Source organism: Papaver somniferum, chromosome 11, assembly GCF_003573695.1.
Source record: "Papaver somniferum cultivar HN1 chromosome 11, ASM357369v1, whole genome shotgun sequence".
Lineage (NCBI taxonomy): Eukaryota > Viridiplantae > Streptophyta > Magnoliopsida > Ranunculales > Papaveraceae > Papaver > Papaver somniferum.
In genome coordinates this window covers 25,545,549-25,617,425 of record NC_039368.1, presented here as the reverse complement: position 1 = coordinate 25,617,425, position 71,877 = coordinate 25,545,549, and the positions used below count along the sequence as shown (strand labels likewise).

General features: G+C 37.7%; 5 protein-coding genes across 5 annotated transcripts; all 5 read left to right on the top strand.

Annotated features, from left to right (window-relative positions):
- Positions 1 to 1,645: 1,645 nt before the first annotated feature.
- On the top strand, positions 1,646 to 9,257 carry LOC113322487 (kinesin-like protein KIN-12E). The gene is made up of 22 exons (XM_026570573.1): positions 1,646 to 2,101; positions 2,285 to 2,440; positions 2,516 to 2,599; positions 2,768 to 2,887; positions 3,020 to 3,133; positions 3,387 to 3,479; positions 3,699 to 3,788; positions 3,886 to 3,956; positions 4,080 to 4,154; positions 4,261 to 4,348; positions 4,588 to 4,646; positions 4,771 to 4,834; positions 4,957 to 5,022; positions 5,391 to 5,549; positions 5,628 to 5,732; positions 5,836 to 6,071; positions 6,386 to 6,455; positions 6,555 to 6,611; positions 6,705 to 6,758; positions 6,976 to 7,035; positions 7,157 to 7,236; positions 7,349 to 9,257. Exons 1-22 carry the CDS (start codon positions 1,841 to 1,843, stop codon positions 9,099 to 9,101), a joined length of 3,915 nt encoding a protein of 1,304 aa, XP_026426358.1. The 5' UTR covers positions 1,646 to 1,840; the 3' UTR covers positions 9,102 to 9,257.
- Positions 9,258 to 41,957: 32,700 nt separating this feature from the next.
- LOC113321111 (myosin-binding protein 7-like) lies at positions 41,958 to 46,356 on the top strand. The gene is made up of 4 exons (XM_026568995.1): positions 41,958 to 42,568; positions 42,667 to 44,336; positions 45,196 to 45,242; positions 45,794 to 46,356. The coding sequence occupies exons 2-4, from the start codon at positions 42,888 to 42,890 to the stop codon at positions 45,897 to 45,899; spliced, it is 1,602 nt and encodes a 533-aa protein (XP_026424780.1). The 5' UTR covers positions 41,958 to 42,568; positions 42,667 to 42,887; the 3' UTR covers positions 45,900 to 46,356.
- Positions 46,357 to 46,458: 102 nt separating this feature from the next.
- LOC113321114 (steroid 5-alpha-reductase DET2-like) lies at positions 46,459 to 47,524 on the top strand. Its single transcript, XM_026568997.1, has 2 exons — positions 46,459 to 46,824; positions 46,965 to 47,524. The coding sequence occupies exons 1-2, from the start codon at positions 46,498 to 46,500 to the stop codon at positions 47,433 to 47,435; spliced, it is 798 nt and encodes a 265-aa protein (XP_026424782.1). The 5' UTR covers positions 46,459 to 46,497; the 3' UTR covers positions 47,436 to 47,524.
- Positions 47,525 to 48,463: 939 nt separating this feature from the next.
- On the top strand, positions 48,464 to 53,406 carry LOC113321110 (cyclic nucleotide-gated ion channel 2-like). Its single transcript, XM_026568994.1, has 7 exons — positions 48,464 to 49,493; positions 51,108 to 51,323; positions 51,474 to 51,796; positions 51,899 to 52,010; positions 52,149 to 52,385; positions 52,499 to 52,585; positions 52,701 to 53,406. The coding sequence occupies exons 1-7, from the start codon at positions 48,714 to 48,716 to the stop codon at positions 53,187 to 53,189; spliced, it is 2,244 nt and encodes a 747-aa protein (XP_026424779.1). The 5' UTR covers positions 48,464 to 48,713; the 3' UTR covers positions 53,190 to 53,406.
- Positions 53,407 to 53,995: 589 nt separating this feature from the next.
- Positions 53,996 to 55,179, top strand: LOC113321112 (steroid 5-alpha-reductase DET2-like). The gene is made up of 2 exons (XM_026568996.1): positions 53,996 to 54,498; positions 54,608 to 55,179. Exons 1-2 carry the CDS (start codon positions 54,154 to 54,156, stop codon positions 55,076 to 55,078), a joined length of 816 nt encoding a protein of 271 aa, XP_026424781.1. The 5' UTR covers positions 53,996 to 54,153; the 3' UTR covers positions 55,079 to 55,179.
- The last annotated feature ends 16,698 nt before the right edge of the window (positions 55,180 to 71,877 follow it).

Genomic DNA, 71,877 nt, shown 5'->3' with positions numbered 1-71,877 from the left:
CCTCTTCGTACCATCTTGGGTCACTTCTTGCCGGAGCATTACTTGTTGAGGCATCAACATTAGGAGCTTCCGAATCCGATTCTTGATTTTGGGTAGGATCAAAATCTTCGGGATTGATACCGGGAACATGGTCTTTGAAAAGTCGGTACACCTCTTCATGTTTAAAAGGTTTTCCATCATGAGTCCTACGATATTCTAGTCTAGCTTTCTCTCCTACAAAAAACAAACAACAAACAAAAACCCAAGTTAGAAATCGGACAATAATATTGAATAAAATGATATACATGTAATTTATAAGAAATCTAACACTTACGATATCTTCAATTCCGCATCCGCTTCCATTGTTTCTATGCATATTTCTTAAGATACCAACCCAAACTTTGACCTCTTTCTTCATTAGACCAAATCTATTTTGCAATTTATGAACAGTCCTATCATTCTTGTTCCCAAAAGTGCTTACATAAGTATTGAATACCCTCTCCCGAAATTGATTTGATTTTTGATCAACTCCGGCAACACTATCAAGTGTAATGCTTATCCAAGCTTTGGTGATTGCAACATCTTCATCTGTAGTGTATTGTTAATAGAGTTTAGCGCTATTGTTATTAGCGCTTTGACCGTTTGACGTGGTCAAACGCTATTCATAATAACGTTTTTCTGGCGCTATTCATATTGGCTTTTAACGCTATTCTTAATAGCGTTTCTATTGCTCCACGCTACACTTGCACTTCCATCCACAATTCCAAATGCTGAGGTGACGTGGAAGATGGAAGATGGATGGATTCCACCATAACTTGGAAAAAGTATGGAATGTCAAGTCTAATGGCTTCCAAATTGGGGTGTTCCACACTTTTTCCAAGTCCTGTTCCAAGGTTTCATGGAAGAGAGCTTAGAATCTAAACGAAAACCCTATTCAAAAAATAGCGTCTAACACTATTCAAAACAGCGTTTATCTGTCAAAAACGCTAATCACTTTAGCGCTATATGCTATCCCAACTGGCGTTTTGTGAAATATCCTCTGAAATCACGCTAACAAAGTATTTCATGTTTTATTAAATTATTAGGTAGTAGTAATATGTCAACGTGGCAAATACTTAGTGGTCTAAAGAAATTAGTGGGTCCAACACACCTAACTGTTTATAAATGTGTTGTACTATATAAACAGTTTCAAACCCTTTTTTCCTCTTACTTTGAAAACGCTATTTTAATTAGCGTGAAACGCTGTTCCTATTGGAGTTTTGGTATATTTCCAACAATAACCCATTAGATTTGGACTTCCATGATCTATTCCAAATGGTAAGGTGTCATAGAAATTCGAAGATGGAATTCTTCCACCATAAGACTTGCTCTAAGTAAATAAAGACTTGGTCTAAGTAAATAAATTATCAAATGGAACAACGAGTAGATCAACTGTTCGGTTTATCAAAATTGAAACTGGATTACGATGGATCAAGCAAAATGAAAAAGGGAAAACCGGTTTATTTACCGCATGCTCCAGTTCCGTGTAGTTTAGTGGACAAGATTGTCATTACAAAATTTGTCTGCCATTTCCATATTTGAATTTCAAAAACCAAGAATATAGTAATTAATATAAAAAATCTAAAAGCAAACAGAACGGTCTAAAAATTTGAATTCGACCCTAAAACCTACTCATTCCCCACCCTTTTCATTCTCATTTCCCCATCTCTCTCTTCAACTTCTCGCAGACTCTCTCTTCAACTTCTCGCAGACTCTCTCTCTCTCTCTCTCTTTCCCTTAACCCTTCGTTTTCCTTGAACACACAATCGCATCAACTATTTGTTGAAACGACTAACTGTAAAACCCTAGATTTAAAAAAAAAATGCGGATTTCTGAAGCAGCTACTGCTCTCAAAAGCAGATTTGGATTTCATGAACCTTCTTCAGATACAGATTTGATCAAGGGTACCCCTTTCTCGAAATCATCTTTCAAAGAAAATAATCTTGTATATTCTACTCCTTCTTCTTCTTCAGTAAGCAATTTTGGTGAAAGAGATGATCATGCAGGAGTTATTCAGAGATCCTCCAGCCTTAATTTTGAGTTACAAGAAGATCCTTCTTTCTGGAAAGATCACAATGTTCAGGTACTTCTAAAGATCTATTCGTTCTCTGATTTTATTTATTTTTTCAATTTCTAGGTTTTTGTCCTGTGTCTGAAATTAGGTCAATTTTTTCCTCATTTATTTTTCAGATTAATTCTTGTTTTTGACCTAGATTTTGGATAATATCTGTGACTATACTAATAGATTAATTCTTGTTTTGTGCAGGTTGTTATTAGAATACGTCCTCTTAGTAATTCTGAAATATCAATCCAAGGCCTAAGCAAATGTGTTAGGCAGGAGAGTAGTCAGACTATTACTTGGACAGGGCATCCAGAGTCTCGTTATACATTTGATCTTGTTGCAGATGAGAATGTCACCCAGGTAGGCTTTGTCCTATTATTGATGATTAATGTGTTTTACTGTCATAGTATGGATCTCATTATAGTATTGTAACAGGAAAATCTGTTCAATGTGGCTGGATTGCCAATGGTTGAGAATTGTATGGGAGGTTACAACAGCTGCATGTTCGCATATGGACAAGTGAGTTATTAAATTCCTGCACAAATAAGTGGGGTTTTATGTTTATTTGCTCTACCTGTTAGAGTTTATAATAATCAAACCTTAATTGTTTGGTGATTAATTTTGTTGAACATTCATACTTCTCTTTATAGACTGTAGCCTAAATGTTTAACTAATTTTTCTTTACAGACTGGGAGTGGTAAGACACACACCATGATGGGAGACATTGATGGAGGTACTCGACGACATAGTGTTAATTGTGGTATGACACCAAGAGTTTTTGAACACTTGTTCACAAGAATCCAAAAGGTATGAGTTAATTCTTATATACTTGTAACATATGAAATTGAAAATCTATTCCACCTTTTATGTTTTTGCTCAAGTGTTTCAAGTTCTATCTTCAGTGGTTTTTATGTAATCGTGTTGGATTTTGTTTCATAGGATAAAGAGGCTCGCAGAGATGAAAAGCTGAGATTTACTTGCAAGTGCTCATTTTTGGAGATATACAATGAGCAGATTTTAGATCTTTTAGACCCATCATCAGCTAATTTACAGGTAACAAACAATAACTTGCTTGTATGCATCTTTTTTCCATCAACCATATCTCTCCAGATCATACTTGTGTGTTTGTTTGTGCTCTTCAACAGAACACTACTTAGGATTCTTTTACTATCTTATGCTTTTAACTCTTTCAGCTGAATTTTATTAGGAATGACAAGACTCTAAAATTTGTTCCATCATCTTTCCTGTACGAATTTAATTTCATTTTTTTCTATTTTAGTTGAAATTTTGGTTTATATTCTTTCAGATTAGAGAAGATTCCAAGAAAGGTGTTTATGTGGAGAATCTGAAGGAGATGGAAGTTACTTGTGCTCGGGATGTTATTCAACTCCTTGTTCAGGTATATGTTAACCTTCTTTTAGCTCTACAGTAGACAGTTGTTACATGATTATTTGCCGGTCCGGTTGGAGATTAGTTACTGGTTTATGCGTTGCACCTTAGCATTTTTCATACCTTCATGAGTGTATGAAAAATAACATATATAGTATTATCTGTTGCTAATGATTGAAGCATTGGCTGAGCAGTGAGTAATTAAGAATGATTATGCTCATGTTTGCAGGGAACAACTAACAGAAAGGTGGCTGCCACAAACATGAACCATGCAAGTAGTCGTTCTCATAGTGTTTTCACATGTATAATTGAGAGTAAGGTGGGTATATGTCACCACAACAACAACTAAAGCTTACATATTTTTGGGGTTTATTTTATAATCATATGATATGAACGGTTTTTGTTTTTTTATGCAGTGGGAGGTTCAAGGTGTTACTCACCATCGATTTGCACGGCTTAATCTTGTGGATTTGGCTGGTTCAGAGAGGTAATACCTGTATAATATTTCATAACCAATATTAAGAGGATACCTATTCAGAAAATTAAAAAGTAGAATAACAGTTGTTTCTCTCTATATCCTTTTGATCATAAAAGCATGGTTGACTTGTAGGCAAAAGAGCTCTGGTGCTGAAGGTGAACGCCTAAAAGAAGCCACAAACATCAACAAGTCGCTTTCGACCTTGGGGTTTGTCCACTATTGCCATACTTGATGTGTCAAGTGGTTTTACCTTATGTAGACGTGTCTGTGCATTTGTAAGAAGTTCTAATTGAGTTTGTTTGGTGACTTGCAGGCTGGTAATTATGAATCTAGTAAACATCTCCAATGGGAAGTCACTTCATGTCCCTTACCGTGATTCGAAGCTCACATTTTTGCTTCAGGTAGACAATCCATTGAAAATGCTAATGTTGTTTCCAGTAGATGTATCTTATCACTATAATATACCGTGCAAGTGTACCCTTGCTATCATTGAAATTCTTAAATTTTTATTTTTTGGTGACATAAGATTGAGGTTCCGACAGAATGTGTAAATAAGTTAAATACTTGCAATATCCTTGACTGTATTGTTACGGCAGGACATCTTAACATGTTTCTAAATATCAATGCCACTTTTGTCCAGGACTCACTTGGTGGGAATTCAAAAACAACAATAATCGCCAATATAAGTCCTGCTAATTGGTCAGTGATTCATCTAAACAGTTATTTTTTTCTTTTGTTAATTTCTCCAAGTATCTTTGTATTTACAACTACCTTACCTTGATGTTCTTAATTTATTCTTTTTATCTTCTCTGGCTTTACACAGTAACTCACTGGAGACTCTGGGCACATTGAAATTTGCACAACGTGCTAAATTTATCAAGAACAATGTATGTGTGATTCGCTTTTCCGCTTATACTACCCCCCTCATGCTGTGTAATTGTTTACTTGAAGAGATAAAATGAATCATTATACTCGATGCTTTAACTGCTATTATTGTCCATTTCCGCAGGCAATAGTGAATGAAGATGCATCTGGAAATGTGCTTACCATGCGTATCCAAATTCAACAACTCAAGGTATTGATTACATCCGTTTTCATTTTTCATCGTTTTCCTTATTTTTAAGTACTGGATAGCTATGATATCTATTGGGTGTCAGATTAATAGTTCACTAAAACTTCTGGCTTAATTAACATGAACATTTCAAAATTACATTCTCTAGTATTTGATCATCCTAAGTGGCCTTCCTGTTACCATTATATCTTTCATGTATACATTGGATCATATCAAAAACTTCGACAGTGACCTTTAATAGTTGAGCGGTTAGTCTTTAATGGCACATTATTAGGTGACATTTCACTTATTTAATTTACCAAATTTATCGTGCTTTCTTACTTCCTATTTTATGATATTGTAGCTCATTTCTGATTTTGGTTTGTATACAGAAAGAGGTAAACCAACTGCGGAGTTTGGTTAACGGAGGAATTGAGAACCAGGAAGTTGATTTTCCGAGTGTCTCCTTTCCGGGATCTCCAGGCTCCTTTAAGTGGGAAGGATTGCAGGGATCATTTAGTCCACTAACGTGTGATAGAAAGAAGCCTCGTGTATGGGTTCAACCACTCTTAAATTTGTTGGTGCTGCCTTATCCCCTAAAATATTAACATCTGGTTAAAATGTTGCAGAATAAAGAGTTTGAAGCTGCTCTGGTTGGGGCCTTCAGGAGGGAAAAGGAGAAACAAATAGCAATGCAGTCACTGGCTGCTGAAAATCAGGCAGCAATGCAATTGGTGAGAGAGCTGACTTCATATCTTGCATGATAAAATCTAGCTTGTTCTTTTCTTTTTTAGGAAGTTGTTGCTGAAAGATTTGGGTTCCATCTACTTTGAACAGGCCAAGCGAAGAGAAGACGAGATAAAGAATCTGAAAATGCGGCTTCGTTTTCGCGAGGCCGGAATCAAAAGGTTGGAGGCAGTTGCATCTGGAAAGATCTCAGCTGAGGTGCATCTCTTACAGGAAAAGGAGGAATATCTGAAAGAAATAGAGGTTCTCCATAACCAGGTGGATAGGAACCTTGAAGTGACTAGATTTGCGATGGAAAATCTTCGTTTGAAAGAAGAAGTCAGAAGGCATGTGTTTCTTTCTTCCATTCAATCTGAGTGGATAGGAACTTCGAATTGTTACTCCATGCACTAATAATTATGCTAGTCTAGTAATCAGCCTGCAATTTTATTTTATCGACTGCAAAAAGAAAGGAACGCGTTGTTAGGTTTGAATGGAAAAAGATATTTCGAGGAGACGTTTCTTAGATAACACACATGCACTTTTATGCAAGTCTATTAGAAGTCGTTTACACTTAAGCATGTTTCTCAATTTAATTGAAATCATTGGTAGAAACTGTGACAAATCTTCTTATCTCAGTGTTGAACATATGATATTCCAGATTAAAGAGTTTTTCTGAGGAGGGAGAGCGCGAGATGATGAGTGAACAAATCATGATACTACAGAATAAGGTATTCGGTGGGTCAGAACTGATATTTGTCATTAGTTTGTATACCCTTCATTTTCATTTGTTCCACTCTTTGTGCTTATATATCATGTATAAATTGCAGTTGCTAGAAGCATTAGATTGGAAGCTTATGCATGAATCTGAATCTTCGATGAACCAGGTAGACAACATGCTTCTTTTAATGTTTTGAAGCATTTTGGATTAAACGATTTTATCTGGTTAACTGAAATTCTGAATTTGTTTCTTCGTTCAGAAAGGAAACTCTAGTCTGGCCAGCTTTGAGGATAGTTTGCTGACTTCTAGTCAGGTATGAAAGCCAACATTTTGCAAGCATGATTATAGTATAGATGCAGTTAAGTAAGAGAGCTTGATTAGTTGGTTTACGCATCTTCAGAATATGCCGGTTTCCTCTTTTAGGGTGATGACTTGTATTCTGCAGATACAGTCACAAAGTGTCTAGCTATAGGTAGCTGTTTAAACACCCTTTATTGTCTAATGTTTTTCTTTTGTATGTTAACTACTAGGATCCCGCATCATCTTGGGGTTCTTCCATGAGCGCAGAGAATGAACACCTTCGTATTCAGGTGATTTTTGCTTCTCCGGACATGATTTTCAACTATTTTTGTCTTGTTTAGCTGGTTTCAAGTTTGTTTCTACTTTAAATCAATTTCAATAACATATAGCTGAATTTTCTTGATTTTGCAGGCTATACAAAACCAGAGCGAAGTTGAAACACTGCACAAGAAACTAGATTCCTGCCTTGATGAAAAAGAAAATTTGCAGAGGTTCTTTTTTTTTATCTCTTTCAAACTTATTTCCTTCCCAGATCATTGAAGCTCCTGTGCGATATCCCTTGACTACTCTAACATAGTATGAAACTGTTTTGAAACCTTGCAGACAGATTGATGATTTAGTAAGAGACCTAGAGATTGAAAAAAGAAGAGCTAGTAATATGGAGGAAGAAGCAAGGAAAAATCTTCCTGTTGGTGCTTCTGATGATCAGGTGGAGCTTAAAACCATGGTTGACGCAATTTCAGCTGCAAGTGAACGAGAAGCTGAAGCTCATGAAACGGCAATTATCCTGGCTAAGGAGAATGACGAACTGCGGATGAAGCTAAAGGTTTTTATCGAGGACAACAGAAAATTGATCGAACTATATGACGGGGCCGTATCAGAAGTCAACAAGGCTGAGAAAACCGTAGACAACAGTATCCGGTTGGCAGATATTCAGAAAGAGAAAGATACTGACAGTAAAGTGACGATTGATAACCTGAAGCATCAACTCCAAGATTTGCATGAAGAGAATGAGAAACTAATGAGTTTGTACGAGAAAGCTATGCTGGAGAGGGATGAATTTAAGATTCGGCAAAGCAATGTTCAAGTGAAGGAAGAATGTAGTTATTCAGAGAATCTGGATGGAGACCAAAGTCTCAAGTTAACTGACCTTGCTTCTCAACCTGAGGAAGAAAAAGATTCAGGAAATGAGTTAAATGTCTCTGGATCTACTGAAGAATCTCTCGGAGTTGGTGGGGATCCGATGGAAGTAGAAGAAAATGTTTTTGATGGTGCGGAACCAAAAATGTCAGCCACAGAAACTTCAGAGGAGCTGGGTATGACTAGCCTGAAGCTTGAAACAGCGCAGCGTAAGCTTGTGAGTGCAGCCAAAGCTTTAAGCTTGTTCGCGTTACTCGAGAAGGCAACCACGGAGGAAGAGAAACTCTCAAGAGAAACTGAAGCTGCAGAGAAATGTATACTTGTGAAGCAGCAAGATTTAGCCGAACGTAAACTTCTCTCTTCTGAGATACAGGACAAGAAAGCTATTGCTTACCATAAGCTATTAGCTCTTAAATCTTCCCTTTCAAGTATTTCTTTAGCTCTTAGCAACTGGGAAGAGCGAGAAGAGCGAGCTAGGAGGAAGCTGGAGTCGTCTTCAACTTGTGTTGTGCAGAAAAAAGAAGAACTGGCATGTCTTCAAACCAAGAAGGATGAAGTTGAGGTTGCTCAGGAGAGGGCTCATCAATCTGAAGATGAGTTGAGGAACAAACTCATATGTCTGAAATCAAAACTGGAGGAGGAGAACAAGAAAGTAAAGGCAGAAAGGGTACTTTTTGCAATAGACAGTAATGTGGTTGTTCCAGCACAAAGAAATTGGAATATGGGGGGTAAAGCTACTGAACTTCTTATATCTGAAGAGCTGCAGACTAAGTTGAAAAGGGAAATCAAGCAAACTCGAGAAAAATTGAATTGTATGGTAATGGAAATCGATGAGTTGAAAATAAAGTCAGAGAAGTTAGAGACTGATACCGGAACTGTCAGAAAGGACTTGTCAGCCGGTTTGAAATCGGTAGAGGAACTGGAACTGGGATTTCAAGAACTTTTCCAAGAGAAGGAGGTGATTAGTGAGTCTAGAGAAACTATGATGAACGAAATAGGCAATATGGTAGTAGAGTACCAGCAATGTGTATTCGAGTCTGATCTTAAAGAAGGGGAACTGGAGTTACTTGGTGAGGAACTTCAGATGGAAATGAATAACTTGAAGGAATTAAGAAAGATGCAGGAGATGGAAACTCAGAAGATGGCTCAACTACTGAACGAAACTAGAATATCTGTTTCAGAAGCTACATCATTGCTTAGTGAAGTTGATATGTAATTCTAGTTGCTTTCTTCTCCCCTTGAGAGTCTGTAATTTCTGTAAATTACTGTTAACGGTGGATTGTATCTATTTGATACGAACACATTGTAATTTGTATTGACTCTTACTAGAGTGAGGGTGGGATTAATCAATATCACTTGAATGTTTTTTTTTTTAAATTTCCCTTAAATTTTACACTTGCATCACATTCAGATACACAAGATTGTACTATTAGAAAGTTGGACCAGAAGATTACAGGTTCTGGGTTTAGATAAAATGTTTTGTTTAAATTTCTTGCTTAAATTAACAGAAGACCAGATTTTGGCGGTCGTAAAATGCAAAGAGTTGCTAGTGTGTATATGAAGTTACATCCCAGATTCAAAAATCAAAAGCTTTCTTTAAAAGAAGAGAAATCTCGTTGAGAAGGTGCAAGAACACCAGTATTAAAGCATCAAAACCACAACATAGAATTCTGTCTGATGCTTGGCAAAGTAGTAAACTAGAAAGCAGTTTGAATCCTCCTACAGAAGCAAAGTAGTTAGGAGATTTGAACAAGCAATGTCAATACTACATAAGTGAAATACTAATAGCAACAAGTCAATACTCCTACATCAGTAGCGGATAACCTGGACCCGTAACACAAGCTGGTGTGATCTCTTTTCTACGATTTCAAAAATGCACACATCTCTTATCTTCAAATTCATACCATTTTTCTTCCTTATGAAGTCCGAAACACCTTTACTTAACCTTATGTCTGTCTTTGAGCGAAGAAGTCTAATCTTCCAGTACCATTTCTCATTAGAAGCTTTAAGTATAACTTCTTTCACGTCATCGGGGAAGTACTTTCTTCTGGCACCCCATGGGATTGGCTGCACATTTGAAAACTTTGATGATCAGCACCCAAAATGCGAACCAAGATAAGTGACGGCAAGCAGAAGCAATGGAAAGAAATGAAATTAAACATGGATAATTTACTCCTAAAACAGTAATAGAACAACTACAATCTAAGAGTTAACACAATGACAATGATCAGTATCACTAAGATTTCCTGGTTTTACGCTGTTTATGAACAATATTTTACCATGGAAAAGAATGGTTATATGTCAATGAGGCCCAAAATAGTTTCTAAGGAAAGCTTACCAGATAATTATGCTTCAAATAAGAATTTTGCATTCTATTTTTGAAGAAAGGATATCTGGAACTAGATGCGAATCCACGCTCTATTCTATTTGCACGGGGGACGTCTATTGATTTGCTTCTCTCCTTTCTTGAAGAATTCAATTTCAGAGTTTCCTATGAACTTCATATTCGCCTTCGTCTTCATCTGATTCATCTCCATATGATTCATCTCCATTTGATTCTTCTTCATCTGAGTCCTCTTCATCTGATTCGTCTTCATTTTCATCTTCAGATGACCTTCCATGTGTGATTCTTTAGAACGAATAGGAGCGAAACGTTCTTCCCGCGGAACTCCACGCATATCGAAAACCTTAACAGAGAATTGCAAGCTACCATCATATCTTAAGACTAAGAAATCGTATATCTGTATGCCATTTTCTCGTACAAATACTTCCCAACCTTTCTCAAGGAAGATGCCATTTTGACTTTTGTTTACTTTAGTAACCCAATATGCTCCACTAGGACCGTAAACAACTGCCTGTCCACATGATTGAGGTTCTCTGGAAATTCTGGGGTAGAATGCGTCGGGAATTTTCTGAAAATTGCATAGCTTCTACAATTAGTACAAGTACATATTACACTAAGGAGTAAAGACTTTGCAGAAAGGGTCTAGATATACAAACATTCAGTCTATTCCTCCTACTATTTCACTTTAGAGCCAATTAAGTTTCAGATATAGTCACATGCCAATTTTACATGCCTCAGATTGACTCTCTTGTTTCAATGCTAACCAAATTACATGGTGAAATAAACAGACTAAAGCGGAGTTATAAATTTGAACAGGTTAATGATTGAAATTTATGCATATAGCTAGCTGAAAATGAGACTTGGTCACTAAAGAAAGAACTCCATGTGAAGCATAGAGCAAAGTGATTCCAGATGTAGTTACAGCTACATGGCTTCTGCAAAGTGCATAGAGCTAACTTATATCTAACATAAATATAAAACCGCATAGAAAATTGGGTAAATGCTAGCTGTTTTTTTACTTTCTAGTTTGCACTATGAAACCCAACTCAGAATTAGCATGTAAAAATTAGTTATCAATCAAGTAAAGAGAAAAGAATAGTACCATTCTGGTTTCATCTTCTTTGAGTATGATCTTGTAGAAGTGGTGTTTCCTGTCTGGATCAACAAATTTCTTCATTTCAATCAACAAAACCCTTTCTTTCACACTCTTTACTACTCTGATAGAAGATGAAACCCTAGCTTTTGAATTCCTTTTTCTTTCACTTCTTTTTATGATACCCCATTTACTGATGTTGTTTCCTTAAATTGGACAATAAAACCGTACAGAGTATTGAAAACAGAGGAACAGTAGAGCAACCAACCGGAACCACCCACCAATGTCTGTTTCTCTGTGTAACAAAAATTCTAATTGGTTCTCTTCTCTGCATTTTCTCTTTCATATTCATATCGTCTTCAACTCTAATCTCTGATTTCAGTGTTCGTACGCAAAAAAAACAGAGCCTCTTTCATGTTACATTTCCTCGCCATTAATAAGATGACCTAATCGTTTAAAACAAGTTTCGCAACATTGATTACGGTTTTAAAAACCTTTATACCACACCACCTCATTTTTCTTGGGACACCCTAACTCGACCGAGGGGGAAATGAGAAATCCGGAAAACTCTACCGCCCGCCCCTCACAAATTAGTGGGAGTGTGTGTCTCCTGAGTCCTATCAATCATTCTCGACCGACCGAGAAAATGAACTACGGTAAAACCGCCGGACACGGTTTTTTGTCTCCTAAGTCCTATCAATCTCCTATTAACCCGGAGGGGTGCAGACCCTACAAATTTGTGGGGTAGGTATATTTTGTGGGAGAAATTTTTCCGTATGTCAATCACTACCCACTACCCTTCAAATGTACGCATGTTTCTGCGATCTGTATAGTAGTTACCACCATTCCATTTAGGACAATTTTTACCGAGCAAAATTTCATCCAGTGATAGTCCCTAAGATATCGACCAAAAAATGTTACCGTGGTAAGAAAAATACTCCATAAATCAATAAGGTCCGGTAAACAATCCTCAAGTTTAACAAGTCAATATAGAATATCCATCTGAACATTAGACGACCGGATAGGATATCAGGTCATTGAATGTCCGGATAAATCTTTTTTTAGTTGTTTTTTTCTTTATATGGTCACTTAATGAACGAATGTAACAAAATTTAAAGTTTTTTTTAATAATCTGAAAGCAAATCTGGTGTTCTTTTTTTTCTTGAAGTATGCATTTATTAATGAAAAGATCAAGTTACAATTTGACGTGGATGTGGTGGTTATTCAATCAGATAATATATATTTTTATTTCTTAATATATCAAAAATAAGAAAAGATACATGTGGGTTTATATTTGCGGAATCTATCTTGATTTTCCATAGCGGAAAATATACTAACATGTCCCTGAGCATCTCTATTCATAGGAATTATACTTGAGATATGGATGTTTATACATCTGTACCATAGGAGTTGCTCTTATTGCTCCACTTTTCTGAGACCAAATCTTATACAGAGGTCGCATTGAGCATCCAACATCCTACTGTAAGGGTTTAATAAATACTAGGTGGGAATCTTAATTTGATTTTTTTTCAACTGGATCATTTGCATGTGTCAAAACATCTTGCCCCGTTTTATGCCCAGCTCCAACCACAAGGTTCTTGAGACGAATCATGAGAAAGCTTAATACTCCACTAATTCTAGATATATGGTACAATACACTTTGTTAAAAATACTGATAACTGATTTATGACATCACAAGGAGGATCTTCGGCGCCATTGCTGGAGTGATGGGTACATGCTTCTCAGTACTGATTCGTATGGAATTAGCACGACCCGGTGATCAAATTCTGGGTGGAAATCATCAACTCTATAATGTTTTAATTACGGCTCACGCTTTTTTAATGATCTTTTTTATGGTTATGCCGGCGATGATAGGTGGATTTGGGAATTGGTTTGTTCCCATTCTGATAGGTGCACCTGACATGGCATTTCCACGCGAGGTGGACTGATTTAAGAGTTTCAAGACTAACCAAGGCAAATTTAGCCAATAAGTCACCAGAAAAGACCTTACTTTTTTTATAGGGGTCGAGACGTGGTAGACAGAGATCTAGAAGCTTTATTCACTTGGGCTTTGCGGAACTATCAAAGAAAAGGGCGTTTAGGTTAGATCCAGCAAACGAACTAATAAAATTCCTGTTATCCTTGTTTCGCCTATTGCATTAGAGCCCCTTCCCCAGCCTCGGTCACCCAGGAGTATTTAGCCTTGCAAGGTGGTCCCTGCTGATTCACACGGGATTCCACGTGCCCCATGCTACTCGGGTCAGAGCATAAGCTAGTGATGCTTTCGGCTACTGGACTCTCACCATCTAGGGTGCAGCACTCCACCGCTTCGCCTAGCAGCACGACGCTTGTATTGCTCTCCCACAACCCCGTTTTCACGTCTTCATCTCTTTATAGAATGTTCTTAGGTAAAAGCCTAAATGCTTGATTTTAGGAGGGAGACGTTGACCACGAAAAATTCCGGAAAATCATAGGTTTTCCCCACCTTGATCTCTCGCGATGTTGGATCCTACATGACATAATGTTGGTGACCCACCTTCTCCAATGAAAGAGGATGATGGTTCCCTTACTCTGACGGTGAGCCACCACCTCTGATGAACTTTAACCTCATATTTCTAGTTGAGAATCCTATGTTGTGTGTTGTTTTATAAGTAAAAAGCTTCCCAGACTGAGTCTTATGAGGCCCTTCACCAGAGACGGAAGCAGGATTGATAATCTAGAACAATATGATTTGCTAAACTCTAGTTTTTAGGGGATACAAAAATTTAGCTTAAAATTTACCTTTCAAAAACTAAGTGTTTGACTGCAGTTATAGGAGAAAATTTTTGATGGGGGCGTTTTTTGAAGGGAGCATGGGGGACAAATGATATGTTGACACATGTCTTTGATATTAATGAATTTTTTTTCCAAAAATATGAAAGAAGTGTATTTTTGGAGAGAAAATTTGTTTTCTTAATTGGTGTTGATATTTTTGAAAAAAGAATTCATTAATATCAAAAATATGTGTTGATATATCATTGGTCCTCCACACCCCCTTCAAAAAACGCCCCCATCAAAAAATTTCTCGCATTTTAGCCTTAAGGGCGACTGAAGCACTCCCTAATTCTGTCGGTGCCTTTAATAATGGCTTACAACTACTATCACTTCACATGTAAAGAGGCACAAACTCTCGTGAATGTGAAATTATTCCTGGTAAAAAAAAACCCACAACAAAGTAAAAGCAATATCTTATTAAATAAACTAAATATATTTTTCAAACTAAAAGAATTGCTTTGTGATAAATCATTTCTCGCACAAGAGAAAAAAGGACCCTACATCTAACTAAAATCCATACTTTATTAGGCTTACATTTTTTAAAACTAAAACATTTTTATCTTCGAGGAACCGATCATCGCATAAGTTGTGATTCGTAGGCACCTTCCGTATTACTATAAAAGGCTCGTGAATAGGCGTTTTAGGCCGCGTTTTCAGTCTCATCATTCCCTATGAATAACTTATAAAATTCGGTCTTATAACTCTTATATTAAGAAAAATTTATCAGCTTATTCCATAACCATTTATGGAATGCAAGCCTCTCTTTTTTTCAAGACTGTTCAACATGAAGATAGTGAAAGGGTTTTAGAGCTCGGTTCAGTCTCAAAATGCGAACATGTTATTGTTTATTCTCCGTGGTCCTCTTTTATTAAAAATGAAATAGGGTATATTATTCATGTGTTTGTCTTAATGATCTTAAAAACGTTTTTTTGCATTATGGAATAAGCTTGGTCTAGATAGATTTTTTAACTTAGTTAGAAAACTAATTAGGATGAATTCTCAGATACCGATAAATACTCGTATTTCCTTTTCATGTATGTAGAAGTCACAACAGAATGTAGATTCCTATATGAACTGCCAATTCTAATCGACTCTAGCAAATTTGTGGTCAAGCTCTCACTTTTGCTTTTGCTCAATTCTAGCATCAAGTCTAGCCTAAATACTTTTTCAAATCAAACTTCCAAATTTCAAAAACAAAAGCCTACCGCTATACAAGAAATGGATTTAGAAACCAACAGTAGCCAACTTGAGCCACCAGCTGAGCATTGGAATTTTGTTTAGGCTAAGAAAGAAAACGAAGCAAAGGGCCTTGCAAAGTTATCTAAAGTAGGCCATAGTCGAGATATGACCATCCAGAACAAATTTGTTTAATTACTTCTCATTGCACTTATGTTTTAATGGAAAAAAACTTCTTCAAGGAATAATAACACTTTAGACTCTAAACTCTTTAAAGTTTTATCGAAAGTTCCTAATTATAATTCTAGAAGTGAAGTTAGGGAGGAAAGGGTACACAACAAGGGAGAATATACAGAATGTTAGAGCATTTATCGATTGAACCCTTCAAGGCGTTGGTATGTCAAGGTTGTTAGAGCATTGCTCGGTTGAACCCACAAGTTTTGTTATCTCAATGTTGTTGCTAGTGTTATATGATCAAAACAATATCTTGATTTGCAGTCTACTAACCAAGTCTCATACTAGGTTAGAATTTGGTAGTTGAGTATTAGACATTGCCCTCGAAGACTGAAGAACGACGAAGACATTTGGAGAACTTCTGTATCAGTTATGTAAAGACTGAACTATTCTATTTTACTATCTTACCATTCTATTTTTCATACGATGTCGTATGATTCTGGTAGATTTATAAGAAATTAATTTTGAGTCAATCTTTGTTAAAAATCTTGAAAAACGGAGAAAGTTGCTCAAGGGATGAAATTCCTAGTAAAATTAGGCTTCCTACACCAAAAACTACTGTAAATATTGGTGATCTTGAATATATGATTCTAAGCAAAGATATTCAATGATCCTTAACAATATTAGTTCTACACAATATATTGTGTGAATTAATATGTGGATCAATTGAAAATTTCCCACGCAATCTCGCGGGAATGTTTCAAACATCATTAGACAGAAATATTGAACTTTCTGATATTTTTACTCAGGGTAGGTTGGCGAACCAGTTCATAAATCATAGATATCTAAGTTTCAGAAAGACAGGAGGGTTGGCGAACCAGTTCACAACCGCAAGAGTCAGTGGGTACGGTTCACAAACCGTTGTGAACTGAATATTAAAAGTTGCGGTATTATAGACTAGCAGTTGACGAACCCGGTTCACGAATCGTGGTCAACTGAGTTCGGTAGTCTTATAGGTGTTGATGGTGGTTTTTAGCTTAGGGTTAAAATCGTAAAACCTTAGTCAAACAGTGACGTCACACTTGAGTAATAATGTCGTCACTAGCACATTTATTGAAACATTCAACATGTCTGCGTAAAATTACCGGGGTACCTTTTTTATGTATATGCCATGCTCCACGGAAGGGCCCTCGGTACTGACTGACATCATCTCCACACATGCCAGCAAGGCATGCTAGCCAAACGTGCCAATGGCATGCTATGCCAGCCACATCTCCGCGCTAAAGGAACGCCGACCATGCCAGCCGCACTAACGTATCAATGCATGCCATGCCAGCCACATCTCCGAGCCAAAGGAATGCCGACCATGCTAGCCGCACCACCGTTCCAATGACATGCCAAGACAACCACATCTCCGCGCCAAAGGCATGCCAACCATGCCAGCCGCACCATCGTGCCAATGGCATGCCATGCCAGCCACATCACCGCGCCCAAAGACATGCCGACCATGCCAGCCGCACCACCGTGCCAATGCCATGCCAGCCACATCTCCACGCCAAAGGCATGCCGACCATGCCATCCGCAACACCGTGCCAATGGCATGCCATGCCAGCCGCACCACCGTGGCAATGGCATGCCATGCCAGCCACATCTCCGCGCCAAAGGCATGCCGACCATGCCAGCCGCACCAGCGTGCCAATGGCATGCCATGACAGCCACACCTCCGCGCCCAAAGGCATGCCGACCATGCCAGCCGCACCACCATGCCAATGGCATGCCATGCCAGCCACATCTCCGCGCAAAAGGCATGCCGACCATGCCAGCCGCACCACCGTGCCAATGGCATGCCATGCCAGCCACATCTCTGCGCCGAAAGGCATGCCGACCATGCCAGGCGCACCACCGTGCCAATGGCATGCCATGCCAGGCACATCTCCGCGCCAAAGGCATGCCAGCCGCACCACCGTGCTAATGACATGCCATGCCAGCCACATTTCCGCGCCAAAGGCATGCCGACCATGACAGCCGCATCATCGTGCCAATGGCATGCCATGCCAACCACACCTACGCACCAAAGCCATGCCGGCCACGCCTCCATGCCGCTGGCTGCCAAACGAAGGGTTGCAATAATCAACGACCACCCTTCCTTCTGAGATACAAATCTCAGCCGTCCAAGTTTGCCACCAAACGCATGGAAACTTTTGGCCCAATGCCAAAACCCTAATTTGGCCGCGCTTAAGACTATGTCAAAATCCTAGCTTGATCGCGCCTAAACCATGCCAAAGCCATGCCGGCCATGCCTCCATGCCGCTGGCTGCCAAATGAAGGGTTGCAACAATCAACAACCACCCTTCCTTCTGAGATACAAATATCAGCCATCCAAGTTTGCCACCAAACGCATGGAAACTTTTGGCCCAATGTCAAACCCTAATTTTGGCCGCGCCTAAAACTATCCTAGCTTGTCCATGCCAAAGCCATGCCTCCATGCCGCTGGCTTCCAAATGGAAAGTTGCAACAATCAACGGCTGTCCTTCCTCCTGAGATGCAGATCTCAGCCGTACAAACTTGCCACCAAACGACTTGTGGCAATCTCTTGGCTACGGTGCCAACTCTTGGCCATGGTGCCAAAGCCCTAATTTGGCCACGCCAAAGCCATAACGGCCATGCCTCCATGTCGTTGGCTGCCAAAAAGAAGGTTGCAACAATCAACGACTATCCTTCCTCCTGAGATGCAGATCTTAGCCATACAAACTTTCCACTAAACGACTTGTGGCAACCTTTGTCTATGCTGCCAACGCTTTGGCCACGACACATACTTAGTTATGCCAATTCTTTGGTCATGGAACCAAACCCTAATTATCCACGCCAAGAGCATGCGCAAGCCATGCCAGCACCGTGGCCACGCCACTGGAAACCAACGGAAGATAACCACAATCAACGGCTAGCATCCCTCTCAAGATGCGAAATATCGGCCGTCGAAAGTCACCACCGAACCGGCAAGCCTCTCAATCTTTACTTGCCAAAAAATAGCAACATGCTACACGTTTTCCACGAAAACACTCGAGACATCAAAACATGTCACAAACTGGGGGATGCTCATCAAGGTATTGGTCTGGCGGTTTACAGGGTGCGGCGTACACTACGCCCGTTACAAGAAAGTGTCATATGAGTGAGGCGGTTAGTAATTACAAGAAGTAATGGTGAAACGTTTCCTTCATTATGGAAACATCAATTCCATGCGTTACCAGTTACCGTTTTCTTCCATTTAATCAACAGTTTTCACTTCTTACGAGACCAGGGTACGTTTCGTTGCGACTTGTATAAATAGGTCTCACCTATTTCCACCAAGGACAAGTTTTTGGTCAGGAGAATGCAACACTCAGAAATCACTTGTTAGCTTTCCCATCTGTTAGCTTTCCAATTTATGATACAAGTCGTCAAACACCTACTCTTCCCGAATCAACTATTCTGGTCTCAACACTCTCTTCGCTTCCCTCCCTAGACCAACCCTTCTCCTCCACTTTGTGACCGAAACAAGTCTAGAACGGCCATTTCTTGGTTTAGGCCGGATTTGTACAGATTGATCTCTCGAATCAAAGTACTCCCTTGCAGTACATTGTTTAGGGTTTAGACTCGTTTCTCACCCACATACTCGAAATTACCGAAATCAACAGAAACTGTTTTCACTCTCAAACAGTAGGGATGGCGAATCCGGTTCACGAACCGTTGCACCCTAAATCGTAAGAAAGCCTAACGGTTCAAGAATCGTTGTACCAACTGTCTCAGTTTAACTTTTTAGTATATGCTCAAAGGCTTATTTTTAAAATAAGTTTACTAGAACTCTATCAAACATAGGGATGTCGATAACCGTCAGAAGTCCGAGATCCGTTTATAAAAATCCGACATCCTATAAGATTTAATCTGATGTGTCCGAACCGGAATCCTCAGACTTTACCTCATCATCGTAACGAAGACGAATTAGGCCATATCCGGTTAGTTAAGTTCCGACATCCGACAATCCTAGGGATAAATAGTAATTTCCAACCCCTGGGGTATTAGATGTCGATAATTAGCCCCGTCTTCAACATTTTTTCTTTTCTGTTCTTCTCTTCTTCTCTGCTTTTTCTCTTTACATAGGTACAACTAAAAAAAAATCTTTTTCTCCATGTTAGTAGATGTTAGTAGTGATGAAGCTCTCATTATTTGGATTGACGTCGGCGTCGCGTCCGTGATTAATATACTTGACTTAATTTGTGATTATAGGATTCCAAATCTCATTTCTATTTGTTTTCACCAATCAATGACCTTGGATAATCCACGAAGCTGCGTTCTAGCAATAACTCTAATGCTTCATTAATCAACGTAAACTATCTAGGATGCTTTATCTTCTCAAAGCAAACATGCGTTCCTTTAATATAACAAGAGCCACAACAAATGTCTGATCAAGTTCTGAAAAAGCGGGGGTCTAACAACCTCACCTAATATTTCGCTTAGCAATCTGTATGGACTAACTCCAATATACTTTCAAGAGAATCAACTAGACAGTCAGACTCAATCTTAATAAAAAGTATATCAAAGAGTTATATCTCAATCTCTTAATTTAATCCGCAATCAAAACAAACAATAATTTACGAGCCTGATTGAATATAAGAGAAATAACTTGAACGGTACCAAAGACCAATGTTCAAGGATCAATCAATTTCAATCAACAACCAAAGGTTGGATTTACCAATTGATCGATTCAACGCACAACCTGTGATATTTCAATTATATAAAAAAATATAATGCGAAAAATAAATAACACAGACACCAGAAGTTTTGTTACCGAGGAAACCGCAAATGCATAAAAACCCCGGGACCTAGTCCAGATTTGAACACCATACTGTATTAAGCCGCTACAGACACTAGCCTACTAGAAAGCTAACTTCGGTCTGGAATGTAGCTACCCTAATTAATCTCACACTGATTCAAGGTACAGTCGTTCTCCTTGCGTCTCTGATCCCAGCAGGATACTAGGCACTTGATTTAGATGATTTCACCCACAACTAAGAGTTGCTACGAACCAAAGTCGAAGATACAAAAAAGTCTATTGAATATATAAATCTGTCTCCCACAGATATACCTACGAGTTTTTGTTCCGTCTTTTGATAAATAAAGGTGAACATGAACCAATTGATAACCCAGACTTATATTCCCGAAGAACAGCCTAGAAGTATCAATCATCTCACAATAAGCACAAGTTCAATTAAGAACTCTCCCCCATAAAATGTCATTCCAAAAGGAACAACAAGAGCGACCTTACTTTCACAAGAAAAGAAGGATTTCTTTGGACATTAATAAATCACATAAGAATATGAATTTGTATCCAAAAATCTCAATTAAATTAACCACAAGAGAACCCATGACTAATTTAATCGGAAATGCTCACATAAGAGAACTTACGGAGCCGCACAATATTTACATAAATATATGGATCAAATAAGATCAATACTGCAGAATAAACAAAGATTCATTCTATTTTTCATCACCATTTGCATAATGACATATAATAGACTTAATCTTTGTAAACAAAAGTTCATCCTATCTTCCATCAATATTTGCATAATGACATAATAGTCTTAACTTTTATTTGTCAAAAGTTCATTTAATCTTTTATTAATACTTGCATACCGACATATAAAAGACTTAACTTTTGACCATGTATGGGACAATCATAGTTCATGGACGCAAACACACATGTTCCGGATTTGTGAGGTTTGCTAGCTTTGTCTATTGCAAAAAGGATTTCCTCACCTTTATCTTTGATCTAAACGGAAATCAAATGGGATTATCTGTTACATGCACACTGGTATTAAAAATCTTCACTTAGGTTGAATAAACTCTTAGGATGTAAAGGACGTCAACTAAGGGAATCAAGTTTGTAGATCCTTGCGAGGTTCAGGAGACGTAAGGAGCGTGACTGTAACTGAACCTCTTGGAGGTGGATTCGGTCTCAACTACATTCAGTCTCAAGTCTGATAGTAGGCTAGTGTATGTAATGGATTAATACAACATGGTGTTCAAATCTGGACGAGGTCCTGGGATTTTCTGCTATTGCGGTTTCTTCATTAACAAAATTATTTTGTGTATGTGCTTTTACTTTTTCGCATCTTTTGATTGTTAAAAGTACTATACAAGTTGACACTCTTATCAAAAACGAAAAGGTTGATTGTGTACTTGGTACCCCTGCGTTATTAATTGGTAAAAGCGGGTTCGTGTACTAATAGTGTCACAATCGACATGATGATCTCTTGCTTTCATAGAAGCAGTCAATTAACAGATCCCGAATGTGTTCTAGAAACCTTCGATGTTTACCTGAATATTGATTTGGTTAAAGTCATTGATAATCTTTTTCATGAGAAAGAAACATTGATAAGGAAAATTGATGAACTTCTGATGTGCGCCGTGAGCGCAACAAATTAATAAAGATATTTCCCCCAAATAATAGTAATATAGCGGTAGTAAGAGATCATTCCCACAAAGAGCTGTGTAATTGATAGTGAAAAAGCGTGGGTCTAACAACCACACCCAATATTTCTCTTAGCAATCTGTATGGACTAACTCCAACATAGTTTTAAGAGAATCAACTAGACAGTCAGACTCAATCTTAATAAAAAGTATATCAAGGAGTTATATCTCGATTTCTCGATTCAATACTTACTCAAGCAAATAGAAATCTGCGAGTCTAACTGAATACAAGAGAAATCACTTGAACGGTACCAAAGACCAATGTTCAAGTATCAATCAATTTCAATCAACAACCATAGGTTGGATTTACCAATTGATCAATTCAACGCACAAACTGTGATATTTCAGTTATATAACAAAATATAATGCGGAAAAGAAATAACACAGACACCAGAAGTTTTGTTAACGAAGAAACCGCAAATGCAGAAAAACCTCGGGACCTAGTCTAGATTTGAACACCACACTGTATTAAGCCGCCACACACACTAGCCTACTACAAACTAACTTCGGTCTGGACTGTAGTTGACCCCAATCAATCTCACACTGGTCCAAGGTACAATTGCGCTCCTTACATCTTTGATCCCAGCAGGATACTACGCACTTGATTCCCTTAGATGATCTCACCCACAACTAAGAGTTGCTACGATCCAAAGTCGAAGACTTTAATAAAAAAATATCTATCACACAAAAAAGTCTACAAGAATAGATAAATTTGTCTCCTACAGAAATACCTACGAGTTTTGTTCCGTATTTAGATAAATCAAGGTGAACATGAACCAATCGATAACCCGGACTTATATTCCCGAAGAACATCCTAGAATTATCAATCACCTCACAATAATCTAAATTGCATGATGGCGAAACTAGATATTGTGGGATTACAAACGATGAGACGACGATGTTTGTGACTACTTTTCTATCTTGCCTATCGGAGAAATTAATCTCAATCCAATCTTACGATTGTACTCAAATACGATATAAACAGCAAGATCAATTCATCCAACTACAGAGAAAATAGTTGGGTCTGGCTTCACAATCCTAATGAAGTCTTCAATTTGTTAACCTACAGGGTCTAGATAGAAACCTAAGGTTAAAGGAAAATCGATTCTAGCTTATACAACTAGTATCACACATGAGGTGTGGGGATTAGGTTTCCTAGTTGCTAGAGTTCTCCTTTATATATTCTCCAAATCAGGGTTTGCAATCAATGCTAAGCTTTCAAAATTCACTGTTAGATGAAAACCTGATTAGATTTAAGCTAATATCTTTCAACCATTAGATCGAATCTTAGCTTGTTATACACACATGAAATGTAACTTCATTTAGGTTTGAGTAACCGTACATAAACGTGTACAAGTCGTTGGTTCAATGGTAGTTAACCATAGGTTAGCCATATGAGCACTTTCATATCAACCTTATTCTTCTTTACCACAACTAGTTCAAATGACTCAAATGAACTAGTTAGAGAGTTGTTTAATTGCTTAGATCTCATAGAAGTATACAAGACACAATCGAAACAAAAACAGTTTTGATTCACTTGAATCGATTCATGAACATTATAGCCACGGTTTGCAAAGATTGCATTCCTTAAAATATAAATGTCTTAGTTCACGAATTAAACTGTTTTTAGAAAATAATCTACTTGAGTATGCATACTGGTACGCGGACTTAAGTCCCGGAATAAGTTTGTTTTCAGTTCACAAACTCCAGTAGAAATTCATGGGATGTGAACTTCCGAGGGTACACGTACTGGTACCCGGACTTTAGTTCCGGTTATCCTGAGCAACAAAGTACGCATACTTTGGTTCAAGGAAGATATTACTTTAGTTCAAATTCTTGCAAAAGTAGTATCCACCATATAAGTCTTGTCGTAGATTCTTTCTTCTTTAATAAGTACCTAAGTGCTGCGTGATCAGAATATACAATCACTTTTGTACCCACCAAGTATGATCTAAATTTTCTAGTGCAAACACTACAGCCAAAAATTCTTTCTTAGTGGTAGAATAGTTGATTTGCGCATCGTTTAGGATCCTAAATGCATAATAAATCACATGAGACAACTTGTCTACTCTTTGACCCAAAACGGCTCCAAATGCATAGTCACTTGCATCACACATTAATTCAAACGGCAAACTCCAATCCGGTGACTTGATAATTGGTGCATTTGTCAACAATTTTTTCAATATATCAAAGGCATCCTTGAACTTCTTGTTGAAGTCAAAAACAACTTCCTTTTGCAATAATTTGCACATTGGCAATGATATTTTGGAGAAATCCTTGATAAACCGCCTGTAAAAACCTGCATGACCAAGAAACGAGCGAATTTTCCTAACCGAAGTGGGATATTGTAAGTTTCTTATTAAGTCTATCTTTGCTTTGTCAACTTCAAGCCCTCAAAAGGACACAATGTGACCGAGCACTATTCCATAGTCTACCATAAAATGGCATTGCTCCTAATTAAGAACAAGGCTAGTGTCTATGCATCTTTTAAGCACAAGTTGTAAACAAAAATCAAATGAATCACCATAAATACTAAAATCATCCATAAATACCTCAATGATGCGTTCCATATAGTCAGAAAATATACTAACCATACACCTCTGAAAAGTGGCTGGCGCATTGCAAAGACCAAACGACATTCGTTTATAGGCCAACCGGCATTCATGTATAAGCAAACGTACCAAAAGGATAAGTAAAAGTAGTCTTCTCATGTTCCTATGGTGCAATAACAATCTGATTATACCCCGAATAGTTGTCCAAAAAGAAATAATGTGAATGTCCCGCTAATCTCTCTAACATCTGATTAATGAAAGGCAAAGGAAAGTGATCCTTTCGGGTTGCGGTATTAAGATTTATGTAGTCGATGCACACTCTCCGTCCTGTTTGAACTCTTATAGGAACAAGTTCATCATCTTGATTTCTAATAATAGTGACACCTGATTTTTTAGGTACCACCTGTACCGGGCTAACCCATTTGCTGTCAGAAATTGGGTAAATCACTCCCACACTTAGTAATTTAAGGATCTTTTTCTTCCGACCTCCATCATTGAGAGGTTAACTTAAGCCTATGCGAGCATCACGTACCGACTTAATATCATCTTCCGTTAGGATTCTATGCATGCATATGGATGGACTAATGCCTTTGTGTTTATGGGTAAAAATTGTTTTCGCTGGTTTTGGTAAATGTGGGTGTATGGATAAGAAACAAATCTAAACCTTAAACAAATGCATTGCAAGGGAGTACTTTAGATTCGAGAGACCAATCTATACACTCCTGGTCTAAACCAAGAAATGGTCGTTCCAGTCTTGCTTCGGTCACAAAATGAAGGACAAGGGTTGGTCTTAGGGAGGGAAGCAAAGAAGGTGTTGAGATCAGAACGGTTTATTCTGAAGGTGTGGCTTTTTTATGACTTGTATCAGAATTTGGAATTGGCTTGCGGGATGTAAGCTATCAGTTCTTTGGTGTTTTCTGGATACTGTGTTGTTGTTAACCAAACTGTTGATGTCTGGTTGAAATAGGTATAACCTATTTATACAAGTCATATGAACGCACCCTGATCCATAGAAAGTGGGAATGATTGAGTGATAGAGAAGTGGGGTCGTGTGTAAATGCCAGAAAACCACGTTCCCATCATGAAGGAGACGGGTTAGTTTACACCCACTACTTCTTACCGCCACTAACTTCCCTGCTTTCTGACACTTTCTTATAATGGGCGTGTTGCACGCCGCACGCTGTAAACCGCCAGACCAATACCCTAATGAGTATCCCCCAGTTTGTGACATGTTTGATGTCTCGAGTGTTTCGTGGAAAACGTGTAGCAGATTGCTATGTGTGGCAAGTCAAAGTCAGGAGACTTGCCGCTGGAGAATAACATGTGATGCTATTAGGCTTGTCTTGGCTGGTCGCCTAAGACTTGCCACAAGCCTGTCAATTATGTGGCGAACTTGGACGGCTAAAATTGTGACCCATGAGAAAGGGTGGCCATTGATTATGGTCATATTCTGTGCGCGTATGATAATGAAACAATGGCGTGGTTGGCATAGTTTGCACATGCCAGTGGCACGGTGGTGCAAGTAGCGCCTGGCGTAGCCATGGCTGCTAGATTTTGGCACATTGGTGTTCTACCTGAATATGGCTTGGCAACATTAGTTCTAGTTGCCACATCAATCCCAATGCTCTGGGTAGCGTGATTAGGCTTGGTTGGCGTAGCAACTTCGCCTAAATTAGGGTTTGGTATGCCGAAACACTAATTAGTGCGTGTGGCATGCGGCCGCGGCATGGTGACGCTTTTGTGCAAACAACGCCATAGTCATGCTAAAATAACTGTAGTAAGGCCATTATGTGGATACGGCCACAAGAGCAAGAGTTGCTATGAGTGTCTATGATACGACGTCATTCCTAGGGTTTCCTGGGTCCCGCATGGCTCGTGGCATGTTGTGGGGCCCAAAGTGGCGTGATTTGACCCACAACTGGAAATTAGGGTTTTGATTAATGCGTCTAAAGCAGAGTCGTGCTTATGACTAGAAAACCCTAATTTAAGCACATCATGGTGTTGGCCACGAACAAGAGGTAGGTTAGCACGTAGGGCGCTATTTACGGCACGTTGGCATGCTGCCACAAAGTGGCATGTTTGGTGTTGAAGGGTGGCATGTTTGGCGTGGCGGAGTGGCATGTTGGCATGCCTCTCAACTTATTGGCGCAACATGGCACGTTTGGCATGTTGGTACGGTTTTGGAAAGCCAATTGGCTTTGTGACCATCTTGGCGCAGTTTCCCCTTTTTAACATTGTAGCAAGTTTAGAGAAACCTGATTGGTTAATATAAGAGGAGTCGTCCAAGCATGGGAGTGGCCACACTTCTGGTATGCATGTGGAGGGTTTAGAGCGACGTGATTGGTCGGGGGCCGGGAATAGCAACATGAAGCGTGGACGACCACATACCGTCTTTAAAATATGCGTGCGACGCATTTAGAGCGACCTGATTGGTCGATGGGAAAGGGGGACGGCAAGAGCAACATGGAGAGTGCCCAGCGGCCATAGGCGGTGCCTGTTGGAGCGGATTGGCGGGCTATGTGGCGTGGCCACGCCTCTTTTGTCGTTGCTCCTATTTGCCGCAGTTCCTATTCATTTATTGTTTTCTGATTTTGGGTAGGATTTTGAACCTACTAATCCATGGAGGATCAATTGCCTATCTTGCGTAGGTTTAGTCTCGACCAGCAAGGTCTGATATACTGCGCGGGGCGTAAAACCTAATTTTGCAAATTAATTGGGTTAGGATATTTTAGTGAGTTATCACAAAATTGATTGAACTATGCATAGAGTTCTTTAAATTTATTGCCGGAGAGCAGTATGCTTTCCTGTAGAGTTCTTTTATGCAAAGACCTTAACCTCGATACTTCTGGAAATTCATGCTACTCTGCTGCGAGTGAACATTAATTGTCATGTCATATCAGTATTAAGGGTTCAGCCGGCGAACATAGCACAGAAAAGTATTCAATGAGTCTTATATTAATGAATAATATAGGCAGGGCGCCGAAATTTACAAAACATCTGGGATTGTTGCTACATACACCATTCTGGATAAATTTCATGTGAATATATTGAATTGCTCAATAAATGCGCCAGTGAAGAGGTTGAACACTCATCACTATTACATGGCTCTATCTCTTTGCAGAGTGACAACATATTAAATGCGGGAAATTTACAACCTTAGCCCTGAACTAAAAACCACTATCAACACTTTGATTTCAGCAATTGTCCAACCAATAAACGTTTTATGCTCTTTCAAAACCATAAGTAGACGTTCTTCTTGTATTGGGGTGAGGTCCTTTGCAATAATCACCGGAAGTTCTTATTTATAACCCGAGTACACGTACCTTAAGTGGTTTGGAAGCGGCTTTAATTATAGTTTCGGTGCCTGTACAATAGAAGGTAACAGAACCTCATTAGTTACGGGTAAATAAATATTAGAAATATTACCCGGTTTAGCTTCTTATAATGTCGTTAAAGCACCACATATCTCCACCAGTTCCTCGGCTAAGTCAACGTCCAGGTTTGGCTGCCCGTGAATATCCGAAGTAATGTATTGCATAACACAACTTCAAGTTCATCTTCATTGCTCAAATCAAACTGTTGTGCTAATGAACCAATAACATCAATAGAAAAAGTGGAGTGCACATCACTAGGATAACACATGGCCTCAAATATGTTGAAGTGAATGATCTCCTTATCAAATTCCTAGTGAGTGTACCATTATCAACGTCAATCTTCGTCTTTGCAGTTTTCATGAACGGTCTCCCAAGAAGTAACGAAGTAGATGAGCAATTATCTCCATCTTGTATATCCACAATATAAAAATCAACCGGAAAGATTAACTCATCCACTTGAACTAACACGTCCTCAACGACTCCCTTAAGATATATATTAGAATTGTTTTCCAATTGAATAGTAATTCTTGTGTATTTTAAAGGTCCAAGATTCAAACAATCATAAACATCGGTTGACATAACGCTTATGGAAGCTCCCAAATCAAGAAAATCTCGCTCGAATCGTCTGTTACCAATGGTAACGGGAACTGTGAAAACAACATGATATTTACACTTAGCAGGCATCTTCTTCAGCAACATAGCCTTAGCACTTTCTCCTAACTGAGTAATCTAATTAGCAATCAGCTTCTCCTTTCTTGTAAACAAATCCTTCAAAATCTTGGCATACCTAGGTACGGTTCTGATGGCCTCAATAAATGGAATGTTGATGTGTATCTTGATGAAAATATCCATGATCTCCTTGTCTTGAGATTCTTTCTTGGATTTGGTAAAACGACTAGGAAAAGGAGGTGGTATAGTAAAAGTAGGAACCGTGTCCTTAGGTTGGCCGGTTGGGGTTGGATTTTCCTTAGGCACGGTTTTCGACTCTACTTTCTTCTAAATACCATCACTAGGTACACGTATTGTTCCCGTATCCATATTAGAATGTACTGTTTGTCTTCCACTTCTTAAGGTTACTGCCCTTACGTGCTCTCTTGGATTTACAAAAGGTTGTGATGGGAATGTTTTCGACGTTTGTGCTTTCATTAGGTTCAAATTTGTATCTAACTGTCCAATATGAGTATGCAAATCTTTAATGGCAGCATCATTCTTTTGTTGATTTTTCAGTACTGTTTCCTTAAGACCCTCTGTGACAGAAGTAAAACCCTGCGTAGTTTGCAAGATGATATTGAACTTATCATCTACAGATGAATCTTTATTCTGCGCTTGATGTTATTGTGGTTTCTGAAACTGTTGTTGAAATCCATTTTATCTCACATACGGATTAGGAATTGTTGCTTGCTTGTTTGCATAACCGAAGTTATGATGATATTTTCAACCAGGGTTATAAGTATTAGAATAAGGATCATACCTTGGCATATGATTATGAAATATAGCATTTACCTCGGCTTCATCTTCGTATGAAAGAATGATCATTATTGCCATCTTATGGACTATCTTCTCTATATTGTTCATTCGTTGCTCTAACTGTGAAGTTTCTTCTATCCCGCCAACTCTTCTGACATTTGATTTATTTTTGGTGTAAAATTGTTGAGCATTCGAAGCCATACTCTCAATCAGACTAGTTGCCTGCGAGATTGTATTTTCAGTAAGTGAACCACCAGCATCTGCGTAAATCAAATACCTCTGCTCTGGAAGTAATCCTTCATAGAAATATTGAATGATGGGTGTTGGATATATGTTGTGGTGAAGGCAACTTGCCACCAATCTTTTGTACCTATCCAAATATTCTTAAGAGATTCTCTAGTAATTTGCAGAATACCATTAATCTCTTTACAAAAAGAGGCTGCTTTAGAAGTAGGAAAATACTTCTCTAAAAATATATTTTTCATATCAGTCTACATTGTAATACTCACTGGAGAAAGATAATACAACCGTTCTTCCGCTGAATCTATTAAATAGAATGGGAAAGCTTGCAGCATTGTCGTATCACTATCTTCGGTACCTTGCCTAAGACTTTCCATCTTGTGCTGAATTTTTTGAAGATGACGATTTGGATCTTCACCTGGAAGTCCTTTCAACTTCGGTACATGGTGAATAATATCCGACTTCATCTCCACTGTGTCAGATAAAGTAATACACAATGGTTGCGGATCTAAGCATGGGGATGTCAACTCTCGTAGATTCTTCTTCTCCGGAGGAGGAGGGGGTGGATTTTCACCGTCTACCATATCTTCTAAAGATTCTTGTTGTGTTTGCTGACGTACTTCTAGTATCGTTCCCTTACGAGTTTTAATACCGCGCCTCTGATAATCACAGTCTTTCGGTGCCAGAGATTAAGTACCTGAAACCAAAAATCTAGAAAAACAAAATAAAAAACTAACAAGAAAATATAATAACATGAATAAAACTAATAAAAATAAAAATTAAAGCTATCGACTGCTCCCTGGCAGCGGCGCCAAAATTTGATGCGTGCTGCGAGCGCAATAAATTAATGAAGATATTTCTCACTAATTAACTAGTAATATAGCGGTAGTAAGAGATCGTTCCACAGAGAGTTGTGTAATTGATAGGTTATTTGAATCAGCAAAATAAAAAAATAATAAAGGGGGTATTGGTTTTAAGATAAATAAAAAGACAATAAGAAGAAAGGGATGATCAAGGAATCCTTCGCCGTTACCAAACGATAACTGGATTAGTATATTTATTTATATTTCGTTAGAACCATTCATCACCAACCATAGAATAAAAGCTAGATCAATGTTATTCCCAAAACTCCTTGTATCAATGGATACAGAAGTTCTCGATTACCAGATTCTATCCAACGAACCACCAAGTAGTAGATCACTCAAGGTGTAAACCAATCGAACGCCGTAAGCTTTGGGAATTTAGGTTGATCCCAATAGTTAAACTCTTAGATCAAGGTTTACTTGCTGGTATTGTCTTCACTCGCAATTGCTCCACAAAATCTCAAAAGATAAGGGTACCCAAATACACCACAATATTTTTGTTTTCAACCTATAAGTCCTCTTACGTAAAGTGATCGTCTACGGATAGAGTTGGGACAATGCAAAAAATCGGTATTCACACTTTGTGTGATTATTCATGGATACGAGATCGAGACAATACAACAACCAAAATGTGATACTTGATAATAGGTTCAGACTTAACCAAACTCTATATGATCACTATCAAGTATGTCGGAGTTAACATTTGTGTAATTTACTTTAAATTATATAAACAAATATAATTACGGAAAAAAAAAGTAAATCACACAACAAGATTTTGTTAACGAGGAAAACTGCAAGTGAAGAAAAACCCCGGGACCTAGTCCAGAATTGAATAATCCCATGATTAAGCCGCTATACAAAATCTACACCAACTTCGTATAGTTGAGACCAAGCAACTACCCCTAGTTCACTTAGTTTCCTCAGTATTCCTATGCTTCCGACTTCGAAGGTCACACACTGGTACAATTCCTTTGTATCGTATGCCAAACAGTAAAGGAATAACAAATATGTTTGGTAACAACTCTATTGATTCTTTCCAGATAAAGAAAGGCTCTTCCGTTTAATCTAATAAACTCCTTTGCCTGGTTAGATCAATCTATCTAATAACTACCAAAGTAGTTAAGTTTAGATTCGAAATCAATCAATACAGACTCCAAATAAAAACTATAAAGCGATGTCGATCTCACACAACTAATCAATCGAATAAATCCGATTCTAGTTGGATCCCATCCAATCAAGGTTTTTGAACACACAAAGATATGAGAACTAATAACAAATCTTCTTCATCTTCAAATCTTCTTTAATCTTTAATAAAAACATGCACAACACCACTTGAATCTCTTGTCATCAATCACACGTAGAACAGAGTCTGTTAACAATGGATTATCACAAGATGTCTTTATATCTACAAATAGTTCTAAAGATCTCGTCGATACTTCGATCTAGTTTGAATGAATCGTATATCAGAAAAGAAGATTCTCAAAAATAAATAAACTAGGTAAAGTTTCAACAACCATTAGTCAATCAAATCAATCGAAAACTAATAACACTGCAATTATCTAGTTTCCCACCAACGGTACTCGTAGAGCTTCTTGATCCCACAGAAGTCTTTAAACGAGCGGTTGTAAGAGGTTTCACCTAATTAGGATACTTTCCTCTCCGAAAATACGGCTCTACCAGAAACAACAAGAATGAAGTTTTCCTGGCTCTTAGGATAGCTTGCTAGAAATGCAAACTTAGGTATTTATAGACCAAAGATGTTTGGACACCAAGGAATTTCCAAAACCGAAAATATTCTCAAGATATGCAATGAATAACAAAATTAGGTATTCTTAGTTCCAATAAATGCTTGTCCAAAATTTCCGAAATCTCTTAATAGAAAATCTTCAATTAGTAAATGAACATTACTAATTTTTATTCTCTAGAGATATGCATTTAATTGCTAGTAAATAAAGCAAATAAAACCAAAAACCTTAATTAAAAGATTCTTAATTTATTTTGGCACATGATCTCCTTGAGTACTAAGGAATATCTTTGAACAATAGATGATAAGAGTTATTGTACGTGTTCAAAATATGTTGACATCTCTTCACTGTAAATCCTTATTCATATTTTCATGGATTTACATTCTTGGAATCGGTTATACCACACTTCCAAACAAGTTTAAAATTGGTTCACCTGTATTCCAAGATAACTACGTGATTTATCAAATATCAAATCACATATATGGGTTCAATCGGTTATACCAATCACTAGGATCGGTTATACCTCAATATGGAAATACTTGTGATCGGTCACACAAGTTACCAGGATCGATTATATTAGTTACAAGGACCGGTTACCATATTCCCATGGTATTGATTGTGATCGGTCATACCAGTTATCAGGTTTGGTTACACCAGTTATCGGGACCGATTACCAATTACAAGGATCGATTATACACCATTTTGTGATCGATCAAACTAATTACTAGGGTATGTCACACCAATTACAAATATGAATCATACCATCTCATGGTGATTACTTAGGATCGGTAACCAATTACAAATATCGATCATACCATCCCATAGTAAGTGTTACATTCTTAAAGATCGAGAACAAAAAGGGAAATTTGATTCTAGAAGTGGCGAAGGAATATTCCTTGGCGATGCATCCTATAGTCGTGGTTTCTGAGTATATAACCTCAGAACCAATGTCATAATGGAATCATAAAATATTATCATAGATGATTTGAGCGATTTTCATCATGATAACACTCCGGTTGAGTTGCCTCATATGAAGACGACTGGGAAATTCAAAGACGCACCAACATCAGAAGAAGTTGTTCCAACAGTTTCTGACATTGATTTCTCTAGTGACGAGGAGAAAACCCTTGACAAGGGTGTCCCTATCTAACGTACACCTGCTCGAGATTTATGGGTTTGTAGGATCATGATATACCAACAATATTATTGGAGGAACAAACTCAACTGCTAAGACAAAAGGTCAGCTCCAAAATATATGCAACTTTGCATGCTATCTCAAGCTAAGCCTAAGAATATTAATGAAGCTTTAAATGATCCTGCTTGGGTTAGTGTTATGCACGATGAGCTTAATCAATTTAAGAGACAAGATGTTTGGGATCTTGTTCATTGTCCTTCCAATATATATATATATATATATATATATATATATATATATATATTATGGGTAAAAATGGATATTTAAGAACAAGTCAGATGAATTTGGAACGGTGGTTCGAAATAAAGCAAGACTTGTCACTCAAGGCTACTCACAAATTAAAAGAACATACTTTGACGAAACCTTCGCTCATGTGGCACGCCTTGAATCCATACGCTTGCTATTAGATCATGCTTGTTTTCTCAAGATTAATCTATATCAAATGGACGTAAAATCTACATTCTTGAATAAATGCCTTAAGTAAGAGACCTACGTAGCTCAACCTAAAATATTTGAATGTACAGAAAATACCGATTATGTCTTTAAACTCAATAAGTCATTATATGGATTAAAACAAGCTCCACGAGCATAGTATGAAAATATAACAATCTCTTTTCTTAGAAAAAGTTTTGCTAGAGGAGGGGATGATAAGACGCTTTTCTTTTATCAAATGGAGTAGAGAGGATGTCTTAATAGCTCAAATGTATGTACATGACATCATCTATGGATCAACATCCAGGAAATTTTCTGATGAATTCCAAATCTCTTTAGGAAATGAATTCGAAGTGAGCAATGTTGGTGAATTAAAATACTTTTTCCGTTTACAAATTCAACAACATAAGGATGAAATTTATATTTTCCAAGAGAAATATGCCAAGGAACTTGTTAAAAAGTTTGGCCTTGAAAAGACAGTCCTAACCTCACGCCCATGGCTACCACTGGGAAACTACAACGGGACGATAATGGTGTCAAAGTAGATCAAAAACTCTACGGATCCATGATTGAGAGTCTATTATATCTAACAAAAACTAGACCTGATATTCTATTTATTGTTGGTTGTTGTGCAAAATTTCAAGCAGATCCAAAAGAGTCCCATCTTGCAGCTGCAAAAAGAATCATCCGATATATTAAATGCACTATTGGTTATGGTTTATCTTTTACCTTTGATACTAACACAGAAAGTACCGCTTATTTTGATGCAGACTGGGTAGGTTGTGTATAAGATAAAAAGAGTACATCCGGAGGACTATGTGGGCCTAAATCTTGTAGCTTGGCATAGAAAGAAACAAAACTCGCAATCCTTATCTACATGTGACACCAAATACATTGTTGCAAATTCGTGTTGTACTCAACTTTTATGGATGAAACAAATGATTATTGATTATAGAATAAATTCTGGAACTATGAAAATCTTTGTGACTCAAGTGCGATTCGCATCACTGAGAATCCGGTTGAGCACTCAAGAACAAAGCACATCGACATAATATATCATTTTATGAGAGAACTTTTTGAGAATGGTATTGTCAAAATTGATTTTGTACCTTCTAAACGACGATTGACTAATATTCTCTCCAAATTATTAGATACCCGAACGTTTCAAGATATTCAGTAAGCTATTGGTGTCGTTTTAGTTCATTAATCCAAGCAAATGGTTGCCCATGTTCTTATTCATATTTTCTTTTATGGGCAATATATTTTATGTTTCAGATCTTCTAAGTCTGAATTTGCTTAATCCATACTAGTTTACATCTTTCTACACATGTTTTTCAATTGAACATGACTTTCTAATGGTATTCCAATGAGTGTTTAGTAAAAGGTGAAAGTTATTTTGTGAGATTTGTTCTTTGCTATCATATTCTGGTGATTAGAACATATATCTCATATTTTCTCATAGGTTAAGCTCTTAACTCGTGCAAAAGAGGAGTAAACTATTTTGAGAATGACAGTTTTGATCTCTCCATGATTACACTTTTGTGAATAAACTGCTACAAGATTCCTTAAGATGTTCTCTAGGGATCGACTTACTTCGTTGATTGTGTTACCGCCAGGGAATAAGTGGTGAACTTTAATTTTTCGTACATGGCTAGAGAAGTTATAATTCTTATGTTGAGTTATATCACAATAATTGTTCTCTTGTTCATAATTGGTGTAGAGAATAGCTTTTGTCGATGATTATTTTTCTCACGAAAATCTTGTATCTTAGAGCTTTTAACATTAAGATTGCTAATTTTAACTTCTTTGTTCGTAACTGGCGAGAAGACATAAAAATATTGGGATACTTATTTACTTTGTTCGTAACTAGCGAGTAAATTTGTATCTACAAGGAAAATCCTTCTCTTGTGATTAGAGTTAAGGTCGCCCATGTTGTTCTTACCAGAATGACATCAAATGGGGAATTCTTTTGAACTTGTACTTAATGGTAATATATTTGTGGGGAGAGCGGATGTGGAATGTAGGAGATTCTTGTACCTTTATATCTCCTTGACGCGTCCGATTTTACTAGGTGAAATCGTCTAACTAAATGTTGGTATGTGTTCTCTAGTCTTGAATATTCTTTTGATTAATTCATCTTGATCCGGATTTTTCTCCTTTGCCAATTTTGTTGACAAAAAGAGGGAGAATTATTAAGTAGTATCTTATTAAATTACATATCGCTTTTCAGAGCATCATGTAAGAGGGAGTGGATTATTATCTATAGGTTTTACCTATTTTGCAAAGGTACAAGTATTGACTAAGGGGGAGAACATATCACGGTAGTATTGCTTCGAAGTTGTGGTGCAATTGAACTTTGAGGAACGTAACAATACTATGTTTCTGTATAACAATTGATGAGTAAAGTGTGATTACCGCATTATAACAAAGATCTTTTTGAATATTCTCATAAGTTGTTGTCGCTACGGATCTTCAACAAAAAAAGTGTTGAACGAACACATGCAGAACCGTAGAAGAACTTGAAGTACGAAGAATTCAAGACGCTTGTTGAAGAAACAAGAAAATCAAGCACAAGATAGAGCTTAACAGTTTAATTATTTTGAATCCATATGTATTGAATAGTTTTGTCGCTTAAATTTTCAAAGGGGGAGATTGTTACATCATTACTCAGTTGAACCCAAAAGTTTTTCTATCTCAAGCTTGTTGTCAATGTTAGATGAGCAAAACTATATATTGATTTCTAGTCTACTAAGTTAAGTCTCAGACTAGGTTAGAGTTTGGTAGTTGAGTATCATACATCACCCTCGAAGACTGAAGATCGACGAAGACATTTGGAGAACTTATGTATTAGGTATTTGAAGACTGAACCATTCTATTTTACTCACTATTATATTATTTTATCTTTTTGAGACGATGTCGTATGACTTCTAGTAGATTTACAAAGAAGAAACTTCGAGTCAAGTTTGTCTTGTTAAAAATATCGAAATATGATTCCAAGCAACGATGTACAACGATCCTTAACAATATTAGTGATAGATGCATTTATGTGTCTATTTTGTTCTCAATTTTCTGTATTGTTAGACTCGATTAAGTACTTATTGTGTTATTTTGTGTTCTGGTAGGAAATTTTAGAGAAATAAGCCCTTGCGGCGAAATGGGCTCAAAAAGCAGTGTTTTACACCCCGGAGAAATGTACCGTAGGCACCCCAGAAATGCACCGGAAGCGTCCCAGAAATGTCCCGGAGGAACCCATAAAAATTACTATTTCCACCCCAATTGATATTCGCGCCCCAACACTCTGGATAAGGGGCACCTTCTTCAACAATTTGAATTTGTGTTTTTGGCGGGAAATGAAGTTTTCAACTGGCAGAATTTTGATTGTCAAAATGAATGGGTTAGAGTGCGATTCAATCGTTGAAAATTGGCAGAAAGATGTGATTTGGCATAAGGAACAAAGTTTGGGTGTCTAATTTGATCGGAATTGGCTGGAAATATCGATTTGATTCTCGAGCTCAAAACAGAGCTACACGGACTGAACACACCCTGTACACGTTGTTGTGTGTGTTTTGGCTATGCATGGAAGTGATTAAGGGACGTTCGACGACTTACTAGGCGTGGGAGAGCTGAATTGGAGTGTGCAGAACCAATTCTAACGTGTGACAAAGTTAATTTTGGAAATTTTCGTTATTATTGGCAGCCGAGAATATTTGGATTAAATGGAGAATATATGCAATCAATGGTCGGATTTTTGGCTCCAATTCACTATAAATACAAGTCAAAACAGTTTGGGAAAGGTTGTCGAGAGTTTTGGGAGCTAGGGAGATCCAGAGAAGACGAAATCAGAGTTTAACAAAACTCTGCTGCTGATGATGATGAACACCAAGAACACGAAGAACGGACTCGCGAGGGCAGTCGTTTATGAACAGTGTCTAAGACGCGCATCTGTGGGTCGCAGCGCAGTCTAAATATCAGCAGCACCTGTCTCTTATCGTTCTTTTTGTGACGCCTTCTGTTGGTCGTACATTCACTGTTTTACTCACTTTTATCATTTTAATCAACTTTTGAGCAACATACATGTATTTTGAGATTATGATTAATATGAGAAGCTAAATCCCAACACTGGGGCGATGGAGGAAGCCTTGTTTCACACTTGGGTAATTATATTTAATTCTTTCATGACTTTTGCATTAATTTTAATTGAAATTATGATTTAAATTAATTAGTTGTGATTTGATTTGATGGGTCATGCTTAGCTTAGATGATTTGATGTCCCATGCTTAACATTTACACCTAATATTTTGAGAATCTATCTTGGCAATAAATTAGAGTCGATATATTTAATATATTTTTCGAGCTATTATTGATAAAAGAATTATTATTTGAACCTTAAGAAATGAATTTGGCGGAATCCTAGTCCCAGTACCTCTCGCCCATTGTTAATATGTTTGTATATATTTTTGTTTTAAAAATCTATTCAAGTCCGAGAAACGAAAACCCTTACTTATCGCAATATTATTACTACAACAATTAGTTTTAAACAATTTATTGTTATTAGAGAACTGCTCGGTCGAACTCGGAAGCGTTTCTATCTCAAGCTTGTTGTCAAGTTTAGTTTCCAAAACTATAAGTCTTGATTTCTAGTCTACTTATAGCTAAGTCTCGAATTAGGATAGAAAGTGTAGTTGAGCATTAGAATTCACGGCGTTCATCGATTGAAGACGAAGAACTACTAAGGGGAGCTTGTGGAACTTCATCAACAAAAGGTATGTGGAGACTTGAACTCATATATCACTCAAAAGTCTATTTACTCTATCTCCTATTTGAGAAAAAAGTCGTATAGCTATATAGACTTCAATTATACACATTTGATATTTCGAGCTGAGTTTAACTCGCTTACATATTTCTCGAAATATGTGTTGGTAAGCTTTCGCTTTAACCAATTTCATCTTATATTCTTGACGAAATTCAAAAGATGATCATGTGAAAATCGCATGGTAACATCTTACATGATTTGCGTGAGAGAGTCATTTGATGTAGACTCGAAATGTTTCGTATTGATCATTTGATCACTTGAAAGTTGCTTTGAAGCTAATAGTTTGTGTGAGACAACTATTGTCGTCTTCCGAGAATGTTTCAATGGTTGAAATGAGAGTTTAGAACAAATGGATAAGCATAGTATGCATACTTGCATATATGTAATCCAAGTCTTGGAACCATGGTATGCATATCCGTATGCATACTGGTTGGTTTTGCGAAAGTCCGGGAACCTTGTACGCATACCGGTACGCGTACTGGCATGAGGTTCAGGTCCGGGAATTTCTGCTGAGTTTGGAAGGTATGCGTACCAGTTAGCATACTGGCGAACCCAAACTTAGTCCGCCCACTTAGGTACGCGTACCCGTTTGCATACCTAAGTGGATAATGTTCTAAAATCGGTTTCTTCATGAACTAATACATTAATATAATAAGGAATGCAATCTTTTGCAAACCGTGGCTATAATGTTCATGAATTGATTTATGTAAATCAAATCGATTTTGATTCAATTGTGTCTTGTATATTTCTATGAGAATATAAACAATTGAACAACTCTAGAACTATTTTCATTTGAGTCATTTGAACTAGTTATGGTTAAGATGAATAAGGTTGATATGAAAGTGTTCATATGGCTAACTTTGGTTAAATATTCTTGAGCAAACAAGGTGCACACGTTTAGGTATGGTTACTCATATCTAGATGAAGTCACTTTTCATTTGTGTGTAACAAGCTAAGTTCGATCTAACGGTTGAAAGATATTAGCTTGAGTCTAGTCAGGTTTTCATCTAACGGTGAATATTGAATGCTTTGTTACCAAAGTAACATTGATTGCAAACCCTGATTTGAAGACTATATAAAGGAGAACTCTAGCAACTGTGAAACCTAATCTCCGCACCTTCTGTGTGATATTAGTTGCGACTAGAGTCAATTATCCTTTAACCTTAGATTTTTCACGAAACCCTGTAGGTTAACGACTTAAAGACTTCATTGGGATTGTGAATCCATACCCAAATATTTTCTATGTAGTTGTGTGTTCTGATCTTGCTTTCTTCTATCGTGATTGAGTGCTATATTCTCTAAGATTTGCTCGAGATTTAATCTCCGATAGGCAAGATAAAAAGTAGTCAGAAACATCTTCGTCTCATCGTTTGTGATTCCACAATATCTTGTTTCGCTACCATAAGATTAAGATTATTGTGAGGTAATTGATATTTCTAGGCCGTTCTTCGAGAATATAAGTCTGGTTATATCAATTGGTTCCTGTTCACCTAGATTTATCAAAATACGGAACAAAACTCGTAGGTTTATCTGTGGGAGACAGATTTATCTATTCAATAGACTTTTCTGTGTGAGACAGATTGGTTTATCAAGTCTTCGACTTTGGGTCGTAGAAAATCTTAGTTGTGGGTGAGATCAGCTAAAGGAATCAAGTGCGTAGGGAGCAAAACTGTGTCTTGATTAGTGTGAGATCGGTTAAGGCTCAACTATATTCCAGTCCGAAGTTAACTTGGAGTAGGCTAGTGTCTGTAGCGGCTTAATACAGTGTGGTGTTCAAAGCTGGACTAGGTCCCAGGGTTTTTCTGCATTTGAGGTTTCCCCGTTAACAAAATGTATGGTGTCTGTGTTATTTGTTTTCCGCATTATATTTGTTTATATAATTAAAATATCACAAATTGTGTGCAAGTTCAATCAATTGAGAATCCAACCTTTGGTTGTTGATTATATTGGTTGACACTTGGATATTGATTTTTGATACCGTCCAAGCTATTTCTTATATTCAACCGGGCTCGCAAATTCCTATTTGTTTGATTGCGGATTTAATTGAGAAATCGAGGCACAAACTCTTGGATATATTTCCATTGATTGAGTCTGACTGTCTAGTTGATTCTCTTGGAATTATATTGGAGTTTGTCCATACAGATTGTTAAGCGAATAATTGGGTGTGGTTGTTAGACCCCGCTTTTTCAATTGTGTGAATTAATTTGTGGATCAATTGAAAATTTCCCACGCAATCTCGCTGTAATATTTCAAACATCATTAGAGAGAAATATTGAACAATCTGATACTTCTACTCAGGGTAGGTTGGTAAACCAGTTCGAAAAATACGGGAGGGTTGGCAAATCAGTTCGCAAACCGCAAGTTCAGTTGGGTACGGTTCACAAACCGTTGTGAACTGAATTTTGAAAGTTGTTACTATAGGAAAGCAGTTTACAAATCCGGTTCACGAACCGTGGTCAACTGAGTTCGGTAGTCTTATAGGGTTGGCGAACCCGGTTCACGAACCGTTGCACCCTGACTCGTGAACAAGCCTAATGGTTCAGGAACCGTTGTATCAATTGTCCCTGTTTAAGGTTTTAGTATATGCTCAAAGACTTATTTTTAAAATATGTTTAGCATTACTAGATGTGCTTATAACAACACCTCAATTACAAATAAGTGTTGAAAAAGAATAAGCATCGGAGATATCTGAATTCAAACTTCAATGTACGACAAACATTTAATAGGTACGATCACCTGCTTGATCCTCCACTTATAATTGTTGTAATATCTGTTATTTATTTCTGCCAAAATACCCGGCAAAAACAAATAAAGATAGTCAAGAGTAGAAGTACCACTGTTTTTTGAGATCTAGTTAAACTATCATTCACCAACTCCTTTTTAAACTCGCGAGTCACATCTAACTCAAAATAAAAGACAAACGTTCTGACATTCAACTTGAGCTGGGTAGAGTCAAGTCAGATCCTGAAAACGAGTCAGCGACAAACAAACACCCTATAAAACAAGCGTTGTGATAGGTTACTATATGGACATATGTTCCGGAGAGCTAGAGGTGGGCACTGGGCACTCTGGATCTGTTCTCAAAATGCATTGAAATCCTAAAATTATGCATATGGGCACTCTGGAATCTCAAAATGCATTGAAAATCCTAAATTATGCATATGACCAAGAGAAGAGACACCCAAGTCCGTCACACTTCTGGTTGAATTGCTTTGTTTGCTTGTAATCCAAGTGTCTTATACATGGTGTTATTATCAATTTTCTCAACTACAGCTGGTTTCTTCTTGTAAACAAAACAACTCTTCCACTACTACTTCTTCTTCTCCTCCAATAGCTCTGCCTATTGGAGAACAAGTAATATCAGACAGACTCTTGTGCACGACCGGGCGAGTAAAAAAGAAGGATCATACAACCAAACTACATATTCTGTTTTTCTTACTCAATACAGATAAGCATCAACCATCGGATCATTTTCACACAGGAATCAGGTGAAGTCGAGGATAACAGATTTCAGTTCTGATGAGGTATGTTTATTAGGATTATCCCCCATGATGTGGACAATGTCAGAAACTAGGTATTTTCCAGTTAGAAGTTTTTAATCCCCAAAATTAAATAAAAACACGGTTTATTAAGCTGGAGACAATCCCGACCATTCTTCCTTGTTAACACCTACATTTTCGCAATCTCCCTCTATCTCTGCTTCTGTCTTTTTGCAGGTAAAATAAAAAAAAATAATCAAGAAAGACAAATCTAGGGTTTCCAAAATTTTTTTTCTTTTGTTCTAAAATTTTCCCGCTCTCTCCCTCAAGCGAACATTCCTGCTAATTCCCCTCCTCTGATAACAAGGGAATGTAACAGGTTTGATCGTTTGAATTCATCTCAAAGTTTCAAGAGGTAATTTTGATTCTTCTCTGAAATTCTTGACTTCTCTTCTCTTTTTGGTTTTTGAAACCAACCAATTAACATTTCTTGAATTTTTTTTTTGTTTGCAGGTACGTAAATGTGATAAAGAGAAAAGAAACAAGGAAATCATATTGGTATGGTTCTGAACCTTTGGATTATATTTGCATTGTATAATTGGAGAGCGGGGAATAATTAAGGAGATAATTTTCTTCTATTAATGGGATTATTAGGCTAGTTTATTTTACAAATTGAATTGGTTTGTGGGTTAGAGAGAAAAGACAGAGAGTTTTATTGTTATTTGGGGAAGGAAATGGCGTCAGATTCATTGTCATTTCCTTTGAATGGTTGGGCTAAATGCTGCAGCTGCAGCTGCAGTTGCAATACTCAAATGTCAACTTGGAAACGTTCTGTCAAGAGGAAATATGAACAGATTGAAGGTATTACCCTAAATATTCCAGCTGATAGCTTAGATTACTTTGCTAGGGTTGAGATTCAAAATGAATGTGCAGCTTTACGAGAAACAGTTAGCAGCCAACAAAAAACTATTCAAGAATTGTATATTGAGTTGGATGAGGAGAGGAACGCATCATCATCCGCTGCAAATGAGGCTATGTCAATGATATTAAGGTTACAGAGAGAGAAGGCAGAGATTGATATGGAAGCAAGACAATTTAAGCGGTTTGCTGAAGAGAAAATGGCACATGACCAGCAAGAACTTGCCGAACTTGATGATTTGTTGTATAAGCAGGAAGAAGCCATCAAAGCTGTTACTTACGAGGTGCAAGTATATAAACACAGGATGTTGAGTTATGGTCTCACAGAAGCTGAAATTGAGGGTGAGAAGGGTGATTATACCCTGAATCAGGAGGAGCAGAATGAGGAACCAACTGAGGATCAGAATCAAAAGGTGGTTGAGAAGTCTAATTACAGTCAGAGTCATGATCAAGATACTGCTGAGAACTATGAAGCAGAATATGAATTCCCACCATACGACTACCCTCCTTTGAGATGCAGTCTGTATGATACCCAAAGTAATCATGGTAGTGACATTACTGATATAGAGAAATACCCTTTTGGTGAAACCCCTCGTAGTGTTCGAGAAATGCAGGATTTGGATTATAGGATGAATCAGTTGGAAAGGATCCCTAGTAGAAATCATATGGATGGGGAGTATCCACCCTCTAGAAACATGTTAGAGAAATCAATTCTTGGTCAGTCCCCTAGGCGATCTAGGCATGTTAGGAGGTATTCTGTTGATAGCTGTGGTTCGTTCCTTGGGTCAATTGAGGACTGCAAATTGGAAAAAGCTACCCCCAGTTTCAAGAAGATGCACAACTTCTCACAACCGGAGGAGTTTTCTAATTTAAGAAAGGTTGATAATGCTTCAGATTTTGGAGATGCAATGAGTGACAGGGTTTATACTGTTGATTCTGTACATCACGGTGCACGTTATAAAAGTTTTGGAGAGCCTAAGCCAGCTATTGGCATATGCGAAGATTATGTGACCACTCCAAGGGAGTCACTATACGGAGGTGATATGGGAGATTCGGATATCAAGAAGCTTTATATGAGGCTCCAAGCACTTGAGGCAGATAGAGAATCATTGAAGCAGGAAATTATTTCAATGAGGACTGACAAAGCACAGTTGATATTAGTGAGGGAAATAGCTCATAATCTGTGTAAAAAATTGCCAGAAAGAAGGTTGTCCATGAAGAAATCAAATATGACAGGAAAACTTAGCTTTGGGTCTGCAATGAAGGTACTTTCAGAAACCATCACTTACTGACTTTGCGTTCTTCACATTGTCCTTAACCTTTTGCATTAAATTTATTTATATTGTTATTTTAAGATGATGATTTGGTCCTTGTGTCTGTTTTCACAATCAGCCGAATTACTAATTCATCTCTTCATAAGTCATGAAAAATTTATTTCTTAAGCACAGTAGAGAAAACCTGTTTGCCAGCTTGTAGGAAGGTGTGGAAGTAACCTCTGATATTTAAATAGAAAGAAACTCATGCAAAGACCTGAAAACCTATCTTACTAGGAAAGCTTCATCAGTAAATTCTTGGTGTGTCAAATGCTTAAGATTAACAAATACAATGTGTTGAAGGCTTCAACTGGAAAGGGTAAGAATGCCTCTTATCCTTTAGAAGAATTCTTTGAACAAATGTTTTCGTATGTGTTAAAGTTACAAAATAATTATTAAAAGTGGTAAAAACTTCTTAATATAAAACCATCCGTAAGTCCCAGAACCATACTAAATTGATTTGCTCATATGTGGATTCAGAAATTTCTATCACTATGCTGTTTCGAACAAATGTAATTCCTGGTCCTCCTTCGTATTCTGTTACATCTTTCAATTTATAGCAGTAATTCCTCATTATTTTCCGCAAATGGCTTTCTCAATTAATTTTTTTCATCTGAGGATCTCCTTTTTTTTTTTTTCCTTTTTTTCCATCCAACATTACTATATCCTTTTATCTTTTACTAAATTGGTAAGTAAGTGTAACATAATCTCTGGTGTTAATAGCTAAATTGGTACCAAATAGCATTAAGATTACAGTTCTTCATATATATTTTTCTCAGAAGATTTATTTATTTCATGCTTCTTGCAACAGTGTGTCACATCCTTCATTTCCTGGAGAAAGAAAGCGCGGAGAAGCAAGTAAGTGTAACATAATCTCTGGTGTTTGTGTTTCCTAGAGTTTAAATTAATGATAAACAGCTTTCTTTTCTTGCTTACTTTACTGTAAAATGCTGCAATGCAACCACATTTTGGAGCAAAAGTCAAGACTTAGGTTGGAGCAAAAGATATGCCAGTTGGTTATGTATGCCCCTTTTCTGTCTGTCTTAGGAAGTAAAACAAACTCTAACAGGACTCATAACCATTTGAACCCGATCAATCTTAGACGCCTGAAGTTTGAATAAATGTATAAAGACTGCACTGCACTATGAATCATTGTTTAATAAAACATTTGATACAAATATTCAAATTAAAAGGTTGAAGCTTAATATATTAATCGTTTTTTTTTTTGGGGTTTAATACAAAGCTTCTTTCTGGATGTTATGACGTTAGAGGCCCAGAGTATACCCCAGATTTTCTGATTGTATCCTAGTTTCTTTTGAATCCCATAAGGTACCAATTTCTTGAGGTAAACAAATTGCACAATTACTTCCTCACAGTTTTTTTTTTTTTTTTTTTTGTGTGTGTGTCAGGTACATGTTTGGGAAATCAGCCAGCAACATTGGCTTACTGTATCTTCTAGAAAAGGAGTCCATGAAGCCGCGAAGATGTCTCAGGAAACTAAAACGTGACCTGTAACTTTGAAAGTCTGATACCCTTAAAGCCGATTGCTGAATTTTACTCACTATAATCTATCGAGATGATGAGGTCTCCATCATACTCGAATTGCAAATTCTTTCTGGATTTGAAGTTACTGCAATCCAGAAGTTGTATAGTTTGCGCAGAAGTACTGATCTCGGTACTTATCTGACGTGGTTTAACTTTGAAGAAGCCTGGTTTGTGTTTGGATGCATAAAATTTGAAAGCTGAAATGTTCGGACTTGCGGCATCTTCCTTTGTATGTTAATATAACAGTTCATCAATGTGGGAATCTTCTTCTTTCTGTATATATATTCTTTGGATTCTTTTATAACATTAGTAGTGGATATAGGATTGAGAGAGGTAATTCTTCTCCTTAGAATGGCAGCAATAACTAGCATTTACTCTATTTTCATAATGTTAAGTTCAAGTTTTACACTATCGTTATTTTGAAAAACTGATTAGTTTGGCACCATAACTGTTTGGGCAAAAACTAGCCACGTCAGTGGCTCGTCATCCGTCGCATCCTTTTTTCCGTATCACTGTATGAATAAAAATTATTAAGTCCTATCTGAATTTGTGCCCCGATTACAGAAAGATGGTGTTTGATAAGATCCTGTTTCCATTACCATCTTCAATATTCATGGCATCCATATGTTCAATCACCTTAGTTTCCTCGTTTATTGCTGGAATCTCTGAATCAAAAGGGAATAATTTGCCCTACTCAAAACTCGGAAATACAAATTCTGGTCAGAAATCCAAAAAAGAGAGCATTTTTCTTTCTAACAGAATTGGAATGCTAATTGTGTACACGCCTGCTCTCTTAGCAAGTGCAATTTCTTTCTGGGTTTACCCTAATCATGATTTCAGATTCTTGTTGGTGACTTCTGCTCTTGCTCTTCATTTCTTCAAGAGGGATTTCGAGGTATACTTTGCCACCTCATTTTTTCATAGTGCCCTTTCCTGTCTGATATTTGGTACTTTTCAAGACACAGATTTAGGTTTCAATTTGCTGTACTATTTTATTTTTATTTTTGATCGAGAATTTGCGGTACTATTAATTAGGTGTTGTTTGTACACAAGTACAGTGGAATGATGATGCTTGACTCTGCGATCACGATCTCTCTAGGTTTTTTCATGTCAACAGTAAGCATGATTTACAACCAACACCTAATGCAAGGTATCCCAGACCCAAAAATCGATCTAAAACCTATTGAAATCGTCGTTTATTTGGGGAGTATCATTGGAAATTTCTACCACCGTTATCTCCTTTCAAAACTAAGGCAGGATAATGATAAAAAATACAAAATTCCAAAGGGTGGTCTCTTTGGATGCGTAATTTGCCCACATTATATGTTTGAAATTCTAGTTTTTGTGGGGATTTCATTGATGTCTCGGACAATTTACCAATTTTGTTTCACCCTTGGAACCATATGTTACTTGACAGGAAGGAGTATTGCTACTAGAAAATGGTACCTTTCTAAATTTCCAAACTTTCCTAGGCATATCAAGGCCCTTGTACCTTTTGTTTTTTAGATGTAAACTTGATTTTGTGCTTACAATTCTGATGAATTAACCTGATGCTTTATTATATATTGGTGAAGTATGATTCCACTATTTCAACATTGATTGATTGAACCCTCCAAGGTCTTGAGGGGCAGTCAAGGTTCTTTTTTTAACATACATACATCTTTGCAGTTTCCCTATTACTAGAACATGACCTTCCAAAATGGCTGCTGAGACTCATAGAAGTAAACTTGAGTTCCCAATTGGAACACTAAAGCCTCTGCAGCCATAAGATTAGAATGACAAGAGTAGATAGTTTAAATTTGCTCCCCCAGATTGACACCATGATGACCCCTTGCAAATGTAATTGCACTCGAGGCAGAACGTACAACTTCGTTCAGCAGTACCACCAACACTATTACAGTTTGGTAATTCACAACTAGCGACGTGTAGTTGCATTCGCGATGGAGCAATGACTACACAAAAATAAGAAAGGAAGGAAATCTAGACATTTAATATGGAATAGTCTTTGTCGATCAATCTCGATACAGGCAAAGAGATTTACATGGATGCAGCTGATACGAAAATTATTACCAGGTGCGACTAATGTCATCAAAACATTTCTAAAATACGCGCCTAAATGAAACAGTCGTTCAACCTATACCGTGAGAAATTCCTAGAATGATCCCGTGAAAATTTTATAGAGAATCGGAGACGCAACTTTGTCCAGACTCAGAATACGATGAACCGCATGGTCCCAGAAGATTTCTCACCATCACTCTCGAAATTATTTTGTAAATCAAAACAAGAAAATGTCCTTTCAAATACCAACTCATATAAAATTTTGGATGGTTCCTATGACTCTGCCGTGGGTCCGTCCTTATACGGTAAAGTCGACCCAACCTATTTGTCTATAGCTAGTAGCACAGCTACTGATGATCACGTAAGATTTTTACAGGGTAGGTTTCCAGTTAAAAAATTCTTATTTCACCATGTTTGGTAAATTTCACTAGCTGTCTATTTTTAGAACAAAAATTCCTTACGATCACTTCACAAATTCATGTGCTACTTGGCAGAAACTACTTCCACTTTCTGCAGTATTACTGCGCACCACCCTTTAGATTATAACCTCCTTATCTCCCCTCTCTCCCTCTCTATCTCTCTCTCCCTTTCATATACTAATCATCCCCCCATGATTAATTCTTTGTATCCCTCCGCTTCCTGTGATCTCTCTCTGCTCAGGCTCACTGAGTTTTGTGATCTTTCTTCCTCATCTCTTCAGTTTTCTTTGGATATCCAGTTCCAATCATGCCTTCACTTCATGGATTCCGAGACTCCCTCACAAGGTGGACTGGAATTTCAAGAAGAAACCCGAGAGACGCAACGCAACAACAAGACCAGCATCAGCAAACATCAGAACACAGGACAGAAGAAAGAGAATCACAAGATTACTCAAACTCATCATCATCCTCATCATTTTCAACAATAGCTGATTACACAAACCCAATCACAAATTCTATCGAGTGTTACGCGTGTACACAAGTAGGTGTACCGGTTTTTCATTCAACAAGTTGCGATAGTTTCCATCCGCCTGAATGGGAAGCATCAGCCGGTTCTTCATTAGTCCCAATCCAAAGTAATCAAAAACCATCATGGAGATCATCGTTCAATAAGAACCGTCCAATATCATCATCATATTACCGGTCACTAAAAGGTCCATTTGGTACGGTGTTAGACCCGCGTACCAAACGTGTGAAAAAATGGAACAGAGCATTTTTACTGGCACGAGCCATGGCATTAGCTATAGATCCATTGTTTTTCTATGCACTCTCCATAGGTAGAAATGGAGCTCCTTGTTTATACATGGATGGTGGTTTAGCTGCAATTGTCACCCTCCTGCGCACCTGTGTTGATGCGATACATCTATGCCATCTATGGCTGCAATTTCGACTGGCGTACGTGTCGAGAGAATCGTTGGTCGTTGGTTGCGGTAAACTCGTGTGGGATGCGCGTGCTATTGCTACGCATTATGTGAGATCACTGCAAGGTTTCTGGTTTGATATCTTTGTCATCTTACCAGTCCCTCAGGTTAGTTACATACCAATACAATAGTTTCTTACTTTTTTCTGATGTTTCTGTTAGTAGTTGTTTAACAAATATAGTCCTTGTTATAAGCAATCATCCTTTTTTCATCTATGCCTTTTGATTTTTCTGATCATAATCTTTCATTAATGAATTCTCAATCAAAAGAATTTGTTTGGTTGATTGATCATATTCTTGTGGGCTCTATCAGTTCATGCATTTATATTTTTGTTATTTATGATAAGGTTTTTCTTCTTCTTGTGCATATCTTGAGGTCCACATATAAATTTATGCTCACTGTATCTTGGATAGGTACTGAAATCTTGCATTATTGTCAATTGAGAAGGTCTCCCATTTTTCATTCTCACTAGTATGAGTATCTCAGCAGGACTATTTTCTTGTTTAAACTTAGTTTGAACCCTGAACTTTGAGTATGTGTTTGTGCATAATTGTATGGATCTTGTGTTTGTGCATAGTTTTGTTTAATTGTCTGATATGGTATTATCTAAACTTATTTTCTAAGTAAAATATCTGGTCATCTATACCCTACGTGCAAGAAGAAGTTGAAAATAGATGAAGAAACTGCTAACCATATAAGGAAATTTGATGTGTAAAGATAGAGTGAAATGATAAAATAAAGATATATTTGGGTGCACATCAATTGCACGCATCCGAGATGTAGCTTCCAAGTTCCAAACCAACACCTGAAATCTTCGAGATAGATTAACCTCTTGGGTGAGTGTTCTAATCTGATATGTCGTGGAGTTCGAGTCTACATCCACAAGCAATTAGCGTAAACACCTTTTCCCCCCGGTTTGATTTTGACTGATCATCTGAAGGTTGATGGAAACTAAAATCGTCCCGATTACAAAATTATCATTCATTATTGTTGAACGAATACTCATAAGTAACATCATAGATGTCTTTCAGTAAAATGGTAGAGCGACTATTAAGCTAACGTGTACGATCTAGTCTCAAATTCTTAAGATCATATCCAAAATGAGATCAAATTTTAGAGCCATTATTTAGCTAAAAACATTGTTCTGCTAGTAATAATGAATGTCGACTACAAACCGGTCCTCACATGGGTACCAAGCTCACATGGGTCTCTACTGACCATAATAACCAACAGGAAATTTCAGCCATCATGTGCCGTGCTTGTTTCGTGACCACATAATCACTTGGCCTGTGGGTCCAATACAACAACAACACAAAAAAATAGATCAAATTCGTATTGATATCAGTGAAAATTTATTATATGCGTTTAATTGTTTTTTTTTTTTTTTTTTATAAACTCATTTAATTGATTAATGGACGGAAATCTCCTTTAGAAAAATAAGTAATATTAGTATAAATTACTCCATCCGTTTCTGGAAAAGAAATACTTTCATCTTTTTATTTTAGCCTAAAAATAGACCAAATTAAAAAGATAAAGTACCTCTATTCCACAAACCGAGATAACAGAATTTACTTAAGCCTATCATTTTTCTAAGTATTTATTATAACCTTTAACATTTTATCATTTATCACTTTTCGCATGACCAAGTACGATTTTGAATGAGACTAAAAGCCAAAATTGTTTGATGTTCTAATTTGTTTGTTTGATCGTGGTTATTGCAGACAGTTTTTTGGCTGGTGGTGCCAAAATTGATAAGGGAGGAAAAGATTAAGTTGATAATGACAATATTGTTGCTGATATTCTTGTTCCAATTCCTTCCCAAAGTCTATCACAGTATTTGCTTAATGAGAAGAATGCAAAAAGTAACTGGTTATGTTTTTGGGACAATTTGGTGGGGTTTTGCCCTTAACCTGATTGCTTACTTCATTGCCTCTCATGTAAGCTTTCGAGTTTTACGAAAATTCAAATATTTATGTGGACTGTATGATGAGATCGACCTTATTGAAGAACTTTGGTAAAAACATGCAGTTAATTTGACTACTCACATATAGCCATTTGTTGGTTGTGTTTTTGTGTAAAATGTTCAGGTAGCAGGGGGTTGTTGGTACGTGCTTGCGATTCAGCGTGTAGCATCGTGCCTTAAGCAACAATGTGAGAGAAGTGCAAATTGTAATCTCCAGCTAGCTTGTGCAGACGAAGTCTGCTACCGTCTTCCATTATCCGATATGATTAGTAATTCATGTGGGAATAATACGATCACACGTAAATTCCCAAGCATTCCTGTTTGCTTAAATGGAAATAATGGTCCATTCCGCTATGGCATTTACAAACAGGCTCTCCCTGTTGTTTCAAGCAATTCCCTCTCTGTCAAAATCCTATATCCAATATTTTGGGGCCTAATGACTCTCAGGTAACAATTTTTTTAAGCTAATTACAGATATAAAACATTGTGTTCTTCTTACAGACGGATTTGTCTGAAAGACTGAAACCTTGGTTAACTTTGAAATTTTAGCACTTTTGGCAACGACCTTGAACCAACAAGCCACTGGTTAGAAGTGATATTCAGCATTATCATCACACTAAGTGGGTTACTACTCTTTACTCTATTGATTGGTAATATTCAGGTGATTCTCATAAACTTGATTTTCTTCTAAACGTCATTTTCTATTCAAGTTTGATAGAAATAATGGTTTGATCGAGTTATGCATACTAGTATTGTACCGGTTATTGATAAAGCTTTTGATATGCAACATTTCGTTTAGGTATTTTTGCATGCAGTCATGGCAAGGAAACGGAAAATGCAATTAAGATGTAGAGACATGGAGTGGTGGATGAAAAGGAGGCAACTACCGTCACGTCTGAGACAAAGAGTGCGCCATTTTGAGCGCCAGAGATGGGCAGCTATGGGAGGAGAGGATGAGATGGAATTGATTAAGGACTTACCTGAAGGACTTCGACGAGATATCAAACGTCATCTCTGCTTAGATCTAATAAAAAAGGTTAGTCTACTTACTTCCATTTTGCTTTGTCTTTTCAAGGTCGGATATGCCGTTTAGATGGCATAGTGTGGGTACTTACTAACTTATAATACTGTCCGAGCATATTTAATTAGGTACCTTTATTCCACAACCTCGATGATTTAATCTTGGATAATTTGTGCGACCGAGTTAAGCCCCTTGTATTCACCAGGGATGAAAAGGTAAGCAGAACAACATCCTGTACACTTGCTTATCAGTGTTGCCTAACACAACCATATATACTGTAGTTCGATTTCATATAGTTCCTTTCATTATTTTAATTCATATGTTAAACAGATAATCAGAGAAGGAGATCCAGTACCACGAATGATTTTCATAATGCGAGGTCGATTAGAGAGTAACCAAAAGCTCAGTAAGGGAACAGTAGCAACATGCACGTTAGGACCCGGAAACTTTATTGGAGACGAACTTTTATCATGGTGTCTCCGTCGCCCTTTTATAGACCGTCTTCCAGCTTCATCGGCTACATTTGTTTGTGTGGAAGCAACAGAAGCATTTGGCCTTGATGCGAATCACCTTCGTTACATAACAGATCATTTCCGATACAAATTTGCTAATGAGAGGCTCAAAAGAACAGCTAGGTATTACTCTTCAAATTGGAGAACATGGGGTGCAGTAAACATACAATTTGCTTGGAACCGTTATAGATTGAGGACTAGAGGTCCTGCAATTCAAGCAACTGAAAATGGTGATACTAGTGAGCGTAAACTTCGGCAATATGCTGCTATGTTCTTGTCTCTTAGACCACATGATCATCTCGAATGAGGAAGCTTTTAAGTAGGACAAGCTTCATGGTTTCAGCAGGCAACAACCAACATGGAATTAAGAAACTGCTGTTGTCTTTTATTCAGCAGTGTCTTTCAAAATGACATTTGTATTCTTTTGTTGCCATCAAAATCCCTGGAATTACTATGCACGAGGTCTTTTGTACCGCTCTCTAGAAGGGACGTGAATCCTTACATTCCACAGTTTTTCTTCTTCTTTTTTTTTGTTGCTTTTCTTGTTTTCGAAAATAAATCATATCGTTGCAAAACCAAGGAGTACAAGCAAAAGAAAGTAAACTTGGGACCTGGTGCATCCGGCAAAAAGCTGACTGAAAGCTAAATTCCGATTGGGATCGCTAAAAGCCTCTGCAAGACTGGAGTACATAAGATAGTCCTGCTCCTACAATTGCAATTGAGCGGAAGCTGCTCTGTTGTTATCCATGGCTTGAGGAAGTGCAAAGTGTCCAATTCGGAAAGAGACTAATCAAAAGAGGTAAATGTCTTTTCGCATCATTCTAAATCCCTCGGATTAAGCCTATCCACGAGGTCTATTGTACCACTTCCCAGAAGAAACATGAATCTTTATAGCACTTCCTACAGGCCACACAGCCTTCTTCTTTTCTTCATTTTCATGGAACCCACAGCCTTTCTTTGGTACCATAAGATGTAGACACCAGAGTACACGCAGACATCTTATCCTTCAAAATTTAATGAAGGCAACAACACTCCACATGTCTTGCATATGTCACATACGTGGCTTTTTCGGGTTCCAGTAATGTCGAGAGATATTTGGATTGTGATACGATACTTACCTAAATATACCCCGTGTGTCTCAAATTTTTTTTTAGATGTTTAGTTAAATCAGATCTAATCCGTGATACCAAAAATTTCTTAAGACTGCAATTACAAGCAATATATATTCATAATCCCCTCACCCCCATTTTGATCTCCAGGAAACGAGAAAGATGAGTATGGTGATATCTTTGTTTGATAAGTTTCTGTTTCCACCACCACCATCAATGTTCATAACAACCATGTCTGTAATCAGTTTAGTATCCCTAGCAAACTCTGGGTTGTCGGAGTTAAGAGGAAAACATCTTGGATACTCAAAATTCTGGAATGCTGATAGTCAGAATAAACCTGTAAAGAAAGAAAGCACTAAGCTCTCTAGTAGAACAGGAATGCTTCTTCTCTATACACCTGCTTTTCTGGCCGGTGCTATCTCTTTCTGGCTATGCCCTAATCATGATTTCAGATTCTTGTTGGTCAATTCCGCTGTTACCTTCCATTTCTTTAAAAGGGTTTTTGAGGTAAGCTTCTTAATTTCTCTCTTTTTTTCACTATTGAACCCTAAATCTATATGGCTCAATGCGGCAGTTATGAATGATATGCTTCAATTTTTTGTTTTTGTTTTGATAGGTTTTGTTTGTTCACAAATACAGTGGAGGGATGGTGCTTGACTCGGCAATTGTGATCTCTCTGAGTTACACTCTATCAGCAGTAAGCATGATTTACAACCAGCACTTGATGCAAGGTATTCCAGACCCTCAAATTGATCTAAAACTTGTGGGAGGTGCGGTGTTTTTGGTGGGGATTGTTGGAAACTTTTACCACCATTGCATTCTTTCAAATCTAAGGGGAAAGAGTGATAAAGGGTATAAGATTCCTACAGGGGGTCTCTTTGGACTTGTGATTTGCCCTCACTATCTGTTTGAAATTCTAATATTTGTGGGGATTTCATTGATGTCTCAGACATTGTACCCAATCGCTTTCACCGCTGGAACCGCATGTTATTTGACAGGAAGGAGTTATGCTACTAGGAAATGGTACCTTTCTAAGTTTGAAAACTTTCCTAAGCATATCAAGGCTCTTGTACCTTTTGTTTTTTAGATGCAAAACTCTGAGGTGTTATATGTAGCGAATGACAGTGATAAGCTTAGCTCTACTAAGTTCTTCTGGTGATATATTGAAATGTCTCTTTGGTAAGTTCATGTCTTCTCTTCCTTCACTGTTCAAGTTCCAAGTTATGATTCTACGTTTCCAGACTAGCCACACAAAACATCGAAACAGTGAGCTCAAGTTGCGCTTGCTTTGGATGCGGAAAGCCTCTTCGATTTTAAACTGGTGGGTCATTACAAATCTGCAAACGAGAACAAATTTCTTCAACTTTATTGTCCTTGATGTTCTTCTAGAAACCGAAAGGCAAGCTTGTACCCTTCATCGTCTGAACGATGTTGAGCCAGTAGTAATTTAACAAACTTGTGAACCTGGACAAAAGAGCCTTACCAATCGTCCAGCCAATACGCAGGCAGGCAGCTGAATTTCTGAAAAACACTTCAAAGTTTTTGTCTAACACTAACGAAATATATGTTCCGCATTTTTCTACCATTATTATACCACAATCAAACCCTTATAGGATGAAATCAATTCCATTTAATCTTCTCCCAAACTGTATCCGCGCAGCTAACAAGCAAACACTTTAACTTATTGAACAGGATATGGTTATGGGGTCTCTCCAAAGTTTCAATTATAGGTTCTCTAACCTTGGTAGCAACATCTTGCAGCGAGAAACATTCCCAACTGTTCTCACTATCCTTAACTTGATTCCTCAAGAGGAGGTGCAACAAGAGAGATAAGAACATTCTAGTCCTCTTGTTGCTCCTCCTCCTGACGAACCAAGTTATGGATTGTGCGGACAGTTGGGATTGTTTCTCGTTGTAAGATATTGCTACGAAAGCTAGTGAATCGATCATTTAGACTTCGGAGAAACTCCACAGCTATATCCGAATCAAAGTTCAAGTGTTTGCTTGTTGGCTTTCACAGATGCAATATGAGAGAGGATGAATTACTACAAAAGCTAGTGAATCAAGTGTTTGCTTGTTGGCTTCACAGATGCAATATGAGAGAGGATGAATTACTACAAAAGCTAGTGAATCGATCATTTAGACTTTGGAGAAACTCCACAGCTATATCCGGATTCACAGATGCAATATGAGAGGATTAATTAATGGAATGAATTTTATCCCATAAGGCTAAGTCCTATGGGCTAGATTGAGCTGCTAGATTAGCCAAAAAATGTTATAGTTCAAAAAAAAAAAGTGTTGTATTTAACACTAGTTCTCTCTCCTACCATTTGCTCGCGGTTGAACTAGCAGCGAGATAGTAGTGATGAATGGTTCAGCCGCTGAACGGTTCAGCGCAAATTGATTTATTTTTTGATCTGACGGCTGAGATTGGTTGCGCTGAACCAAACAGCGCTGGGCGGTAGTCCTAGCTGACGTGGACTGCTAATCTAGCTACTAGATTAGCACTCCCATAGAACTTAGAGCTTCTCCAATGGTGAATGTGAATATTTCATATGTGGCATCACTTCTAAGACATCCTTTGAACATAAAATCTTAAATATTAGGAAAAATAAAGTTTTATCTCCAACCCATAAAGTTTTCTATTATTTGTTTACTTATTTGTAGGCATATAATTGGGTAAAATTTTTTCCATTTTTATTTTCAATGTCTTTTATTAATAAAAGTGTGATTAGGATGGGAAGACATCCTCTAAGTGAATGTCTAAAACTAGAGGTTTCACCTAGAGGATGTCTAACTTTATTTTTGCCACTTCATCTTCACATCAATGGGTTGGAGATGTTTTTCTATAAATATTGTTATGGATCCTACGTGGATTAGGACTTTTTCCTTCACACACATTCCATTGGAGAGACTCTTAGGAGGTAGTCCTAGCTTACGTGGACTGTTAATCTAGCTGCTAGATTAACACACCATAGGACTTAGCCTAAGGATCAGATGATGGTAACAATGATTGATCAGTTTGTCTCAGAGAAGCAATGGATTGCTTAAGTTGAAAAAGTTTGGGAGCACTTGTTTAAGAGAAATGGTCTTTCAAATTCTTCCAAACAGTCAATGAACAAACTAAATAATCGATGGTTGCTTTGATTTGAGGAATAATAGAGTGACATATCCGATTACAAACAAGATCATCATAATGTTGGATATTTTCCAATAATATTAATAAGTTACACCAAACGTTTATTTTATAAAATGGTCGGACCTTACCTGACAGTTTTTGTTATAAAGTTGTTGGACCTTCTTACTCGGCGGTTTCTTTTATAAAACGAACGGACTTAATTTGAATTCAAAACAGTTTGAAATCTAATTGAGTCATTCTTTCCCAAAGGCCACCATTGATACTGATTAGAGGGATCCTTGGGTGATGAACAAACATCTTGAAAAGATGCATATGCCCTATAAATAGTGGTTATTGTTTTCCTTTGAAATTATCTAAAAAACATCAAAATCTCTAGCATCATCAAATTCTAATAAATGTGTGTTTTTGGTTGGATCAAGGGAGTACAACTCTTGAATCCAGCAACGTTTTTAGGGATTCATTGTATCCTGAAAACATTATCTCATTGACCAATTGTACTCGCCAATTATTTGGGAAGGGTCGAAAAATTTGCTGAAAATAATCGGAAGGCCTTGAAATTTAGTGTACACCATTCTTTTTTGTTATCTGATTTTTCATCCTCTAATATACAGATTTCCAACACATAAGCATGTTTCCGGTTACGATAGTTTTCAATACCATCATCAGAAGATGGTCCAATAAGCACAACATTAACAAAACCTAATTTTGCTCCAATTTTGCATTAGCACATATAGAGCCTTTATCATACCACGCATCCAAGTACTACTACAATCGTCACCATTCTTTAAAAATCAAGTCGAATTTCTGGATTGCAAGTTTACAACTTAACATGAGTATATAAGATTATCTATGGAGCATATACTATTGGAACTACAACAAATGAAGTTGTGACCTGCAATTTTCCATGCTAAAACGGTGTAATCCTTTTTCTAACATCCCTATTTTCGTTGTCTACAAATCTTTAACATATAGTCTTACTTAATCATACGGCTTACTTGAGCCCATGCCACTAAAATGGAAAATTTTATTCTTCTCTTTGTATTCCACGGAAAAAAGTTTAATTTCTTTCTTTTTGGAATAATATATAACAACACCTTTTAGAGCTACAAAAGGCAAGAATAAACTAATCAAGAGGCTAGATAATACGAATTTGAGAAATATGAGTCATCTTCCCCAGGGACGAAGCCATGACTAATATTTTTTTTTTGAAAAGAGGAGTTTTTATTAACTTAACCAGTTTGAACTTCTCTTGGGTAACGAGTCTCCATTGAGTCATTCGTTACAATTACATTGATGAAATCCGGAACTGTGTGTTCCCAAATGTGAGCTGAGTTGTTGCCGCTGAGTGCATTCCCCGCCTGTAATTGTTTCTTTGCCGCATAGTCTGCAAGTCCATCTGCTGCCTGGTTGGCTTCCCTCTATGTGTGAGTTATCACATATGGTGTACTTGTTGCAGATGTAGTCGTATCTCCTGTAGCAAATGATGAATGATCCATGGAGCTTCGTCTGCTTCCTTTGATAACAACGTTAACAGTGCTGCTGAGTCCGTCTCAAATTGGATTTGGTTCCATTCTCTAATAGCTGCCATTCTAACATCTAATAGCAGCTCCCATGTTTCTGCCACGATAGCTGTTGTTTTTCCAATCGGTGCCGCCATTGCCATTACAACTCGTCCGTATGCATCTCTGCAAATCCATCCGCACCAGCCGTCTCGGGTATCCCCTGAGAATCCATCTTACTAGCGCCATCCGTGTTTATTTTTAGCCAATGATGTTGTGGTGCATTCCACTTTATCCAGAGTGTTGTTGAAGTCCTCCTTTGTTGTTGTTGTTCCGTTGTATTCCTTGCGCAGATCTTATGTTGGATTGCCCATCTATATTCCTGACTCAGCAGTAAAGAAATTTGGAAGGTGCGATTCGGTGTGTGAATGATGTTGTTATAAACCTTTGCATTTCTTGAGAGCCAGATATTCCATAGTGTGTAACAGGCCAACGTGAAGATTTCCTTGTGTCCCTGTATCTCCATAAAGTCTCCAAAATTTAGTGGCGGCTGTATGAGGATGGTAGACGTTTGACCTCTTCCTGGTTGGTGGGTATTACCTGTTGATCCCTGGTGTTGTCTTGGTTGACCTATGATTGTTGGTAACGGATGCGGATGTTGTTGTAAACATTTTGGCGACTTGCATTGCTGTTGGAATGTCTAAAGAAAAGATACCATGTCCTCTTGGCTGTTGCATAGTCGAAAAGACAATGTTGTACTGTTTCCGGTTGTTGATTGCATATTGGGCACATATTGACGTTGGTAATGTGTCTATAGTGCAGTGCATCAAACGTTGGTAATCCATTGTGGCTGACTTTCCACAGGAAAAGTCGTATTTTTGGGGGCAGTCTGCTTTCCATAATGATCTATATCTTTTTTCTATGTTGGGTGTACTCATATGTGGAAACGAATAAGTTGCAGCTGTTTGAGTATGCATAAGCATCTCATAGCCACTTTTCACCGTGTACTGCCCATTTCTTGCATGAGGCCAGATAGGCCTATCGGAAGTGGATGGGTTTGGGATGTGGATGTGGATGGCTCTAATTGCATTGCTAATGCTTGGGGGAAAGTCTGATCTATCAAAGTGGTGTTCCAATTGAAAGAGTGTGGTACCATGAGGGTACTTACCAGCTTGTTTCCTAACTCTCCCAGGTTTAGCAGATGAGCATGCATGGGTATCCAATTGTCCTTAATTGTTGTTGACTATCCATCTCCAATCTGGATCATATAATGTTCCTGCACAAAGTGCGAGATTTTCATTATGTTTTTCCATGCCGAGCTAGCTGTTGGTTGTGGAGTTGGGGGTTTCCGTAGGATCGACTCATTTCCCATGTATTTTGTTCTGTAAACCGTGTTACAGATTGTATCTGGGTTTGCATGTATTTTCCACACCCTTTTTCCCAGTAATGCAAAGTTGTGTTTGCGGGAGTCCCTGATTCCCAATCCTCCAAGCCTGATCGGTAGGTGTAGTTTTTCTTTCCCCACTATATGCAATTTTCTGGTTGCCTTGTCATGCCCCCCCAAAAAAATCCTGGCAATCTTGTCTATTTTATGATGGACATGTGCTGGTAGTAGCTGTGTCTGCATAATGTAATTGGTTGTAGGTATGAGACTTGTATTGATGAGCAGCCATCTTCCCGCCTGATTGAGACATTTGGCCATCCACCCTTTGGACTTTCTTTCCAATCTCTATAGAAGTTGTGCAAAAATTGGTGACGAGTTTCTTCCAATCTTAAACTCCACACCTAAGTATTTAGGTGGGTTTGCTGTCGTTGGAATGTTGAACATCTGAGTCAGCCAATCTGTCACACTTTGGGTTGTGTTAGGATGATGAATGATAACTGACTTCTGGAGATTGATTGCTTGTCCCGCTGAGCTCGAGTAGCTATGTAACGTATTCTTCAAGTTCTCACACGTATCCTGGTTTGATGCGCAAGTAATAAGCAAGTCATCAGCATACATTAAGTGGAGTATTGGTGGGCTTTACGCTGAGATGTTTAGTCCTTTTAGTCTGCCAACATTTTCCAGTATTGCCAAGTTGGTGGAGAGTATTTTTGCGCACATGATGAAGATGTATGGGGAGAGAGGGTCCCCCTGCCGTAGTCCTCGAGTTGGCGTGATACAACCCTGGGGATTTCCATTGATGTTGATAGCATACGTCACTGAGGTTATACACAACATTATATATTCCCCAAATTTGTTTAGGAAACCCAAAGAACATGGAGTTTGCCTCACAAATCCCCAATCGAGGCTGTCATAAGCTTTCTTGATGTCAAGCTTCATGGCAATTTTTGGGTTTTTTGTTGGCGGAGTGGAACGGATGTGATAAAAATTTTCAGTAGCAATGGCTATATTATCATGAATTGCTCTGTTATGAACGAAAGCAATCTGGTATGGACTGATCATAAATTGTAAAATTGGTCTCAACCTATCTACCAGAAGTTTAGAGATGATTTTATAGACCACATTGCATAAACCTATGGGTCTATAATTATTCACAAATTCGGGTTTTCAGATTTTGGAATGAGAGTAATGTTGGTGTGGTTGAAAGGATATGCAAGTTCAACGTTATAAAAGAAATTGGAAACTAGTTCTATGATACGTGGTTTGGTTGTGTCCCAAAAGGTCTTGAAAAACTTACTTGTGTATCCATCCGGCCCATGAGCTTTGTTTGATCCAATACTTTGTAGTGCTTTGTGGATTTCCTCAGTTGTTGGAGTTCTCATCAGCTGTAAGCATTGGTACTGAGATATTCTTGGGTTTACATTGGCAAAAAGTTGCATGTCAATATCTGTTGGTGCCGCTATGTATTGTTGTTCATAGTGTTGTATCATAATTTTAACAATTTGGCTTTGATTGTAAACCCATCTACGATTAGCATCTTGTAACTGGTGAATGTGATTGGTTCTGTTGTTGATAGTAGCTTTTGTGTGAAAGAATCTAGTGTTGAGGTCTCCATTGTTCAGCCATTCAATTCTTGATCTTTTTTTCCAGTATTCATCATGGCAGTGAAGGAGCATGAGGTGTGAATTCCTTGTCTCCTTTTCATGTTGTAACCAAAACAGTAACTCATTGCCTGTTGTTGTTGCGCACTTCGATTGGGCTAATTGTATTTGAAATTCAGCTTCTTTTAGTAATTCTGGGAGATGTCCAAAGGTATTCTTATGCCACTGTTGTAGATTTATGGCAGTTTCTTTCATTTTGGTGAGCAGATTTTGGCCTGCAGTTGTTGCTTCCTGTTGAGAAAAATTTTGTTTCCACGCATTAATAACAATGTCCTTCATTTGTGGGTGTAGAAACCACAAGTGTTCAACACAAAAGTTTTTTGTACCCCGCCTTGCCATTGCTCTTTCATTTAGTAGAAGTGGTGCATGATCTGATCCAATTCTTGGTAAATGTCTGAGTAGTGCTTGTGGGTTGTTATCTAACCATTGTTGAGAAGCTAGGCCTCTGTCTAATCTCTCCATGATGAAGTTGCCATCAGTTTGATTATTGGTCCAGGTAAAAGTATCTCCTTGAAAACCTAAATCAATAAGGCCATGAGAGTTTATGAAATTGTTGAAAATTCTGACCTGACCATTTGTGACAGGCCTTCCACCTTTCTTTTCATGTTTCTCTAAAACTTCATTGAAATCCCCCATAAGCAGCCAAGGGATAGTTGGTGGAGCGATGATGTTGTCAAAATTTTGCCACATTGCAAATCTTGGAGTTGGTTGAGGAGGTCCATAGACGCCAGTAAACATCCATGGAGAAGTTGGTTGAGGTTGAGTTGTACTGATGTAGGCATGAATAACATTCTGATTAGCAACTAAAACTGAGACATTAAGGTGGGAAGTCCACAATAAGCATAGGCCACCTTTATGTCCCTCACAAGGAACTGAGAAAGAACCAAAAAACCGAGAGAAGTACCCAAAAAAGACATGCGACACAGTCGCCAAAGTTTCAGACAAGAAAATTAACGAAGGTCTAAATTTACGTGTGTATTCACGTAATTTAGAGACTGTCAAGGCATTGTGAATACCTTGACAGTTCCAAGCCAAGTAACTCATGACCTAGGCGTGTGTTGGTTCAAGCCAACCCCATGCGCAATCTTTTCCTCAGCTTCGGCGATAGTCCTTGCATCTAACCTCCAAGCTGGTATGGCTGTAGTTGAAGATGAGTTGTTGCCACCATTGTTGTTCTCCAAATTTGTGTTGTCCCTTGTATTGGTTGTGGATTCAGGAGTCCCGGTGTTCCTTGCCTGCTGAAACATGCTTCTGGCAGATCTTGGTTTCCGTTGTCTCAGAGTTGGGATTTCAAAAGTTGGATTACATGGCCTCATTATCTGTTGTTGTCCTAACTGAGCAACGGAAGCAAATTTGCGAACTTTAGCAGGAGGTGGTTGAGCTGCGAACTCCGGAGTGTTGGGGATCATTAGGTATTCTGGTATCCTTGTTGGTGTCCTAATAGTCCGTCTCTTGCAAGTCTTCAAAGAGAGTTGTGGCGAGGTGGTCACGGTGACATCAGGCTTTCCATTGTTCATGTGAACCAGTAAATTCACTTGCATGCTCCTGTTTTGCACCTCATTCAAAAGAATCTTAGTGTATTCATTAGTAAAAAAAAGTCAACATTCGATTTATACCCGGTTTAGCTTTGGGTTGTGAAGATGCTTCCGGGTTCGGGTTTGGATGTTGCTCCACTGATCCAGAGTCAGTAGGCTGAACCTCTTCTTGTTTTGCTTTTTGTTTACCTTTGTCTTTGGGCTTGTCCGCTACCGGGCCATGCACATGTGGATGGGTTTTCTTTATCTGATTGTCAGGTCCAATTGGCTTGTTAGCTGGCAGGGCTGACGTGGATTCGAGTGGGCTATTCTCCTCGGTAACTTTCCCGACATTCTTTATCCTTTCAGGTTATTTTTCAGAGGTTTGTGCATGGGCACATTCTTTTATTGTTTCCCTGTGGCGGCTGGGTTTTCTGGCTTGTGTCAGTTGCCTTGTCAGAGTGTTGTTGCTTAATCACCAGGTTCCAGGAAAGTCCCTTCCGAGTCATTTCATCAGCTAACTCAGCAGGAAACGGTGGTGGTGGTGGTGTTTGCATTTTTTCTGTAACCCTAATTTCCTGAGCAACGTCTTTCCGTACTTCTCGGATCGATGCGGACTGTCTAAACTGAGTTTGATCAGCAGTATCCTTTGTATCAGATCTTTGTGACTGTGCCTTATCATCTCTTGTTGAGGATGAATCCCCCAAAAACGTCTGAGAAGAACGGTATTCATGTATGCAGTTTGGTCTGGTACCTCTTGAAAGTGATGCCTTTATCTTAGCATTGAGTTTAGTGTAAGGAAAGTCAGGAAACTTCCTATGATGCATGAGTTCGTTCAAGCCAGTTGAGTTGTGACAGTCTGTTGAAGGAGACATGCGTGTTGCACTTTGCGAGAATCTATGAAGCTTTTCAGAGCATTTGGAGTGAAGCAATGTATGATGCATGGTAGAAGCAGATGAATCTAGGCACGTATTTGCGGAGGAGGGAGGTGTCAGCTGAGCCATTGGCGAAAACGGAGGTGGGTGAAGAATAAAAAAACTCAGTAATTCAGCCAATAGCTGGTATTGATATAATATATTCTCAATGAGTTTCCCAATTGATAACTTGATTAGAATCAGGATCCCGCAAACTCAAGATTGAAGAAGATTATTTAGAATCAAAAAGCAAGGAAGTGGTGATATGAAGTTATTGATGTTCCTGAAACCTAACTAAGATCCATTTTCCAAATGGTCGAGTCAATTAACGAATCGACTCACTGATCCTCAGAGAGGAGAGAGAGATTCATTTTTGTGGATTCTCGAAGCCATGACTAATATGTTATGGTGTCCAACAATTTATGTTCCGATATTGTCAAAAAAAAATAAAAAATGATCCATACTTAAGCTACAATGTAGAGTAATACGAAATATTCATTTGTCTATAAGCTTTCGTCTTTGTGCTAGCACCATTAATCACATTCCAAATACACTAATTACAGAGAACCCGCGAATAATTGTACATAGTTTTAATTCTTTGTACTCACTCTACTGAAAGAATACCAAAAAGAAAGAGGGGGTACAAAAGGTTTGAACCACCCAAAAGGGGGGGAAGAAAGAAAAGAAGAAAGGGTCTTGAAGAACAGAACAAGACCAAAAAAACCAAAAAACCCAAAAAACTTACAATCACTTAAGGTGGGTCAAAATATATACTAACTCACTTATGCATTACTCCCTCATTGGAAACGTCTTCGAATTCCTTATAGCTAAATCCCATTGAAATAAGTTATACTTCACCATATGTATAACGTTCTCAGCAGTTTGAGCATTATTGGAAACACCCGAGCATTTCTCTCCTTCCAGGTATACCATAGAATTGCAGCAGCTAACAGATATTCCTCTTTTGAACATTATCAAAGTTCATTTGCCAAGCCAAAAGAACAACAAGTACAAATGAATGTATAATAAACTAGAAATGCAATTTATCCATTAAATAACGCCAAATGTTTGCAGCAAAATCACATCCCGGGAAAAGAAGTGTAGTCGTTTCATCATTATTGCAAAACAAACACGAAAGAGAAGTTGTAATACTTTTTCGTATAAGTGAGTCCCTAGTAGGAAGCCTGAAATGACTAATGCACCAAACAAAAAAAACCTATCTTCGGAAGGAAAAGACACAAAAAGATTTGAAGTACTAAATAACCCGAAGATTCAAGTTAACAGTTGTAATATCACACTAATCGTAATATCTACACTAGTTAACAGTTATACTACATAACCCGAAGTTCAAGTTAACTGTTGTAATATTACAATAGTTATGATATTACAATATTTTATTGAAATATTTAATAGTTGTAATATCAACTTGTAATATTTAATAGTTGTACTATTTCATTGAAATATCACAATATTTCGTTGAATATCACAATATTTAATAGTTGATATTATAAAGTTGTAATATTGTTGTAATAATTCGATTGCGGTAAATAAGGATTCGTTGCTCGGACTTGAATAGATTTAAAAACAAAAATATATACACAATTTTTCACAGGATCAAGAGATACTAGGACTCAGGATTCCACCAATTCTTATACTCATGTGAATCAACTATTAATTCTAGACAGTAGCCGGAATAACTGTGGGTCTTTAAAACCAAAAAGAGCTGACAAAAGGAAACTGCAGTAAACCAAGAAAATGTACAATACTGGCATGCCCTTACCTAGTTTCTGGATAACTATCGCTAATTGCGGTTCAGGTTCAGGTTCTATGAAGGGGTCTAAATAGACTATTTTCCTCGGATGCATTTCCTCATAGGTAGGATCCAAATTATTAGGTCCTAGAGTCTGTAAAAACTCAGATAAGAACCTGGAATCACAAAATAACCTAAATAATTTAGGATCCTCTAAGTCAATTAGGTATGACTTACATAGTTGACCACAGTCAGAGTAGTGGTCATTCTGAAGCAAATGTGTCGATTCTAATTTCCTAAGGTACTTAGGCTTAGTCTCAGAACTTAATAAGTGACACATTTGAAATCTATACGTTCCCACAATTGGAAGAAAACTATTTGGTGGGAAAACAAAGTCAATATGGGTATCATAGCCTGGGAAAACCACATCAACCAGAGGATGGGTTTCTAACGACTGAACTTTTTTCATGACATCATTAGGTTCGGGAAACCTAGTATGAAGATAATCTTGTAAGATGGTTGAGGCATGGATATCAAGTCCTATGTGAGGGGACTTTCTGAGAGTTAAAGGTAAAGCACTAGGAAAGTGATAATCACCCCCAAACTTAGAGTTTTCAGTGTCTCTAGTTAGACTAGCCACAATCTCCCTAATTTCTAGGTCATCAGATTCCTGAAAATGGGCAATTGATTCTTCTAAGTTGTAATCTTGATTATGTAAATAACTATTTTCATTCTCAAGGGTATTATTAGATACACTATATTGGCAATTCAAGTAATTTCGAGCAATTCTTTCGTTCGTCTCAGCTATCCGCTTGAGGTGGTCTTCTAAAGAAGGTTCACTCATTATTGTAGTTCTTTCTTCTATAATTATACTATTCATATCAGCTAACTTACGCGTCGACTCAGCTAACTTACGTGTTGACTCTAGTAAAGAGGAATTATCAGAAGGATCATAAAAAGGACTACTTTTCAATAGTTTGATTGTATCCTCTAGAGACGAAGAACTAGTACTATAATCTTCTTGCTCGTAAGACTGATGAACGTGCGGATAGTAATTGGGCCCACCATGGTATGAACCATAACCTTGAAAAGGTTGGCGTCCCCAGCCACTATTCTCACTATGGTCATAATACTGATGATGTCCATATTCAAATTCAGGTCGATATTCATTGTATTGGCTTCTATCATACCAGTTCGACATTCTTAATTGCAGGGGAATTCTACGCAATCACAAACAAGGCCGACTCGACTCCACCAAATCAAACCTAAAGATTTCTAGCAAACAAAAAGCATGATGGCTCCACTTAGATTGTTTCTAGACCAGCTTCTATCTTTCGAAAGGGAATTCGTTGCAATTTGAGCAGACCCCTCTGGAATCAATCCGAGTCAAAGTAAGTTGAATTGAGGCGAGGGAAGCTCAGTGGAGCTTTGATACCCAAGGCCTCACCGCTATCACAAGGCGGCGCAGTCACGCATTCAACTCACAGAAACCATCATGAACTTTGGAGTGTGCTTAAAGAGCAACCAATATTTTTCGAACGAGTTTCCTATTTAAGCTCGTTACCCTATCGGTCTCGTTCTATTCCAAATTTTAAGCTTGGTTCGCATTAGGTTTCGTTTTCCTAAGGCGGACAAGAAGGGAACGGTGATGAAATCCGAACCCTTATCTTGTTTAGGCCAGGCCTTTCCCTTTACTAGGAAAATAAAGACAGTCCGGTTCGTCCTCAAACAATTATCACCTTAAGGCAGACAGTAACCCGCTTGCAGGAGATTCGCGGGTGTTTCGATTGGACTAACCTCCCGTACCAGGCGGGCGATGAACCGTTGTCGTCGACTCGGGCCACGAATCCTATGCCGTGTGCGAACCCGAGGGGCCGAGACGATATAGTAATCGTCGTCCTTCCCTGCAAACAGTTTGTATTTAATTTTTTTTTTTTTTTAATTTATAACCCTTCCGTAGGGTTTTAAAAATAATGTCCAAAGTCCAGAATAAAGTCCAAATAAAAAAAAGTCCAAAAAATTACAAAAATTATGACAAATAAAGCCTATTTACAAATTCTAAAATAAATAAATAAAAGCTATATACAAAAAAAATAAAAATAATAAAGATTAAATCCTAAAAAAAAATATTATGTCTATTTTTTTTCTTCTCTTTTAGCTTTTAGCTTTAAGCTTTTTGTTCCCAAGTCCTTAGTATTCCACTTCGAACCTGTAAATCAAAGACACAAAAAGAAACGTAAAAAGGAACAAATAATAATAAATTAAAAAAAAAATTAAACCTAAAAACAAATCTATATACAAGTCCGCGTCGGCGGCGCCATTTTGTTGTAATAATTCGATTGCGGTAAATAAGGATTCGTTGCTCGGACTTGAATATATTTAAAAATAAAAATATATACACAATTTGTCACAGGATCAAGAGATACTAGGACTCAGGATTCCACCAATTCTTATACTCATGTGAATCAACTATTAATTCTAGACAATTATAGCTTATAATGATAACAAATATCGACTCTTTTCTTTGCCAAAAATAGATTTTGTAAAGTATTAGATGTAAATCATAATCTTGATGCATCAAGAGTTCCTAGACTAAGCATACATCATCAGATAAAATCACAAATAATCAAGAAAAATCATAAAACAACTCATAATAGTGCAAATAGTCATAAAAGAATTAAATAGAATTACTCATGCATAAAGAATGGTTTCCTCCATCATCCCAGTAACGGTTTTTAGCTACTCATAATAATCATGTTCTAAAAATAAATATTTGATGCTCAAAATATGATTAAAAGAGTGAAAAATATAATACAGAGAAACTACGACCCTCTTTAAGCGTCCAGAGAAGAATGATAAAACACCACTGCTGTAAATAACGATACCTCACTGCTGCTGTTGACGCTGTTGTTTTAAGACCCACACAAGTAAGTCGTTGTCACTGTTGATAAACGTCTGTCTTGTGGAGTCTGTTCTTCGTGCTCTTTAATGGCAGCAGCAGCAGCAGAACTCCTCCTTCCTGCAGCTCCCGTTCTTCGCTCCTCTAGCCTCTCTCTGGTCTCTGCTCGACCCCAAACCTCTTCATCAACCTTCTCTGACATAAAACCAACTATTTATAATCTTTAAATCCCCTTGAAACTCGATCAAACCCCTTGGAAATCTCCATTATTCTTTACGGGTTGTTTGAAGAATAATCTTCTTCTTGTTGCGTTACAGGCTGTTTATAGCTATTCTCTCGTCTCAAATATCTTCTAGGACTTTTAACCAACTGTTTTGATGTATATCCCACGCAAGATATCCCATAAATTTCTCAAACTAATCTCAAACCCTAAACAGAAACCGTGTGCACTGTCTTGACTTTGTGTGGATTTTATGACTTATCCAGCCCAATTAGATGGGTCTAATCGCTTCTAACAGGTCCCTTATGTCTTGTAGAGTCCGTGGGTACCAAATTTGCCCATTGAATCGCCTCCTAGGTCGCTCAAATCCTTGATCCAAAACTGTTGACGCTGCTGCCTTTTTTCCCGCCAAAATCCAGTTTTGAAACTTTGAAGATGACCTCCCCCTATCCAGTTCCGGTGTCCCTTTAGTACATGCCCTGAAATGGGGTGCCCCTTAGTAATTAGGTTACCCCTTATCCAAAGTGAGAGTCTGTATAGTAATTTTCTCCCACGAGCGCAAAAACCACTTTTTAGCCAATTTCGCCGCAAAAGCTTATTTCTCCAAAAACACCTACAAAGACATAAAATAACCAAATAAGTACAAAATCGAGCACTAACAATATAAACAATTGGGACAAATTAGACACATAAATGCGTCTATCAAATATCACAATATTTCGTTCAAATTTTCTTTATCAATTAAAGAAAGAATACCAAGAAGATTCAAGTTAACAGTTTACACTTTACACTCACGGGATATCCAAACTACACAAAGAACAAATGTTTTCTTACTAAATAGAATTCAAAATTCAGGGGGTGAAACAACAAGTAGTGTAACATTGTACCGAGGAGGAGTATTTCGCTCTGCTTCGTCATCCTGACGTAAGCAGTCATTTCTTCTTCATGCTTTCTGCAATTCCCCTTCTGAGAATTCATATTACAAACATTCATCAATTAATCCTTCTTTTTTTGATCACCATTAGCATTTATACCATCTACAAAATTTGTGATCACCATTGCAAGAAGTTGTTCAATAATTTTCAAATCAACAGTAAAAAGTTCATCAAGTTCTACATAAAGAGTTCCCAAACTAGCGTTTGTCATTACAACCCAAATCTCCTCTCAAGTTGTTACAGACCCAACACTTCAAAACAAATTACCATCTGTCCTGATTCTAACATCTTGAGCATATTATTTCAAGCCTTAAAGCAACACAAACACCATATTCAACACCAAAAAACAAAATAAAAATTCAAGATTACAACTAACCAAAGCAACACTCTGAACACCATTACCTATTCACATCAACACCATCACCAAACAAGAGAGAAAGCCTGCCGCAAGATTCAAAAGAACAAAACTTCACTTACCATCATCCGAAACAAAATTCAGAAGGATAAGAGAAAGCATCGAAAAAGTTCTTTTGCAAAAAACTTGTTGATCATCTTCAAGCTTTTTTCAAAACCTGAAAATCTAGTTTTTTCCGATACCTGTAAAGAGACCTCTAATAGTCATCTTCCTCTCTATACCAGTCACTTTCATCACTGTCAGATGATACAGGCAAAGTATTATCAGAAGACGAAGAATCCTCAGCAGTTTCAGCATTTTCTCCAACCTCTTTCTCATCAGTCTCATCCTCCAACATATCCTCATCCTCACCTTGCTTCTCACCCTCTTGCATGGTCCTTGCGAATATCTTCGGATTTGCACGCTCATAATCAAACCTGCTCCTCAATTTCCTCTCATGATAATTTTCCATCATCTCCTTCTCCTATGCAGCATCTGAATCAAGTTCACTGGTATCAACTTCTTCTATTGAATACTCAAAACCTTCATCTGACGCATCGGATTCATTTTCAGTCGCACTACCATATCTTTTGCACTTGGAGTGTTTCTCATCCCACTCCTCTTCCTTTATTTCACTCCTTGCAAAAAAAAAATGGCTTCCATGCAGCATACATATTATCAAGCTTCTCTTCCTCCCTTTGACGAATCCTCTCATGCTCTTCTCTTTGACGGATCAACTCATGTCTGTCAATCTCTCCCTGAATATCAGTACGCAATTTCTGAAGCTCTTCAATGTTCAGAAAAAAGAACCAAGAACCTTGGCTTGTTCATACTCTGTCGAGGATGGTGGAACAACCGGAATATTCTCTTCAACGTTTCCTAGAATATTTTGATCATCTTGATTTGTTATTTCCTAAACCTACTGTCCTTCTCTTAATTTTTTCATTTTCAGATCATAAACCTGGAAAAAACTATATTGGCTGTGTTAATCCCTTGACAAAACATCCTTTTAAAGACCCTATTGTGTCCACTAATTCCCATTTATGGCGCTTGGTTAAGCGTCATGTCGCTTTGTTTCCCATGCCCATTCAAAACCATGCGTATTATTTTCATCTTCATGATCATAATTGCCCTATCAAACCCTATTTTCAACACCTAGAAGTCTCCTTAAACATTACTCATATTAAAACTGTTATTAAGGGAGGTATGGGTAGGTCATCTAACTTTGATAAGATTTTTTGGGGTCTAATTAAAATCTTTGTATTTTATGCAGATTAGGAGAATGCAGCACCTGTCGAGAGGTACCATTGAGGTTTGGGGTATGTCTGCCAGACGGGTGATCTCCAGAACCAATTTAGCCATCATGCCTAACCTCATTTCCAAGAGTTACATTATCATTCGGAACCATAAACCACCAAATATCATTTCTCACAATTTCTATCCTTTCAACCTTCACCGCCCATTTTTTTATGTCAACTCCATTATTACTCTTGGCAGCTTATACCATCATCGCTATGTTTATCTTAAAGACAAACCCATTTATGATTGACCAACTTTTACCTTCATCATGATTACGT

Bases quoted from the DNA above. Each gene is read 5' to 3' on its own strand.
- LOC113322487 (XM_026570573.1), top strand. From the start codon at position 1,841: ATGCGGATTTCTGAAGCAGCTACTGCTCTCAAAAGCAGATTTGGATTT. The intron at 4,647-4,770 runs GTCAGTGATTCA...GGCTTTACACAG, and splicing joins AATATAAGTCCTGCTAATTG to TAACTCACTGGAGACTCTGG. The intron at 4,835-4,956 runs GTATGTGTGATT...CCATTTCCGCAG, and splicing joins CTAAATTTATCAAGAACAAT to GCAATAGTGAATGAAGATGC.
- LOC113321111 (XM_026568995.1), top strand. From the start codon at position 42,888: ATGGCGTCAGATTCATTGTCATTTCCTTTGAATGGTTGGGCTAAATGC. The intron at 44,337-45,195 runs GTACTTTCAGAA...TTCTTGCAACAG, and splicing joins GCTTTGGGTCTGCAATGAAG to TGTGTCACATCCTTCATTTC. The intron at 45,243-45,793 runs GTAAGTGTAACA...TGTGTGTGTCAG, and splicing joins AAGAAAGCGCGGAGAAGCAA to GTACATGTTTGGGAAATCAG.
- LOC113321114 (XM_026568997.1), top strand. From the start codon at position 46,498: ATGGTGTTTGATAAGATCCTGTTTCCATTACCATCTTCAATATTCATG. The intron at 46,825-46,964 runs GTATACTTTGCC...ACTATTAATTAG, and splicing joins TCTTCAAGAGGGATTTCGAG to GTGTTGTTTGTACACAAGTA.
- LOC113321110 (XM_026568994.1), top strand. From the start codon at position 48,714: ATGCCTTCACTTCATGGATTCCGAGACTCCCTCACAAGGTGGACTGGA. The intron at 52,386-52,498 runs GTTAGTCTACTT...ATATTTAATTAG, and splicing joins GCTTAGATCTAATAAAAAAG to GTACCTTTATTCCACAACCT. The intron at 52,586-52,700 runs GTAAGCAGAACA...TATGTTAAACAG, and splicing joins TATTCACCAGGGATGAAAAG to ATAATCAGAGAAGGAGATCC.
- LOC113321112 (XM_026568996.1), top strand. From the start codon at position 54,154: ATGAGTATGGTGATATCTTTGTTTGATAAGTTTCTGTTTCCACCACCA. The intron at 54,499-54,607 runs GTAAGCTTCTTA...TTGTTTTGATAG, and splicing joins TCTTTAAAAGGGTTTTTGAG to GTTTTGTTTGTTCACAAATA.